The sequence below is a fragment of the Siphateles boraxobius genome, unplaced genomic scaffold, assembly GCF_051911475.1.
Source record: "Siphateles boraxobius isolate OS27281-9 unplaced genomic scaffold, OSU_SipBor_1 22, whole genome shotgun sequence".
Classification (NCBI taxonomy): Eukaryota; Metazoa; Chordata; class Actinopteri; order Cypriniformes; family Leuciscidae; genus Siphateles; species Siphateles boraxobius.
The window spans coordinates 40,219,712-40,291,800 of NW_027508833.1; the positions used below are offsets into that span (position 1 = coordinate 40,219,712).

The 72,089-nt window shown below is 40.4% G+C and overlaps 3 protein-coding genes across 3 annotated transcripts in view; 2 read left to right on the forward strand and 1 right to left on the reverse strand.

The window, feature by feature from the left end:
- LOC143746665 (membrane-spanning 4-domains subfamily A member 12-like) overlaps positions 1-455 on the forward strand; it is a 4,064-nt gene extending 3,609 nt beyond the window's left edge. The window contains exon 6 of the mRNA XM_077238621.1: positions 356-455. Within this exon, the coding sequence (XP_077094736.1) occupies positions 356-364 (9 nt within the window). The 3' untranslated portion in view covers positions 365-455. The remainder of the gene's footprint in view (positions 1-355) is intronic.
- A 5,259-nt stretch (positions 456-5,714) lies between these two features.
- vash1 (vasohibin 1) lies at positions 5,715-29,465 on the reverse strand. The gene is made up of 7 exons (XM_077240148.1): positions 28,270-29,465; positions 19,099-19,187; positions 13,313-13,369; positions 12,511-12,585; positions 9,512-9,893; positions 7,190-7,299; positions 5,715-7,115 (listed from the first exon to the last, which is right to left on the reverse strand). The coding sequence occupies exons 1-7, from the start codon at positions 28,609-28,611 to the stop codon at positions 7,052-7,054; spliced, it is 1,119 nt and encodes a 372-aa protein (XP_077096263.1). The 5' UTR covers positions 28,612-29,465; the 3' UTR covers positions 5,715-7,051.
- Positions 29,466-32,682: 3,217 nt separating this feature from the next.
- On the forward strand, positions 32,683-56,865 carry LOC143747371 (gamma-aminobutyric acid receptor subunit rho-1). Its single transcript, XM_077240139.1, has 10 exons — positions 32,683-32,904; positions 41,449-41,499; positions 42,015-42,121; positions 43,133-43,200; positions 44,315-44,538; positions 46,307-46,389; positions 46,535-46,675; positions 52,052-52,204; positions 53,252-53,448; positions 54,928-56,865. The coding sequence occupies exons 1-10, from the start codon at positions 32,789-32,791 to the stop codon at positions 55,222-55,224; spliced, it is 1,437 nt and encodes a 478-aa protein (XP_077096254.1). The 5' UTR covers positions 32,683-32,788; the 3' UTR covers positions 55,225-56,865.
- Positions 56,866-72,089: the final 15,224 nt, after the last annotated feature.

Genomic DNA, 72,089 nt, shown 5'->3' on the forward strand with positions numbered 1-72,089 from the left:
TAAACTGCCTTTTAACTCACTGGTCTAAAACTAGGACAATCTACTACAATAACATGTTACATTTTATAAAAAATAATATTTTAGTCTTGTATTGTTGAAATAGCCATGCTACATAGAAAGCAACTAATTTACTTCTAATTAAAAACAACAACTGCACACAATATAGGAACTATAAGTAATCATTGTAAACTTCAGCCGGGTGACAGTGCTTTTTAAAAGTTCACAGGGCTTTTCACATCACCACTCATCACAGTACAGCCTATAAACATGTATATGGTGTGTGGTTCTTGTTAGTAAACCTGATAACGAGTCTGAGTGTCTTGTGTACTAACATATCTTATCTGTTACTTCCCAGGGAAACTGAACCACAGTGAGGAGATCCTACCAGCCAAAGTTTGAGAGGAATTAATATCTCATATTGTTGCATCTGATGAATATGCTTTTAAAATGTAAAACTGAAAGTATACCAAATAATTAGTTTGTTAATGCAAAACCCATTTTGTGTCTTTTGTTTTAACCTAAAATAAACTACAACAAAGACATACAAATCACATACAAAGAACTGCTTCTAAGCACCATCTTGTGGCAGTTTGGTGTTACAACACAGAAATTGATGATGGTAGAGTGTTTTCTTTAGTGGTTGGTTTAAATAGTTTATTGAAAAACAGTCATTAATTCACAGAATAAACACAAACCCTATTCAAGCACAGCAGGGTCGGACATTAACTAGGGCAAAAATGCCACCAAAATGGCATTAAGATCTACCTTGTAAATGTTTTCTTTGCTATTTTATTAAAAAGGTTACAATTACAGCAACAATTAAACTAACAATATTTCAAGTGTAATCTTTCTTTGTAAAAACTAAAGTATACATTTTATCATACGTATTTCAAAGTCAAGGATTCATTAGTTTGAATAAAGCCTATTGGAACAAACACTTTAATAACATCTTAGTTGATGACTTTATTTTTTGACAAAACATAATATATTTAACATATGAGCAGAAATTGGCGAACAAAAGCTTATTTGATGTGGCAGTAGTCTATTTTACAGTAAAAACTTTATAATCTATCCAAAACTAGTCAAGGAAATGTTGCCTTTCATATTTCGTCCGTAGGCAAATGGTTTGTTGTTTTTATGATATTTTAGGGCATATAAATGTTATTTTGCAGTTTAATACGTTGCTTATACAAAGACATTTTATTTCAACATAATTCAGTCGATTTTTATTCATCTCAAAGTGTTACCATATTAATATAGTTATATCTTATTCTAATTCAAATTTGTAAATGTACAAAATTCACATTAACTACAGTTAGAAAATGCCTCAAAAGGTAAAAAATGCAGCTACAATTCAAGTTAATGTCACTCAGTGTAGAAGTGAAGTAAACCCATGTTTGGGTCGTTCTGCATGTAGTTGTCTGTAGTAAACCAGTCTGGTGTTCTTGATGGTTTTCGGATGAAGCATCACACAATCTGTCAGATTAGACACATGACCTCTGACCTCAAAAGTTCTGTCACTTTTACTAACTCTAGATATAATTATGAGTAGATGTGTATATACATTTTTGTTTTTATTATTTTGCGAGTTCTCGTCTGACACGGTAAATCATCAGCGTATCATCATGTCACACTTGACAGAAACAACATTTTATTTAACAAAAGAATTTATTGTACATTTCAATTTCAAGTGTCACAAAAGTGTATGAATGACATTCCAGTGGCGTGACAAAACATCTGTTAATCACACGCAGGTAATTAATCATGTGGCAGGAAGGGTTCCCTTTGAAGGACGACACTGGGGAACGCCTCCAGCGTGACAGCGTCTGCCGCACGTGTGGAACTAGTCCAATCTCTACTGGTGTTGCGTCATGTTGTTCCATGTGACGGCGTACACGGAAGCTACAAAGGGGAGCCGGCACACAACAGTGTTAGCTTCTGCTCTACAGCAAGCGTTCTGTGTTGCTCTTGTCGGCCTTATTTGGTGTTGTTAAAGGGGTCATATAATGCTGCATGGATTTTTACAAGTTGATTGTACTGAAATGTGTGTTGGCAGTGCCTGTACACAACCATCATATAATGATAAAAATTCATCAAGTGTTTTTTTTTTTTATCTCCTTATATATTTTCCCCTGTCTCAAATCGAGCCGTCTGACCGTGTGACATCACTAAATCGGACGCCCCTTCCACGACTGTTAATTGATAGCAGCGTTTCAACACAGACCCGCCCTGAGCGAGCTGTCATCATAGTCCGCCATTGTTGATACGCTGGAGCAGAATGGCGTCTAAGCGATTGTGGTGTTCTGTTCTTGGGTGTAATAACGAACACAGCAGTCATTTTGGTGTTCCTAAATCCGAACCGCTGAAGACGCAGTGGCTGATTTTTGTTTTCGAAGGGAATATTCCCCACGATCAACATCAATGCTTTCATGTTTGCGTGAATCATTTCTGACAGTTGTACCTAACACTGCATAGATAACGTTACGCATCACTGACAAGCCTACATTTACCGAAAAAAGTTTTTCATGACCATTAGCTGTAACATCAATCTGTCAATGAACTAACGTATACATCAGTAAACACATAGCGTTCGTATCTCACTACTCTACCCTGCCAGTACATACAAAGATAGATCAAAGTGACATTACGTTATCCATCCATTCAGAAACGTCCTGTTCGAGCCTTACTTGTCTAACTTTTTCGGGGTCGTAATTTTGTTCCTGGTCCGACTCCGGTTCAAATTGATACGGTTGCACAGATGTGTCCTCAGAGACTCCTCATTCTTTCTCCAAAATATATCTGCAACTGTTGTCAAGGCAACACTCCACGTGTGTTGTGTCAAAACGCCCCACAGAACAGAGGGGCGGAGTCAGCAAAGCTCATTATCATTTAAAGACACATGCACTTAAATGGCGTGCTGAAAACAGAGCTGTTTTTGACCAGGTAAAATTAGTGTTTTCTTACAATACTAATGAGAATTTTTAATTAAAGTATATTACAAACTTTTCATTTAGACCCTAAAGAATCATATTAACTTGTATAAAAATGGCATTATATGACCCCTTTAAATCTATTGAGAAAAAGAAAGAAAGTAATGGCGAGTGAGCGGCATTATAGGCAGTGTACGTCTCCCTGTCCTAGATTCATCTTGGATGGGGACACACACTCGCTCTGTTATGTGCCTCGGAGCGGCGCATGCACGGGCAGCTCTCGAGAGTTGCTGCTACTCAGAATGCTCCACTCCCGCCTGGCCCTGATCGATGAGGCTTACACGTTCGGGAGGTGGCCGAGGCGGCGCAGCGTTTACAATCATGGGGATCGCAGATGGAGCTGGCTGACCAGTTTGAGACAGCCTCTGGCCTTTCTCGGCTCTCAGCGGCAAGCTCTATCGTTCCCTCTTGGGTGTTGGAAGCCAGCTCTGCAGCTTTTTCTGCCCGACTGCAAACCCGATGGCCTGAGGTCATGCCCTCTGTGCAGACTGGCGCATCAGGACTTTCTGTGGTCCCAGGTCAGGACCACCCTTCCAAACTACTCATTTATTCCCGGGAATGAAAATCTGGGAGCAGACATCCTGTGGAGGCAGGGACTGATGCCCGGGGAATGGAGACTCCACCCCGAGACAGTGGAGCTCATATCGAGGAAGTGAAAGTAGATCTATTCGCCTCTCACGAGAACACTCACTGTCTGCTTTGGATTTCCCTCACGCATCCAGCTCCTCTGGGGTTGGATGCCATGGTACAGGCGTGGCTGATGCCTGTACCATACCTAACCCTAACTTGCCTGTACGTATTTCCCCGATTGGTCTGCTCCCGGGAGTTCTAGAGAGGGTCCGTCAGGACGGGGTCAGTCTACTTCGTGGCCAGCCCGAGAATGGTTTTCAGACATCATAGCGCTCCTAGCTGTGGAAGCTATAGGTCTGGCCCCTGAGGAGGACCAACTCATAAGTACTGGCCTCTAAACCAAGGTTGTTGAGAACATCTTAAACTCTAGAGCTCCCTCTATGAGGAAACTTTATGCTTTAAAGTGGAATGTGTTAACTTTATGGTGCAGAGAATGCCAGTTGAACCCAGTTAATTTCCCAGTGTCTTCAGTGCTTGAGTTCCTCCAAAGCCGTTTCTCTGTTGGTCTTTCCCCATCCACACTTAAGGTCTATGTGGCGGCCATAGCTGCCTTCCACACGTCTTTGAGTAGAGGCCCGTTGGGGAAACACCAACTTATCATTTGTTTCCTTCATGGTGCTAGGAGGATGATGTCTGTCGTCCAATCCAGGGTTCCCGTTTGGGACCTGGCAGTGGTTCTTGAGGGGTTATCCCTGGCACCCTTCGAACCCATTGACGAAGTGTCAGAGAAGTTTCTTTCTTTCAAAGTGGCCTTCCTGCAAGCTATTACGTCCCTTAAAAGAGTTGTGGACCTGCAGGCCCTATATGTTGCCCCTCTTACCTAGACTTCGCTCCTGGAAGAGTAAAGGCCATTCTCCACCCCAGGTCGGGGTATATGCCCAAGGTGCCATCGAATGTGGCATGATCTGTTATCCTGGAGGCCTTTTATCCTCCACCACATGTGTCAGCTGATCAGGAAAAGCTTCATCTACTATGCCCTGTTTGGGCCCTAGATGCCTATGTACATAGGTCCTCGGGTTGGAGGAAGTTGGACCATCTACTTGTGTGCTTTGGGTTTCCTAAGAAAGGTTCCCCTGTCTCTAAGCAGACTATTAGCAGGAGGATTGTAGAGTTTATTTCTTTAGCGTATGAGGCACGCAGTTTGCCCTCGCCTCTCCTGATAAGAACTCACTCAACTAAAGTGGTGTCGCATCTTCTAAACCCCTGCTATGGGCCTCCCCACACACCTTTATTAGATACTACAGCTTGGATCTGCCCTCCACACTAGGTTCTCAAACCCTCTCGTCCTGAGCTGTGCCTGACAAGCTTCACACCAGGACGGGCACAAGTCAGTGTGGCATAGTGGGTGTTTCGGTCGCCAAAGGTGAGGTCTTCGACGCAGCGCAAGTTCTCTCGAAAGGGAACGTTTCGGGTTATGACTGTAACCCTTGTTCCCTGAGAAGAGAAAGAGACACTGTGTCCCTTTGCCACACTGTGCCTGACAATGACTTGCTTCGACCTATCAGAAGCTAACTCTGTTGTGCGCTGGCTCCCATTTGTAGCTTACGTGAACGCCGTCACAGGTTACATCATGACACAATATCAATCGAGATTTGACTAGTTCCACACGTGCTTCAGTTGCTGTCACGCTAGAGGCGTTCCCCAGTGTCTTCTTCGATGCAGCGTTTCGTTCCCTTCTCAGGGAACAAGGGCTACAGTCGTAACCCGAGACGTTTCCAATGCATTATGAGAACGTGAGACAGACGACAGGAAGATTTAACAGCACCAGCATCATCAGATGTACGTTTGGCTATAATGTGTGTGTGTGTGTGTGTGTGTGTGTGTGTGTGTGTGTGTGTGTGTGTGTGTGTGTGTGTGTGTGTGTGTGTGTGTTTGCGTTCTGTAGGAGAATCTCATCTCATGAAACAGACTGCCACTCAAACTGCATAACACTCCTCTAAAGTCAACATGAAATGATCTTCACATCCATAAACTCATTATTTCTCCAGTAAAATGCCTTGTTTAACAGAAAACAGGCGACTGAGAGGCGGTCTGATGACATCAGCTGAAAGAGAAAGAGTTTCAGAAGTGGAGCAAGTAATTACATTTTGATGAACGATTATGAAGACAAACGTTTATTTCACTAGCATATTGAACACTGATGAAACATTCTTAATAAGAGCAGCAACGTGAATTTAGTCGGTCATTTCATGTTGACTTCAAATGTTACTTGTAATGTGTCTTTCAAGTCCTTCAAAGTCTTTCAAGAGTTAAAAAAAATATAAAACCTAAAAACCCAAAGGGGCGAGTGCTGCATTCACTGAAGAACCACTGAACCCTGTCTGCTGATTTACATGCTCATATTATCATATCATTGGAAAATAATGATGTTCTTCTTCAGTGTTTCTGTCTTGTTTTCAGCACAAATATCTAAACAGTCTGTTTAATTTTGAGTCTTGAACTGGAAACTATCAAGGGTTGGCTTTCTAAATATATGTGTGTTATGTGTCTATTCAGAATGACTTATGAGCAGAAACCTTTTTATTTTGGGTATGTCATGAATGCATCACTTGCCAAAATTGGGGCTGACTTGTAAGGGGTTAAAGATACATTTACTACTAAACTAAACTAAGTGAGTTTTTGCTTAAAAGAAGAACAAATATCAGCCATTGCCAATTGCCATTGCCAATTTGCAAGCGGAAAGCGTCTCCAGAGAGCAAACGGATCTGCTCGTGCGCGAGGTTAAAGCGCAAGCACACCATCCACGGGACAAGCCAGATCCCACTTTATCTTTATGTACACAATATTAATCTTTAAATTGTAATTCTTTCATTTTTAATATTTGGCAGGTTTGTGTGCTGCTGCCCTGTGTGTTTAATAAGCAGAGTGTATGTGCGTTGTGGACCTGCACATAATAACGCGCTCTTTAAATAACAAAATAAATATTGCGCCATTGACTTTAGAACAGGTTTATGTTGGTCAATGGCTCAGTCTATTTCAGTTGCCTCAAAATAGCAGCGCGCCTACAATGCGCCTGAACACACCTCGTTTTCAGACCATAAATAGGCACAAATGCATTTGCTATTTAAACAACGTGGTGCAGGACGTGAAAATGATAACTGCGTCAGGCTAAAACTAGCAAAAAAACACTTGATATAGCCTGGCGCTGCATTGCACCGGGTGTATGATAGGACCCTGAATATCTTCAGTCATTTTGCTTCTCCAGTAAATGTATCTTGATTTATGGATGTTTAGATATCTGTGCTGGAAAACAAGGAAGATAATCATTTTTTTTCTGATCAAAGGCACTACAGACTAGCCTATACATTAGTCTACTAGTAGAGGTAAAGGTTAAGTGCACTGTATTTACAGATTAAATGTGAAATTAATATAAATATGATGCAGTGTTTCTAATGGTGAGTGAGCACATAATCCTCTTCATGTCGAATCTCTCACACCCTGATCTGGTATCCGTTCAGATCCGCCGCGGACCCCGGTCTCTTCTCCACCGACGGCCTGTGGAAACAACGCCACCTAGTGTTAGAACAGCTAGTGTTTCTGACGGTGTGCAGTGAATGATCTGTAGGTACCGTCTGTCGCTCTGGCTGTTCTTGCGCATCGGGCTGCCCGGGTTCCTCAGAGGAGATCCCACATCCTTCCTCCGGTCTCTAGAGGGCGACGGAGGAGCGGCTTTACCGATCTGAAACACAACAGCAACATCAGGAAAAATGGAACAGATTGTTGAAACCATAGACAGTATAAGAAGTGGACAGAGCCATCTCATTGGAACTCAGTTGAGACAGTTGAAGCCCATTTTTAGCAATTTTTGAGCACTTCCGTTCCTGACGCGCAGACTCAAACCGACTCAAACTAAGCTTAACGACGTGAGCAACCTGTCTGACAGACGTAAATCTTCTAGTAGCTGTGCGTGAAAATTGCCAATGTTAATCAGTTCATATGTATTCACTTGCCACATACCGAATTATTTCCAATTCCCCCAAAACGTTGTTGAAATATTTTATCCCGTTGCTTTTATGGACTCATTATCTATGGGCTTCTCCCTTGACGGGACGTCCCCCCGATTGCCTGCGAGCTTCTCCTCCTGTCTATACGGTAATGTCTCTATTGTGCGACATAAAGTCGCGTGGTTATGACGCAATCGTTAGCCTGTTTTTAACAAAAACGGCTTCTACGGGGCCATAACGTAAGATACAAAGTAATGGAGCCTTTTATACATTGTCGTGTTTATTTAGAAATAAATAATGGACAAATGAAGTCTTTGGACGCCTCAGATGTAAAGTTATTCGCTGTCAAAGTGACGCCAAAATGAATGGGAGTCAATGGAATGCTAACAGCAGGTGAAGTTCTGCTACAATGGCGGCTCCCGCGAGGCTTCAACTTCCGGCTGATGGATTACCCCCTTGGTTGAAACTAATCTTTTTTTTTGTCAAGTATAATATTTGATAGATTAGGGATTTATGCCTCATATAGTCTGATATAGTGAGAATAAGAAGGAAAAATGGATTCATCTGAGCAAAAGTATGCAGTTTGGTGCAGATGCTGATATTTGGTCAAAAAGTAGATGAAATTCTGATGCGTGTAATGTAAATCAATTCTTCATAGCAGATACTGACATAACATGCATGCCAAATATCTGCCAAAAATATGTGTTAAGATGATATTTAAAAATACTTTGTTTCATGATCAAAGCTCTGTAGTTTTCAAACATATAATGCAATGCAATACAATGATGATTGACAGATGAACAAATAAACCTTCTTTAAAAGCCCTATGGTCATATTAGATACTCATGATTTTTATAACAAATAATGATAATCAAGTAAACCTGCTTCCGTCCAGCTGAAATATTACTAACTATATCAAAGACATTCTTACGTTTGCTTGATAAAATCGGTGCAGATTTGACATCATAAAGACACGTGAAGCTCGAGCTGAAGGAGGACGTTTGTACAATTATACTAAAATACTTTTACTTGATAAAATAGTCTAAACTATCCATCAGAGACAGAAGGACTGGAGGAGATTGAGTTTTAAGGTCATGTTGATCATTTAGAGGACGTGTGTCTTTATAGGGTTAAAGAACAGATGAGCAGTTTTTTTCAGTACAAGCATCAAACAATTGCTTCTCAACAGGTATGGCTGGTCAAAACACAAACTCTCATTAGTTTTAGGCAATATGGAAGCTTGTTTACACCAGGGAATAAAAAAAATTAAGTGTTAATTGCGACTTTTTTTTATCACAATTCAGATTTTTTTTTCTCGAAATTCTGAGATATAAACTTCAATGCTACGCTATGTGACTTTTTTTAATCATAAAATAATGAGCAAGTACATCATAAAACTAACTTCCAAACTATGTTTTTGCTTTACCCTAAATAACCATGGATATTAATATTTTAGAGCTGTCAGGACAATTAAATGAAAGAAAGAAGGCAATAATATTGCAAAAATATTGTTAAAATGTGTTAAGAGTTTTTCAATTTGACGCAATCTTTGTCGTCCCACTTTAGAAAAGGTTGTTTCGAAAGTCACATATGCTACTTTATTCAATTGTGGAATTATGCATTATGAAAGTTAAATGCCCTGCATGTATTTTGTTCCATTTTTGGGCTTATAAAGCAGCAATATTATTCAGATCGGGATTCCAAACCTAGGACTACTAGAAGACAATGGGATCCTGGACCATGATGAATGGCAAGAACTGCTTATTTCTGTTATGAATTGTTTTTACCATTACAATTTTCTTAACACATGCTTTAAAAAGTTCCATGTTCTTGACATTTTAAATGTTTTAAAGACATTCCATGTTCCGAGCTTCAAATAAATATATTTAAAATCTTTTATGGAATGATTCTTTATTAACTCTTAAACTGTAGGCGCCCCGTCCGTACCTTCAGCCTCATATCCCGAGTGTGTCTCTCCAGCTCTTTCCTCAGCTCTTCACTGGACAGCTTGTCCACGTCCAGCACCGAATGCTTCCACTCGATCTGCTCCACGCTGTGGGGGTCATGTGACACGTAATGCCCGATCTTGACCTTGCACAGTGTGTGCCAGTATCCCCGATAGGCCGCCTGGAACTCCTGCAGGAGGTCGCTGAGCGTCCTGAACTCCAGCGGTTTGTACATCAGGTCCTGGCGCCGGCTGATGCCCAGAGCCCCGAAGCGGCCCCCGCTGTGGACGCCCAGCACTATGTGACGGAAATGACTCCCTGAGAACTGAGTTTTAAAGCTGAGAGGAAACCGCTCGACGTTCGGCATGCTATTGGTGAGGTAACTGACAGGCCAGCTGCGTTAAGTGCTATATTCGGCAGACAGGAAAACATTCATCAAATGAAATCTGTTTTCTAAATGCATGATTCATCTGTGCATACACTACTGGTCAAAAGTTTGGAATAATTAAGATTTGTTTTATGTTGTTGAGAGAGCCTCTTCTTCTCACCAATGCTGCATTTATTTAATCAAAAGTAGAGTAAAAATAGTAAAATAGTATTACAATTTAAAACAGCTGTTTTCTGTGTGAATATATAGAATCTGTGATCAAAGCTGAATTTTCAGCATCATTACTCCATCTTACATCTATTACTCCACCCGCTTGTTGCCTACATCTCTCTTTCTGTCATTAAAGTGTTTAGAAGTTTTCTGTAAGACTAAACTGGATTCTGAAATGCATGTTTGAGCTGTTTTAACTGAAAGCAACTTGCACTGACATATATAAAAATTTGTCAGTGTCATTGTTTTGTCTCAAGATGCACACCAGTAGTGTTTTTAAAGGGGTATTCGGCAACTATTTCAACTTAATAAAACCAGTTAGAAATCATTTGGATGTTTTAATAACCTGTTCTGGTGATAATGGTGACTTTCCCCGCTCCCCCCAGCGTTCCCAGGCGGAAAACCAACCTTGCAACATGAGGATTAATGTCCCGGTAAGTTGGAAATAGGAAGTCTCGTGAGAAGCGAGAACGAGTGAGAAACACAAACTGTTTTACGGCAATTCGACATAAACACACACGCCGCCCTCAATGTGTATGATGTATTACCCACCTCGGTAGACATAGCTCCACACAATAAAGCTGGCAGGCTCCGATAATAACAAATGCACATGAGCAGCGGTAGAAAGGGGGAGGAGGGGCCGCAAGTGAGTTTTTTTTTATGACAGTGTTGTGAAATATACGCCTCACAGCTGTAGGGGGAGCTCACTGAGAAAACATGCGACAACAAAAGTGAAAATCAGCAAAGAAATAGCTAGAGTTGCAGAGTTCCCCTTTAAGGCACATCTATAAAAGCTACTTAAATGTCCTAATTGAACTAAGGCCTAATTCTGGCTTAATTCTAAGCCCTGTCTGTGAAAACCTGCCTTACCCTGGATTTCCACCAGCTGCGGAACGGCTGCGTGTCGGCTCCGTGCTCCGCCGTCCTTCAATACCCACCAGGTCCGGATTTGTTGCGGAACGGCTGCGGCCATGACTGACAGCTGAAGTCACGAGGACCCACGAGATCTCGCGAATTCATGTATGATTGCGCGATGCAACAATCTGCCCTGTGCTGAATTGATCTCCGGCATCCGGCAAAAATAGAAGCTCTGCTTATCTGCTCCGGATGGCCTGCGGATCGCCGGAGCCATACACACTAGGGATGCACCGAATATTCGGCCGAAAACCGAAAATGCACTGTTGTGCCATTTTCGGCTGAAAATTTTCGGTTTTCGGTCGAAAGACTTTTATCACCGAAACAATACGGCTGAAATGTTGTGATGATGCAAACAAAAACCGCGACCTGCACGCACTTGTCTGAACATATCTGCGTTGTGGACGTATTTCAGTATATCTGAGAAAGACCCACGGACAGCGATTTGCAAAACATGTAATGCCGAAATTTCAAGAGGGGGTGCAACTGCAAAGACTTTCTCCACGTCGGGTTTAATTTATCACCTGAAATCCAAACATTCCGATCGCTACGCTGAATATGAGAGGAACGCGGCACAGAAAAGGAAAATGCCTCCGAGCACGCCCACTCCGTCTGTGCCGGACGTTTTTGAAAGGCAAGGAAGTTTCCTAAAGAGAAAAATTTAAAATGCACTTGACCTTAATGCACTTTGTTTTATGAGAGAAGATTTATTTTAAAACCTTTCTGCAGGCCAGTAGGCCTGTACATTATTATTTAATGTACACATGAGTGGGGTCAAGTTAAACATTTTAGTTTCAATTTTATTTTATACTGTGCATGGTTGCAATGTGCTAAATAAATATTTGCATAATTTGTAATTGATTTATTCTTTGAAACTTTAATATTAATTTATGCAATTGCAAAGCCTTGATTTTAGCAAAGTTAGTACACAGTCATAGCCATAAATGCAGTGGTACTAATAATTGGCATAATTTATTTCGGTGTTTCGGTTTTCGGCCTTGGTTTCCTCTTTTTCGGTTTTCGGTTTCGGCCATAAATTTTCATTTCGTTGCATCCCTAATACACCCATTGACTTTAATGGAAACCTATTGACTCCGCAGCCGTTCCGCAGTTGGTGGAAATTGCCAGTTAGAGTTTAAATAAGGATTTAGGCCATAGTAAAAAGACTGTGCTTGTCAGAGTTACAAGTTGCTTTTATCATCGGACGGTGGTTGCATCTCTCTTCTAGTACTAATACATTTTAGTGCCTCCTTTGACACAAAAGATCATTCCCTTGGGCAAATGATATAAGATTTGTGGACAAGCATTAAGATGGTTAAGATCCTATTTTGCTTTGTTTGTGTGAAAGAGTGAAGAATGAAGTATGGACCACGGAGTGCCACAAGGCTCTGTATTAGGTCCTCTGTCATTTTCAGTGCACATGCTTCTATGTCAATAATGTTAATATATTCAATCCAGGTTTCAGTGAATCCCAAAGGAAAGGATACATTCCGAGGATAACGGCTTCCAAACATTTGATTGGTAGAGATTCTCTTGTCATTTCCTTTGCAATGTCCATTAATCTGAGGAATAAATTGTGGGTAGTAATGCAATAAGAATCTGAATGCAAGTAAACAACTATAGTAGAAGCATCTGATGATAGCATTATTCTGCTGACAAACATTCAAAACCATTCAGAAAATCATTAGTATTAAATAACGAATATTGTGCAGGTACAGAAATATAGTATAACTGGCTCATTTAATTAGCTGTAATGGACTGCTTCTATCATTGTCATAGTGAAATAAGATTTTCTTTATCTGATGTCATTATTAAAGCCATATTGTCCTCTGCTACTTCCTGTCTTCTGCTCAGAGCTTTTTCAACAAAACATAATTACATCATTATTTTTGACTAATTATGCCCTGATACGTATAATACATTTGTTTAGACTTAGACATATTTCCTATACTACATTCAACACTGTCAAAACAATCATCAGTAATTGAAACCGCCACCACATTGATTATTATTAGATCAAAATTGTTTTAATCTATGGATTATATAATTTATTGTGTCAATTAGAGTATTCTAGAGATTGACATGTTTTTCCAAGTTTATTAAAAAAGCTAATTTGTTTAAGGTACTTAATAAAATTAAACACAAACTTCTATGTGTGGCATCTCAAACATTGATCATTAATAATATCTATGTTTCTGGAAATATGTTTTGTGTATGTTTATGGTTAATTCGTTCAGAAAATTAGATTTTTTGTTCTAAAAGAAGGGCAGATGTGTGGACTGGACTTACGCTGTGAGCGGCCGGGTCTTCTTGATCTCAAAGAACTGTGTTCCAGTGTGATTGTATCTGACAATGTTAAGCACATAACACAAACGATGTGCTATATAAAGTTTACAGAAAAATAACCCATATTAAGAGTCAAAAACAATATTCAACGTGAATCTACTGCTACACTAACAATTATTTGCACAACACAGCAGATAAAGGCATGATTCCAAAATCATATTAATAATCAATAATCCTTCACAAATAGCTATGACATACGTTTGTTCAAAAGCAGTGTGAGCCGCTCAAATACAACACAACAATGTGTTGAAATCACTCATCAAATGTGATGCACAGCAACTTCCAGGAAAATCACACTTAATAACAGGCGGCCTGTAACGTTGAGCAGATTCGTAACTAGGGACAGCTGGATCCGAATGCAAAGATAAAGACACAAACTGACTGAACATATCAGAGAAACATGGAACAGGAGCAGAACTGAAAACACAGAGGAACAAAACTGAGCTTATCACTGGACAAGACCTGACCATGAACACACACAGACACACACACACACACACACAAGTTTATTCGTCATTAGCTTTTCCATCCAAATGTAACTTATGCACAAATTTTTTATATCACATAAAATATTTGTGAATAAAGCAGCGTTCCCTTTCAAAAGCTACAATCGATGCTCCGCTGCTTAGCGCATTGGGAACGTCATTAAACGTGACCTGCTGTGAATAAAGTGTGTAAACACGTCGATGGAATCGACTCGGAGGCAATAGAGAGCCTAAGTCCCTCCCCTTCCGGTGGACCATGGGACCTTATTTCGGAAAAATATTGTATGGTAGTCAATGACGAGATACAACAAATATTTGGATCCCGTTTGAATTGTGCACTGAATTACACACATGATGTTTGTCAATTTAAAAGATACATTTTAAAGTCAAGAAAGTCGCAGTTTGATGTAAAACTGTTGAGGTATAAGACTGTGAAAATACGTAATTACAAAGACTACAAACCCGAAAGGCACGCATGTGACGTTATACCTTTTCTCTCAATAAATGAAGCTAACTTTACTGAAGCTAATGTCTGTCATGTTTTCTATAGTCTAACGTTATAATCGTAACATTACACCGTCATGCCTGTGTGTTTTGTAGCAGATTGCACACACACGAGCTTGGTGACGTACATAGTGCGAGACGAGAGATGTAGTTCATTGAGCGATTTTCACATAAAACTAAATATTACTCTTCTGTTTTATGACAAACTGTCACTTTCTTGACTTTCATAATTATCTTTTAAATTGACAAACATCATATGTGTAATTCAGGGCACAGTTCAGATGGAATAAAAAGATAAGTTGTCTCTCGCCATTGGCTACCATATATATTTTTTCCGAAATAAGGTCCCATGAGCTGGAAGTGGAGGGGAGGGGCTTAGGCTCTTTATATAGCCTTGGTCGGTGACGTCATCGGCGCAAGGCTATAATTAGATGAGCCACAGGTGCATCGTCAGGTCTTTTGTCTTCAGAGACCTCTCTGTGTTTGGTGTGCAAGCATCTATTTTCTTTCTGTCTACTACAGATCTTTGCTAGGAGTTATTTAGTTTTTACAACTGGCAGTGTGCAGACTTCTCTATTTCTCATCTCTGAACGATATCAAAAGAGTTTTAAAAAAGTCAAAAAGAGAAATGAGTCAGCAACAGAGTAAGCGCTTTGTCCTTCCATGTTATCGTCCTACGTCAGAACTGGAAACACAAACTTGCTTTGTTTGGGGAAAGAGCTGCCCTTTGGGTTCAAGCATGGTGATTGCGATCACAGTGGGATGTTCACAGTTAAAGTGCTTCGAGTTCGCTTTGCTTATTTAAAAGGGGTAGCAGCCACAATACGATTGTGGGGCTCGCGTGTCGATCTGGCTGAGGAACGAGAGACGGATGTGTCCCTATCGCTCTCTCTCCAGATATATATATATATATATATAAACCCGAAGAGAGTATTGCTCAATTATAAGAGCAAATTAAACTCCGTAAACTCTTAATTATCGCTAATACAAATGGACCAATCAGCTCGAAGACTTTCTTAAATAGCTTTGTAGGCACAATATCTTGAGGAGAGACTGACGACTTTAGCTCACAAACAATATCTAAAAGAGTGGATAAGGAGATGGGCTCAAAATCAGACAGCATAACATGAGTTACAGGTGTATCCATAGACTCATATGAACACTGTTGTATATTTTTTTTTGGATGTCTGATATACGTCCGACAAAGAATTCCAAAAGATTTTCACATAAATCCATTGGTATATCTCCAGGCACCTCTAATCTAGGGTTCAAAAATGCATCAATTGTTGAAAAAAGGACTCTTGGATTTTGACGACTTTTCTCAATAATATCTGAGAAATATCTGGATCTAACAGTTTTTATCGCCTGTTGAAATTTACCTAAGGAGTCTCTTAACATTTCATAAGAAATTAGTAATTTGTCTGTCTTCCATTTGCGTTCAAGTCTTCTACACTCTCTTCACAACGATTTAACATGTTCATTGTACCATGGAGGAGGCTTACTTCTACTCACCAGTCTCAGAGGTACAACACAGTCTAATGTTTCTTTGCAAATAGAATTAAAACTATTAATAGTTTCTTCTACACCAAGATGTGGAGATAAAATGTCCACTTTCGCACACTATAACGTCTTCATAAAAGACGCATTAAAATCTACTTGTGTGGTAGGTATTATAGGATGAAACCATCTTTTTGCTGGACAAAATCTTCTCAGCTGGCAGGGAAGAGAAACATTACATACAATCGGACTATGGTCAGATATCAAAAAATCCTCAATGATAATGTCTTTGACAATTAAGCCAAGTGATAGAATCAAGTCCAAAGTGTGCCCACGATTATCCGTAGGGCCATTCACCATTTGTTGGAATCCAAATGAATCAATAAGATTTAAAAAATCTTTTGCTAGAGAATTTGTCGGACAGCATACATGGATATTCAGATCCCCCATTACTAAAATATTGTCATATTTTAGAACAATGTCAGCTAAGAAAGCAGCCAGTTCTGAAATACAGTCCTTATTAGCTCTCGTGGTCGGTAAATAACAGCACAAAGGACAGGTGTTGTTGATTTAAATTTCAAAAGCTTGGAGTTCAAAGCTTGAAAACTGCTCAAATTTAAGTAAGGTACAAATAAAATTGTTCTTAAATTAGAAGCCAGTCCTCCTACCCTTCCTATTTGTCGAGGAGAGTTAAAAACTGAAATTATTTGGTACAGCTTCTCCTAAAACATATGTATTGTCAGAGTTCATCCTCGTTTTCGTCATGAAAACAAAATCTAAATCCCAAGCTCTAATAAACTCGTTTAGGATAAAAGACTTGTTTTTCAGAGAGCGTATATTTATCAAAGCCAACCTTACAGCTGATACTTCAACGTCCACAATCTCCAACGACTGTTTATGACCAAATGGCACAAGGCGAAGATTCTGCACGTTAACTCCATTCCAGTGGAAATGCCACGCACGCCGAGAATAACTCGCCACAGGCCCCTCCGGTACAACAGGTCGAATCCATCGAGATATTGCACTCTCCGCACGCCTACGCCGGACCCGACCTCCGCTCCAGCCCCACAATTGCACATCTGCAGGTCGCGGCCCTCCCGGAAGAGATACCAGGTATTGTCATTCAAGGAGTCAGCACTCCCCACCAAGTCGTGTATTATAACATCCACGCTGGTGGGGGTCAGACTGGTGCTGCTCTGCACACTAAGTTTTTTGTTGCAGGCATACCAGGCTGATCTGATAAAAAAGCAGAGTGTGGCGAGTTGCGTTACCCCTCGTAAAGACTGGGGACCGGCTCGACGCGCTCAGCAGCCTCATAATATACCAGGGACAAAAATCCTGAGTTTTTTTGTCCCAGGTCTGTGGAGGTGTGCCCATTTGGGACGGAGCATGTAAAATGCATCAATCAGCTCCTACCTAAAACACCCTCACGAAACCACTGTAAAATCCTTGCCACCTCAAATGATTCAGGGGCCAGCGGTTTCCAGCGAAATGTTGAATGTTCTTTTGAACAGAGTATGGTTCTCGGAGATCATATTTCTCCTCAACGGCTCGGCATGGGCGATCTGCTGGCTTGGCAAGAGGTGCCCCCTTGCAGTTTGTTTGTGATGCGGCAGGCTGGTCCTCTCCACACACATTCATACGATTTCATAGTTTGAGTTGACTCTCACGTCCTTAAGTTCACATCACAAGCTAATGTCTAGGGCTTCTTGCGTTCTTGTGAGCACACCTACACAACCGTAAGGAATCCAGACACCTTCAAGCACGGCGGCGTGGGCATTCTCGTTCCCAATGCGCTAAGCTGCGCAGCATCGATTGTAGCTTTTGAAAGGCAACATTCCTGGTTACTTGACTGTAACCCTGTTCCCTGAAAAAGCGGAACGAGATGCTGCGCTACTTTGCCGTGCTGATGATGTCCCAGGACTGCTCTTCAGACAAAATATCCTGACGATGCACCTGTGGCTCATCTAATTATAGCCTCGCGTCACGGGTGCGCGCCAATGACGTCACCGACCAAGGCTAAATTGCCTCAGAGTTGATTTCATCGACGTGTTTACACACTATATTCACAGCAGGTCACATTTAAAGACATTCCCAATGCGCTAAGCAGTGCAGCATCTCGTTCCACTTTTTCAGGGAACAGGGTTACAGTCAAGAAACCCGGAACGTTTCCATCACGTGTTCAAGAGAACAAAATCGTCACTTCCTGGGAAATGGGGTATATGTCGAACGACCAACCTACCTAGTTCACGTTGTTATTGGTGTTATATTCTATTAAATATCTAATAATTAGTGTGGAAAAATTAAAAAAAGCTTTTAGATATAAATCTGCAAATGCAAGGGACATCAGTTATACCCAATCATTCTGATCAAACACTTCGACTTCGCGTTTCAGAAACACCAAACCAAAATCTAGGATGCTGCGATGCCATTGGTCCACTGGTTACTCCAGTTATCCAATCACAGCTGATGCTGAGGGAACGTCACATGAGTTTACTGTAGAGCATCGAGGGATTTATTCAGTAAATAAATGGAAACTTTTTATGTGCTTTTTTACAAGTTATGCACATCTTAGCATTTCCATTAAGTATTTTAAGCATTATCCTAAAAAATAGTTGGATGGAAACATTTTGCTATTGACATCATATCTGATCTGACAAGAGTTTGAACTGAACACATTACACACTAAATGTGTTATTCTGTTTCTCACAAAAAACTATCTCACTAAACTATCACATGACTTGGACTATTAAGCACTCATAGTTGTATACTTTTTTGCTCTATGATTTTTTGGAGTTTAGTAGAAAATTTTTGGGGGAATAATTTCTTTATATGAATTTAGCTACAACCTCTGACCTTCATCGTGCATGTCGGTCAGGAATCAGCAAACGTGTTAAAGTTCATACAGCATCCAGTAACTACATGGAAACTGCAGATTGAACGACAAAGTCACTGTAAACTGTGATACAAGCAAAACACAATGTTCTTCCTCAGACACTGGAGAAGCAAAAGTGACTTCAGATATTAAGTCTTGCTTTCTGAAAAAAAATCAAAATGAAGTGAGTTTGAGTTTTAAACAAGAACAAATATCTGCCAATGGGGTCAGAAAAATAAACGTTTAAAAATTAAACCCTTTGAATTAAGTTGATTTTTCTGAGCCTATCGGCAGATATTTGTTTTAGTTTTAAGCACAAACTCCCTTCGCTGTGAGAAGGAAGGTGATTGGCTGAAGATAAAGGATACTGCAAGTCCCTGATGTATCTCTGAAGGGCTTCCAGGCGGTGAGGGACGCTGATGCTGGCCGGGAATGTAGGCACACTCGGTACTGGAATCTGCAGTCACAGAAGAGACACAGCAATCCCATCATCATCACTGGGACGAATAACAGGCCAGCCTCATTCAATGTCAATGGATAGTAAACATTTAGGGTTTTCAGTATGTATGTTTGTGCTGTATATCAGTCGAGCAGTAACAGTGTCACTGTGCAGCTCAACTCACTGGATATTGATTAGAAGCGTCTGATCGATCAGTCTATAAGGGATGAATTAAAGGAGTAAAGTCAGCAAGGTAAATGGAAACCAGTCTATAAACCGCTGATAAATTACTAATACCACTATTGTCACGGTATACTAATTCATTGCTTCCTTCTCGTCTCGTGTTGTTGTTGTTGCATGAAAGCACGTGTGTTGTGGGCGTGATTGAGTGTCATTCCTTGACACATCTGCATCATATCATCACCAGCTGCAGCCTATCTCATTTCACTATATATGCTCACAGTTTTCTCATCTCCATTGTCAGATCGTTTGTTGGATGTTCGATGTTCCAGTCTTGTGTTCCTGAGTCTCTCGTCGTGTGTTCCTGTGAAGTTCGTCTTGATTGTGGATTATCATCGGTTGTGGATTATCACCGTTTGTGGATTGTTCTTCGTCTGTCTTCACCGCACCACTTGGGATTCACCTCGCTGACCATCGACGTCCCTGGGTCACCAGTTCCACGCCCGTGTCTTTCTGTTTGCACTTCCTCATTCCCTTAATAAAGAGTTATTTACCTGCTATTGCTTCCTGTTATCCATTGAGTCATGACAGAACGATCTGACCCTACCATGGAAGCAGCGGGTACTTCATCGACCAGTTTGGAGGACTTTGTTCATCACAGTATGAGAAGAATGGACTCGCAGGAGAGGAATTTGAATGACACGGGCCGTGCGGTACAAGCTTTGGTGACGCAGGTGTCCGAGCTGACCCAGCAGATTCTACTTCTTCGAGTTCCCGCTGCGCCACCCACACCAGCCGTTCCCCTCATTCCACCGGAGAATCCGACGCACGCCGAACCACGCCTACCGGTTCCAGAGAGCTACGCGGGTGAGTCTGCATACTGTAGAGCATTCCTGACCAGATGTGCCATGCATTTTGCTCTACAGCCCAGAACATTTCAAAATGAGCAAACTAAAGTGGCGTTTGTGTTGACTTTACTAACCGGCAAAGCAGCGCTTTGGGGGACGGCGGTGTGGGAGAATCAAGATCCCTGCTGTGCCTCGTTCCTGACACTCTCCGCGGAGATGAAACGGGTATTCGATCGTGCCGTCGCGGGGAGAGAGGCCGCTAGGGTGCTGGCCGACCTCCGTCAAGGTGAGAGGTCGGTCTCGGATTTTTCGATCGAGTTCCGAACCCTGGCGGCCGAATGTCAGTGGAACGAGGAGGCGCAGTGGGACATGTTCCTGCATGGGTTGGCTGACCGCGTCCAGAGGGAGATCTACGCCCTGGACCTCCCAACGACTCTCAATGGCCTCATCGACCTGGCTCTACGGGTGGACGCGCGGCTGGCAAGGGTCGGGAGTAGAGCTTTGTCCACCCGTCCTACAGGAGGAGTCGAGGTACAACGGTCCAGCGGCAGGGACGCGGTCAGCCCAGTCTTCGATCACGAACCCATGCAGGTGGGTCGAGCTCGGCTTTCCCGGGAGGAGAAGGAGAGGCGGAGATCCCGGGGCCTTTGCCTATACTGTGGAGGCTCGGGACACTACGCTTACAACTGCCCGGTAAAAGGCCAAGCCCGATAGTAAGCATGAGGCTACTATCGGGTGGGATCTCCGCCCAGAAGACCTCATCCACATCTACTCTCCTTCCGGTAAGACTGAGATGGTCAGCTCACCAGCACGACGGTCGAGCACTTTTGGATTCCGGGGCTGAAGGTAACTTTATGGACAGCACTTTCGCACACAAATTTCAGATTCCCCTCAGACCACTCACACAAAGGATTTCAGTTCATGCACTTAACGGTCAAGAACTCCCCACCATTTCATTTACCACGGAAGACATCACCCTCATCACTTCAGGCAATCACTCCGAGACAATTTGTTTTTACATTCTGGATTCACCCCTGGCACCCATTGTTCTTGGACATCCCTGGCTCACCCGTCACAACCCCCGTGTGGACTGGCAACATAAAGCTATACTGGAGTGGAGCAAGGAATGTCATAAGTCTTGTCTCGTGTCTGCTTGTCCGTCTGTGCCTGTTTGTGTGTTTCAGGAGGAAGTAGGGGATTTGTCTAACGTGCCCGAGGAGTACCATGATCTGAAGGAAGTGTTCAGTAAGTCTCGTGCTGCTTCTCTTCCTCCTCATCGTCCCTATGACTGTGCCATAGATTTAATGCCAGGTAAGTCTCCGCCTAAAGGCAAGTTATACTCACTTTCTGTTCCTGAAAGGGAGGCTATGGAGAAATATATTTCTGATTCTCTGGCAACCAAGCTCATCCGCCCTTCCTCTTCTCCAGCGGGGGCGGGGTTCTTTTTCGTGGGGAAGAAGGACGGGTCTCTGCGACCTTGTATTGATTACCGGGGGTTGAATAACATCACGGTAAAGAATACTTATCCTTTGCCGTTGATGTCTTCAGCTTTCGAGAGGTTGCAGGGAGCGTCCATCTTCACGAAATTGGACTTGCGTAACGCTTATCATTTGGTTCGTATCAGGGAGGGGGATGAGTGGAAGACTGCTTTTAACACCCCCAGGGGGCACTTTGAATATTTGGTCATGCCTTTCGGGCTGTCCAACTCCCCAGCAGTCTTCCAGGCACTGGTCAATGACGTGTTGCGAGACATGATTGACCAGTTCATATATGTTTACCTGGATGACATATTGATATTTTCCTCGTCTCTCCAGGAACATGTGCAACACGTCCGACGAGTGCTTCAGAGGTTGTTAGAGAATGGGCTTTTTGTCAAGGCGGAGAAATGCGATTTTCATGCACAGTCTGTTCCTTTCCTAGGATACATCATCTCGTCTGAGGGAATGCGTGTGGACCCTGAGAAGGTTAAGGCTGTGGTAGAATGGCCAAGTCCAGATTCCCGTAAGGCCCTACAGAGGTTTCTGGGGTTCGCCAATTTCTATCGACGTTTTATTCGTAATTTCAGCCAACTAGCCGCGCCTCTGACTGCCTTGACCTCCCCCAGTACTCCGTTCAGGTGGTCAGATACAGCCGAGGCTGTATTTGCCAAACTCAAGAGCCGCTTTGTTTCAGCTCCCATCCTCGTTGCCCCTGATTATTCACGGCAGTTCGTGGTGGAGGTCGATGCGTCAGAGGTGGGGGTAGGAGCAGTCCTGTCCCAGCGTTCTCCCACAGACGACAGGATGCATCCTTGCGCGTTTTTTTCTCATCGCTTGTCCTCAGCCGAACGCAATTACGACATTGGTAACAGGGAGTTGTTGGCAGTCAAGTTAGCCTTGGAGGAATGGCGTCATTGGTTAGAGGGCTCGGGGGTACCCTTTATAGTCTGGACTGATCATAAGAATTTAGAGTACATCAGAACTGCCAAAAGATTGAACTCCAGGCAGGCTCGGTGGGCACTTTTTTTCGGTCGTTTTGATTTTTCTCTCTCGTACCGCCCGGGGTCCAAAAACATCAAACCCGACTCTTTATCTCGCATTTTTGATCCTTCCGAACGCCCGTCTACTCCCGAGTGCATTTTACCGGAGAGTCTATTTGTCTCCACACTCGTATGGGAGGTCGAATCGAAGGTCAAGACGGCCTTAGAAGGGGTAACGCCTCCGCCCGGGTGCCCACCGAATTGCTTATTCGTGCCGGAGGGATTAAGGTCTGACGTCATTCAGTGGGGTCATTGCTCCAACGTGGCTTGTCATCCAGGAGTTTATCGTACTAAATTTCTAGTCAAGCAACGATTCTGGTGGCCACTTATGGCTCGTGACATTCACAGTTTTGTTTTGGCTTGCTCGGTTTGTGCCACTGGTAAAACTTCCAATCGACCCCCAGATGGGCTCCTTCAACCGCTGCCAGTTCCTTCGAGACCCTGGTCCCATATCGCTCTCGATTTCATTACCGCCCTCCCACCCTCCCAGGGTAACACAGTCGTTTTGACCGTGGTGGACCGGTTCTCGAAGGCAGCTCATTTTATTCCCTTACCCAAATTACCCTCAGCTAAGGAGACAGCGTTGACAGTCATTGACCACGTCTTTCGTTTACATGGCCTCCCGATGGACGTGGTCTCTGACAGAGGACCCCAGTTTGTGTCCAAATTTTGGCAAGAATTTTGTAAATTACTGGGAGCGACGGTTAGTTTATCCTCAGGGTTTCATCCCCAGAGCAATGGACAAACCGAGAGAGCCAACCAAGATCTGGAAAGGGTGTTGCGATGTTTAGTCTCCAAGAATCCTTCCTCATGGAGCCAACAACTTTCCATGGTGGAGTACGCCCACAACACGTTACCAGTGTCGGCTACGGGCCTATCTCCGTTTGAATGTAGTTTAGGTTACCAGCCACCTATCTTTCCCAGTCTGGAATCCGAGGTCGCGGTTCCCTCCGCCCACGCTTTAATCCAGAGGTGTCACCGCACTTGGACTAGAGCCCGCAAGACTTTACTCCAAGTGGGGGCGCGCACCAAGGCTAAGGCCGATCGCCACCGGTCAAAGCCTCCCATATACGTCGTCGGTCAAAAAGTGTGGCTTTCTACTAAGAACATTCCTCTCCGTTCCGTCTCTAATAAGCTTGCTCCCAAATTTATTGGCCCGTTCTCTGTCACCAAGATCATTAGTCCGGTGGCAGTCCGCCTTAGTTTACCTCCAGCGTACAGGAGAATACATCCCGTTTTTCACGTTTCCAAAATTAAGCCCGTGTTTCATGCTCACATTAATCCGCCAGTCCCGGTTCCCCCCCCGCCGCGTCTCGTAAATGGGGACACCACCTATTCGGTTAATCGTATTCTGGATTCAAGGCGGAGGGGACGTGGATTTCAGTACTTGGTGGACTGGGAAGGTTACGGTCCGGAGGAGAGAAGTTGGGTACCTGCTAGAGACATTCTGGATCACTCTCTGATCGATGATTACAATCGACAGGTAAGGGAGTCTGAGAACGCCAGGAGGCGTCCTTAGGAGAAGGGGTACTGTCACGGTATACTAATTCATTGCTTCCTTCTCGTCTCGTGTTGTTGTTGTTGCATGAAAGCACGTGTGTTGTGGGCGTGATTGAGTGTCATTCCTTGACTCGCTCCAGCTGATCATCATATCATCACCAGCTGCAGCCTATCTCATTTCACTATATATGCTCACAGTTTTCTCATCTCCATTGTCAGATCGTTTGTTGGATGTTCGATGTTCCAGTCTTGTGTTCCTGAGTCTCTCGTCGTGTGTTCCTGTGAAGTTCGTCTTGATTGTGGATTATCATCGGTTGTGGATTATCACCGTTTGTGGATTGTTCTTCGTCTGTCTTCACCGCACCACTTGGGATTCACCTCGCTGACCATCGACGTCCCTGGGTCACCAGTTCCACGCCCGTGTCTTTCTGTTTGCACTTCCTCATTCCCTTAATAAAGAGTTATTTACCTGCTATTGCTTCCTGTTATCCATTGAGTCATGACAACTATAGCGTTCACATAAACCAGTCTATAAACTGCTGATACATTACTAATCCCACTATAGAGTTCAAATAAACCAGTCTATAAACTGCTGATACATTACTAATACCACTATAGCGTTCACATAAACCAGTCTATAAACTGCTGATACATTACTAATACCACTGTAGCGTTTACATAAACCAGTTGCATTTCATCACTTCCGCTTCCATCGTCCTGAAGTCAGTGGGGTTTTGGTTAAATGCCTGAAATCTGTCTGTGGTGAGGAGCTCATGATATTCTCACGTTTTACTCTTCGTCATAAAATGCATCATTAATACCCTCTTGTGATTTGTTTTAAAGCTTTTACTGGTCTAGAAAAAGGTGGTTGATAAGTGTCTGAATGAGACATTGTCATAAGTTTACGCTGAACAGGTGAACTCATCTACTTACTAGCAGTGTTGGGGAAAGTTACTTCTAAAGTAATGCATTACAATATTGTGTTACTCCTTAACAATTAACTAACTGTATTAGTTACTTTTTATGGAAAGTAATGCGTTATGTTACTTTTGCATTGCTTTTATCACATGAGCTAACTTTGTTTGTTTGTTTTTTGATTATTATTATTTTTAAATAAAAAACACACATACAAAAGTTATATTTTTGTGAAATATAAAGACCCTTTCGTACCAAAAGTGAAGTGAATAATCCTCGGACTGAAACACAGATTCACTCCTGAACAGTAGAGGGCGCCGCTCAAACAAACCTTTCAGTGCTGCCGTTCTGGAGCACAGAAGAAGACACTCAACACTAACTTCAGCAATAAAACACAAATGTGAGGTTTAACTAAAGTCATTTAAGCTTCTTAGACATCTTTAATACTTCTTCAGTTACAGGCATGCAAACTGGAGAAATAATATATGGCACTCAGACAGCTAATTTATGGCATTAACTGTATGCACAGTGACCCACATTTGGTTTTTGACCACTGAAAATGTTCAATTGACCATTTTAATCACAGAGCCGCATTCAAATCTCCATATCTCTGGGATTGAACCATCGAGGGCCTTTAAAACGAAGATCCCAAATGAAAAGTTTAAGAATTTGAATCTAAAAAAGATATTAAGGTATCTCTAATTATTCTTGAGTTACATACAATATTCAGGCAAAAAAAAAACATAAGTGCTTTTTCCCATTTTTGAACTGTCACTGTTGGCATATAATGAAACAGAGATTGCTAAAGTCAACAGATTTCACTAATAGATTCTGTGTAGAAATAAAATCTATCATTTTATCTATCAATAAAATAATCATGCTGTCGTCTTTCTAAAGTCATTTTTCACACCCTTGTAAGTTGGCTCCAAATCTCAGGTGAAAATATTCATTTTGAACCACCTCTACAAAATAGTGGATTAGTCAGTAAATACACAGCCATTACATTTAATATTTTGGCTTTAATCCCTATTTATCTTTGTCTTCAGAAAATAAAAAAATTGAGTCAGGGAGGTTTCTGCAATTTAGTTGATTTGACATGAAACGACCCTAAAATCTTTGTGTATAATATATATTTTGCAATAAACTTTAAATATATTGTTTTTATATAAAATAAACATTTATAAATGCGTAGTTTTAGATTGATTCGATTGATTATGCTGTTTGTAAAGCTACATGGGGTTGTAGTTCTTTCATGCCTGCTACACACTGTGTGATTTCATCATTACAGATCACACTGTACAACATCATGGATCTATTGAACTGGAGTACGACACATGTAGACTGTACGACGAAGAATAAAACTGCATCAGTATGCGCTAGTGGTTAACAAATAGAGCAAGATGAATCGCACTTTAGCATTTGTGGTTTTTATGTGTGCTGGAAAAAGAGGAGGAAGCGAAAGAGGAGAATAAGGTCATGGCTAGAGAAGAGCTTGGCATGACCTTCTTGCGAATGGAGCTTGAGAAAAAAAAAAGTAGTTAAGTTTTAATGCCAGGTCACTGTGAGGAGATCATGATCGATCTCTGACACTGCCAGAACATGATCACAGGCGATCTCTGGTCACGAGACTGTCTTTGAGCCTCTCTCACTGTATGAGACTGTAGGACCAGCGTTTAGAAGACATGCCCACAGAAATCACCACGACTGATCCTCTCTCGTCTGGGAAAGTACACAATCATACAGTGTGTGCCGCGCATAAATCCTTTAACTTCACAGCATTGTAACTTTGTCTTTTTGTCTAATTTTCAGGTAACACTTTACAATAAGGTTCGTTAGTTAACATTATTTAACTACATTAGTTAACATGAACTAATAATGAACTGCACTTATACAGCATTTATTAATCTTTGTTAATATTAATTTCAACATTTACTAATACTTTTTTTAGTTAACATTAGTTAATGCACTGTGAACTAACAATAAACAGCTCTATTTTTAAAGTTAACTAACGTTAACAACGATTAACAAATACAGTAACAAATGTATTGCTCATTGTTAGTTCATGTTAGTTAATACATTAACTAGTGTTAACTAAACCTTATTGTAAAGTGTTACCAATTTTCAAATACTTTTTTGCTTCAAATCAAAGTTTGTAATGTTGTGATTCTCCCCGTAGTGTTGGCTTACTTCATGGCTTATAACTAAGACTTTTTTGAAATTCCTATGGAAGAAATGAATGAAAAAAACCGGATCCAACAGTGCTGAAAAAAGGTCTGCCGGCACTAATGCAAGTTTATATCACAATTCTGTCTTTTTTCCCGTAATTCTGAATTGTGAGACAATTACCTTTCTTTATTCCGAGGCGGATCGACAAAGCAAGCAATTTTGCGTTTAAAAGACGTCTAATAGCGTCCAAACACAGCCCTGACGTCGAGGCTGTCAGTGAAAAATGTAATAGACGTCTAAACCATCGCTTAAGATTAGACTAGTCATTATTTAGATAACAAAGAAATGAAATGAGTGAAGAAATGAAACCAAACACCTTGTAATCACTGTTGACTTTACTTACATGATGTAAAATCATACATCTCGCAAATTATTTTGGCAAAAACGACATGTAACCAAATTCAAGGTTATTTTGTCTAGAAGTGTGCTACTCATAGCCGGACTATATCGGGTCTACAGTTAACCTAATCATAGCTGGACTATATCGGGTCTATAGTTCACTTGCTGGGAACCTTCCAAACCCTACATGTGTTTTGCCATCCTGAACCCTGAACCCGGTGGTTTACACAGAGGTTAAATAACACTTACGCTGCAGTAAAACACTGCTGTTCGCTGTCAGAAGTTGTAGGGATGTTGTCTTGTCAAAAAAAGAATGTGAAACACATGTAGGCTATATAATTTTAAACATTTTAAAGTAAATTTTACACACTTTAAGCATTATCGTTTCGGATATCGCATTATTTAATGATTTATCGCATTTGTCTTTAATATCGTGCAGATCTACTTTTTTCCCATAATTCAGAATTGTGAGACAATTACCTCTTTTAATTCCATGGTGGAAGCAAGCTTCCAAACCCTACGCGTGTGTGTTGCGGATCGGCAGAAGAGCGCCGGGATGTTCTGGGATGTTTACCTTGGGAAGGTCGCTGGTTCCCCGGATCCTCCGGCCCAGCGCTCCTCCATCCGGGTGTATGCGGGTCACGTGATCCCACATCTGCTCCCAGGTGTCCTGGTTCACGGGCAGACCCCCCCTGTTAATGATGAAGGGGATCCCGCCGTCCCTCTGGTCCTCTCCGTCCTCCTCCTGTTCCTCGTCCCGCTCCTCCACCCCCTCCAGACTGAAGGAGGAGCGCAGCATCTTCAGCCCGTCAGAGGCGCTCGGCTGGCCCAAACAGGCCCTGACCCCGGCCAGGCCCGGGACGCTTCTCCTGGGGGACGTGCCGGGGCCCAGCGCCCCGCAGCAGGACACCGGCATGGGCTGAGACAGCACACGGCTTCAGAACAGAAGCTTAGAGACCCGCTGACTGAATACAGGCTAAGAGCGGTTCCTTAAACTTTCCATTACGCTATGAAAACCTTATTTCTGAATGTTTTAAAAATTTGGTTTTACGACCATCAATACTTTCTTTAGTACAACTTTGCTAACATTATGGGAATGTTACTTTTGAATGTTCTCTTAACGTTCTGAAACATGTAGTGACATTTAAAAAACGTTTGGCTAAAACATTTATTTTAGAAAAAAGGTTCTATGAATGATATAAATAATGTTTCTGTGCTACTGTTTTGAGGACATTGTTAAAGAGCAGATAGCTGAGCTTGTTCATCACTGTGAGAAGGTTCTGAGAGGCTCTGTGGGTCCAGCTGGGGTGTCCAAACTAACACTGACCCCCAGCCAACACTCGGTCAACATATATCAGCCAGCATACTAGTTACATTAATATACCAATCTGAAATCAGTCCTGAAATCCCATTATACTGACTATATGCTGATCATCAGACACTGATGTTGTACATAAACCATCGTGTTAGATGAGAAATAAACAGCATTGCATCTTAAAGTCAAGATTTAAATGTAACACGGAGAATACAGGTCACGTGGATGAGTTAAATACCGGTATATGTGACAGGAATCAGAAACATTACTAGACAATGAGGCTACACACGCTCCTCTGACGTCACTACACCGATGTCAGTCTCTGTCGCGCGCTTAAATACAGCACGATGCGGTACAACCGTTTTCCGTGATCGGCTTCTTCATTCGGTTTCGGTTTTCTATCCGAGCCATCGCCCTGTTCGGTCCAGATCCCGTTATACGCCCGAGATTTCGCTGCCCGATTCGTGAACAACTCTTTGTTTTGAACCGATTCATTTTAATGATTCGTTCGAACCAATTCGCGAAGCGTTTGTAGGTCACTTTGTTTAGGTGAGATTAAAACGATATTGTTAATTTTGGAAATAATACCGTTAATAATTGGCATTCTTTTTTTTTTTATTGATTACGAGTTTTTAATTATGTTCATAACGATAATGTTGTTGAACAACACAACACTGGTTTCAATGAACTGTGAACCAGTTCATTGAAGCGAACTGTCCGAACGAACCGATTGGCTAAAATGACTCGGATTTTCCAGCGCTGAAGACGTGATCGACTCTCCCAGATCCCTGTTTGATGCGCATGCGCACAACGATAAGGCATCTGGTATGGAGTGAATTCTATAGCACATAACCTTTAGGCTACTAAAAGTACAGTATTGAGCAACGTTTTTTTTTTTAAACAAAAATAAAGAATTGCAAAATCAAAAATAGAGTATCAGGAGACAAAAATAGTTTTTGCATGCAAACAAAAATAAAACAGCAAAATATAAATAGAGAACAGATTTTCAGCAGCAATGATTTTCCATTGCGACACCTACTAATTCATTTGCAAGGCTCCTTTTATTCTCTGTTTCAGTCGAGTGTGAGCTTGCAATATCATTTTCCCTTTCCCTGAACAAGATGATGATCCAGTACACTGGAAGTTTGGGTTTAAACATCAGTGGCCGGACAATCAGAGCCGGTGTTGTGATCCTATCCCATTCCTCAATGCCTTTTACATGTCGCTTCAAATCAGCTTTATAGATTGCATTACTATATTGTGGTAATTACTGTGATAAAAAGTCCATCTTTTTTTTAGTCCTTTAGTCAGAATGAGTAAGACTGTTGCAAGCTTATATTAGATTCTTGATAGTTGATAATATTTATTATATTCCATTGTATTAAGTGTTTATCTCGATAACTCCTGGTTGGTTGTGTTAATGTATGACTGTAATGGTACCTCAATAATGGTATGGCCAATTAAAACAGAGGCAGTGTGAGAATGCAAAAAGTTTCATGTAAATATTTATTCAAACTTGAAAAAAACATGAATAATAATATCAATAATCAAAAAATAGGGAAAACATTTATCCAAAACATCTAAATTAGATTTAAAGCAAAAATACCAAATAAAATAAAAAAATCGATTAAAACCAAATTAATCAACTAAATACATACAATTATCCCATATGAACCTCTAAAAGGTTGTAAATATGGAGCTCCTGATGGAACCCTTACGGTTCTATAACAGAACTTATTATTAGCATGTCTGTTGTGGGAATGTTCAGGGAAACAGGGATTGTCGACTGGATGCAGATGTACACAGCATCTGTCTGTCTGTCTATCTATCTATCCATCTATCTATCTATCTATCTATCTATCTATCTATCTATCTATCTGTCGCATCTATATCTATCTATCTATCTGTCCATCAATCTATCTATCTATCTATCTATCTATCTATCTATCTATCTATCTATCTATCTATCTATCTATCTATCTATCTATCTATCTATCTATCTATCTATCTATCTATCTATCTATCTATCTATCTATCTATTAATCTGTCTATCTGTTTGTCTATCTGTCTATCTATCTATCTGTCGCATCTATATCTATCTGTCTGTCTATCTATCCATCAATCTATCTGTCTGTCTGTCTATCTATCTATCTATCTATCTATCTATCTATCTATCTATCTATCTATCTATCTATCTATCTATCTATCTATCTATCTATCTATCTATCTATCTATCTATCTATCTATCTATCTATCTATCTATCTATTAATCTGTCTATCTGTTTGTCTATCTGTCTATCTATCTATCTGTCGCATCTATATCTATCTTTCTGTCTATCTATCTATCTATCTGTCTGTCTGTCTGTCTATCTATCTATCTATCTATCTATCTATCTATCTATCTATCTATCTATCTATCTATCTATCTGTCGCATCTATCTATCTATCTATCTATCTATCTATCTATCTATCTATCTATCTATCTATCTATCTATCTATCTATCTATCTATCTATCTATCTATCTATCTATCTATCTGTCACATCTATATCTATCTATCTGTCTATCTATCTGTCGCATCTATCTATCTGTCTATCTATCTATCTATCTATCTATCTATCTATCTATCTATCTATCTATCTATCTATCTATCTATCTATCTATCTATCTATCTATCTATCTGTCGCATCTATATCTATCTATCTGTCTGTCTTTCGCATCTATATCTATCTATCTATCTATCTATCTATCTATCTATCTATCTATCTATCTATCTATCTATCTATCTATCTATCTATCTATCTATCTATCTATCTATCTGTCGCATCTATATCTATCTATCTGTCTGTCTGTCTGTCGCATCTATCTATCTATCTATCTATCTATCTATCTATCTATCTATCTGTCTGTCGCATCTATATCTATCAATCTATCTGTCTGTCTGTCTATCTATCTATCTATCTATCTATCTATCTATCTATCTATCTATCTGTCTGTCTATCTATCTATCTATCTATCTATATATCTATCTATTAATCTGTCTATCTGTTTGTCTATCTGTCTATCTATCTGTCGCATCTATCTATCTGTCTGTCTATCTGTCTATCTGTCTGTCTATCTATCTATCTATCTGTCTATCTATCTATCTATCTATCTATCTATCTATCTATCTATCTATCTATCTGTCACATCTATATCTATCTATCTATCTGTCTGTCTGTCGCATCTATATCTATCTATCTATCTATCTATCTATCTATCTATCTATCTATCTATCTATCTGTCGCATCTATATCTATCTATCTATCTGTCTGTCGCATCTATATCTATCTATCTATCTATCTATCTATCTATCTGTCTGTCTGTCTGTCGCATCTATCTATCTATGGATCTGTCTGTCACATCTATCTGTCTGTCTGTCTATCTGTCTATCCATCTGTCTTTCTATCTATCTATCTATCTATCTATCTATCTATCTATCTATCTATCTATCTATCTATCTATCTATCTATCTATCTATCTATCTATCTATCTATCTATCTATCTATCTATCTATCTCTCTCAGCCTGCTCACACTGACCCCGTCACACAGTAAAGCAGAGCACCGTGTCATTAGGGGAATTGGTTCTCATGGCGAGAGAGCGAATCTGTGCCATCTGACGCTCAAGGATTTATGGGTTTAGTCAAAATTGCTTTTCCCAGCGCAGAGATTAATGTGTGTGTGATGTTGCGAGGCGATGTCCGCAGGCGAAGCGCTGAGGGGAATGTGAGCGCTGGAGATGTGCAGCATGCAGCTGGAGACGGTGCTCGTGTTCATGTGTGTGTGTCTGCTGGGAGCCGCCGGGAGATCCGCACACAGGAGACCACACAAACAAGACAGCATCAAGCAGAGCAGGTAATCGCCCTGTGCCAGCCCTGATCCCTGACGGCTGCGGATGCTTTCTCCCATCATGAGGCATAACATAGAAAATTATGTTTTATTGTAGTTTTCAATGCATATCTTTCTATTGCTTTCCAAAACGCTTTATAGCCTACGTTCTTGCATCATAAGGCATAACATCGAAAATTATGTTTTATTGTAGTTTTCAATGCAGATCTTTCTATTGCTTTCCAAAACGCTTTATACTTTCTTGCATCATAAGGCATAACATTGCAAATTATGTTTTATTGTTGTTTCAAATGCAGATCTTTCTCATGAAGTGCTGATGTTTATAGGCTACTTTTATCTTTGCGTATGTGAAATATTCTGCCAGTGCAAGGCGAGATTTCATATCGGTGTCTGAAGCTTGCTTTTCACCCTCTGGATAACGGCATCATGCCTTAAGATGTAGTAATCAGACAGCATATGGAGATTTCCTGGGAGTTTCTTATCAGTGATCCTCATCTAGTTCAGTGGCTGTAAACGTTTTAACTCTTGATGGAAAAGCCTCGAGCAGCTTCCTTTAAATCATCCTCATCTCGGTCAAACGGGTCTCGCTTTACACACAGGCTCCATGGGCTTTCCACTGCGATGCCCTAGAAGCATTTCAGCTCCACAAACATCCTTTCAGTGATCAGTTCTTAAAATAAGCATTTTTTCTTAATGTGAGGGACATTTTAATATTCTAATGAACCTTTTTTCAGTGTAGACCTCTAGGGTTCTTGACTCAGTTTTAAAGAACCCTTTATGCCAATATGTTTCTATATAAGGATAAATATCAGTAATGTTTAACAGATTTCATTTTTTTTCTAGTGATAATGTATGTTTACTAGCTGCTTACAGTAATGTATTTTTTTAATTAAAATTTAGTTTTTTTAAATTAATTTAGTTTTTTTTAATTAAAATTTAGTTTTTTTTTAAACTAAATCCATAAAATGATCCCATGATGGGAAAAGGTAAGGTTCTGTGCATGTATGAATCGACTGACAGAACCATTTCTTCTAAACGCTGCATGTTCTTTATCCATAGCAAAAAAGTATTTTCAAATATCTAAACATTATTTAATCAAGATACATTTACTGGAGAAGCAAAATGACAGATATTACTGTTGACTAAAAAATGCATCAAAATGAAGTGAGTTTGTGCTTAAATCAAGAACAAATATCTGCCACTGGGGTCAGAAAAAAAAATCAACTTAATTGACAAGATTGTGTTTCTAAAAATAATAATTTGTGTGAGAATGCAGGGTCAGAGTCAGTAGGTTCTTGTCCATGAGTAGCGTTTTTTGAAATAAGCAAAGACAATGCAATACACACACTGGCAGAGATCATCAGCAGGGAATCCAAGACACCCAATCCGAAGGGCAGAGACAAATAACAGATCGTAGTTCACAGGCAGTAGTCGGTGACAGGATAATCCGTAAATGTGGTCCAAAGCACAACAATAGTCCAAGGTAGGCAAACAGGTCAAAACCAGGCAAGCAGGGCTCCGCATTGTAGCAACAGCAAGACGATACTTCACAACAAATGAGAGAACAGACAGTGTATAAATAGTCCAAAGGTAATGACAAACAGCTGGAGCCCATTATGAGCCTGTACAGAGATTTCCGGGAAATGAAGTCCAAGAACCCAGCTGTTCAATATTCAGGGGATGGGGATCTAGTGTGAGTGGAGACAGCAGGCTCAGCAAGTGTAACAATTTGTTACATTTATACAGGGCTTTTCTGGTTACTCGAAGCTCTTCACATATGGAAGAGGAGAATCTCCTCAACCTCCACCGATGTGCAGCTCCACTGGATGATGAGACGTCAGCATACACACACAGACACACAGACACACAGACACAGAGAGAGAGAGAGAGATAGTGATGATCATTGTATATGGGGATGATTAGGAGGCCATGATGATGGATAAGGGACACTGGGCAAGTTTGTCCAGGACACCGGGGTTACACCCTTACTCTTCCGAAGGACATCCTGGGATTTCTAATGACCACAGAGAGTCAGGACCGCAGTTTAACGTCTCATCTGATGGACGGTGTTTATTACAGTGTAGTGTCCGCGTCACTTTACTGGGGCGTTAGGACCCACACAGAACACAGGGTGAACAGTGCCCTCTACTGGCCTCACCAAGAGTTTCCCCAGGAGTCTCCCATCCAGGGACTGACCAGACTCAGCCTTGCTTAGCTTCAGTGGGAAAACAGTCTTGGGCTACAGTGGGAAACCAGTCTTGGGCTTCAGTGGGAAACCAGTCTTGGGCTTCAGTCGGCAACCAGTCTTGGGCTTCAGTGGGAAACCAGTCTTGGGCTTCAGTCGGGAACCAGTCTTGGGCTACAGTGGGAAACCAGTCTTGGGCTTCAGTGGGAAATCAGTCTTGGGCTTCAGTGGGAAACCAGTCTTGGGCTTCAGTCGGCAACCAGTCTTGGGCTTCAGTGGGAAACCAGTCTTGGGCTACAGTGGGAAACCAGTCTTGGGCTTCAGTGGGAAATCAGTCTTGGGCTTCAGTGGGAAACCAGTCTTGGGCTTCAGTCGGGAACCAGTCTTGGGCTACAGTGGGAAACCAGTCTTGGGCTACAGTGGGAAAACAGTCTTGGGCTACAGTGGGAAACCAGTCTTGGGCTTCAGTGGGAAACCAGTCTTGGGCTTCAGTCGGCAACCAGTCTTGGGCTTCAGTGGGAAACCAGTCTTGGGCTTCAGTCGGGAACCAGTCTTGGGCTACAGTGGGAAACCAGTCTTGGGCTTCAGTGGGAAATCAGTCTTGGGCTTCAGTGGGAAACCAGTCTTGAGCTTCAGTCGGCAACCAGTCTTGGGCTTCAGTGGGAAACCAGTCTTGGGCTTCAGTCGGGAACCAGTCTTGGGCTACAGTGGGAAACCAGTCTTGGGCTTCAGTGGGAAATCAGTCTTGGGCTTCAGTGGACAACCAGTCTTGGGCTTCAGTGGGCAACCAGTCTTGGGCTTCAGTGGGAAACCAGTCTTGGGCTTCAGTCGGGAACCAGTCTTGGGCTACATTGGGAAACCAGTCTTGGGCTTCAGTCGGGAACCAGTCTTGGGCTACAGTGGGAAACCAGTCTTGGGCTACAGTGGGAAACCAGTCTTGGGCTTCAGTGGGAAATCAGTCTTGGGCGTCAGTGGGAAACCAGTCTTGGGCTTCAGTCGGCAACCAGTCTTGGGCTTCAGTCGGGAACCAGTCTTGGGCTTCAGTCGGAAACCAGTCTTGGGCTTTAGTCGGGAACCAGTCTTGGGCTTCAGTGGGAAACCAGTCTTGGGCTTCAGTCGGGAACCAGTCTTGGGCTACAGTGGGAAACCAGTCTTGGGCTTCAGTGGGAAACCAGTCTTGGTCTTCAGTCAGGAACCAGTCTTGGGCTACAGTGGGAAACCAGTCTTGGGCTTCAGTCGGGAACCAGTCTTGGGCTACAGTGGGAAACCAGTCTTGGGCTACAGTGGGAAACCAGTCTTGGGCTACAGTGGGAAACCAGTCTTGGGCTTCGGTCGGCAACCAGTCTTGGGCTTCAGTGGGAAACCAGTCTTGGGCTTCAGTGTGCAACCAGTCTTGGGCTTCTGTGGGAAACCAGTCTTGGGCCTCAGTGGGAAACCAGTCTTGGGCTTCAGTCGGCAACCAGTCTTGGGCTTCAGTGGGAAACCAGTCTTGGGCTTCAGTGTGCAACCAGTCTTGGGCTTCTGTGGGAAACCAGTCTTGGGCCTCAGTGGGAAACCAGTCTTGGGCTTCAGTCAGCAACCAGTCTTGGGCTTCATTGGTAAACCAGTCTTGGGCTTCAGTGGGAAACCAGTCTTGGGCTTCAGTGGGAAACCAGTCTTGGGCTTCAGTGGGAAACCATTCTTGGGCTTCAGTGGGAAACCAGTCTTGTGTTTCAACGAGAAACCAGTCTTGGGCTTCAGTGGGAAACCAGTCTTGGGCTACAGGGTGATATAGCTCCTGACTCCACTGGCAGATATTTGATCACGTTTCAAGTGTTAAACCCTTACTGTACGTTCACACTGCCGCCGACTTGAGCTTCCAAGGTCCCCTCAGGTCCTATAGCAAGCACAGCTGTCTTTGACAGCTTTGAACCGGTCACCCCTACTGAACTGAATGAGATAGTTGCACATTTACGCCCTGCTAACTGTCAAACGGATAGTATTCCATCATGTCTGTTTAAGGAGGTCTTCTGTTCAGTGGAGTCTTTTATTTTGAAATTTATTAATTTGTGTCTTAGTTCTGGCTGTGTTCCATCTTCTTTTAAACATGCCATAGTTCAGCCTCTCCTGAAGAAGAAGAACTTAGACCCTATGGTTTTGTCTAATTTTAGACCCATTTCTAAGTTTCCTTTTATTTCAAAGGTTTTGGAAAGAGTTGTGTTAATGCAGGTCCAAGAATTTTTAAAAACAGCTGATGTTTACGAACAGTTTCAGTCTGGTTTTAGGTCTCGTCACAGTACGGAGACTGCTCTATTAAAAGTTTTTAATGATCTGTTCTTACACCTTGATACTGGCAACTGTGCCATTTTAATTCTGCTTGATTTGACTGCAGCCTTCGACACAGTTGATCATAAAATTCTTCTGTGGCGCTTAGAGCACTGTGTTGGCTTAAAAGGCACTGTCCTAAAGTGGTTTGAGTCGTACTTAACAGACAGATCAATCTCAGTACAAATGGGACAGTTTTCATCCTCAGTGGCCCCTCTGACCTGTGGGGTACCGCAGGGGTCAGTTCTGGGTCCACTCCTATTTACCCTGTATATGCTACCATTGGGATTAATTTTCAGGAAGCATGGCATCTCCTTCCACTGCTTCGCTGATGATGTGCAGGTGTATCTTCCGCTAAAGGTTCCAGCTAAAGAATCTTTGCAGGCCGTGATAAACTGCATGAGCGATATTAAGAAATGGATGGACCTAAACTTTTTAAAACTTAATGAGAATAAAACGGAGGTTGTCTTGTTTGGTCGTCCAGAGTTGGTTCAGGTTCTTACCAGTGCCCTTGGCCAACTAGCACCTCACTTAAGATCCCATGCCAGGAATCTTGGAGTGATTGTTGATAGTGCTTTTAAACTGGATAAGCAGGTCAGTGCTGTGGTTAAGGCTAGCTTTTTTCAGCTTAGACTGATAGCTAAAGTCAAACCGTATCTGAGACAGGCTGACCTAGAAAAAGTCATTCATGCTTTTATTACCTCACGCCTGGATTACTGTAACTCCTTGTATACAGGCATTGGGAAGTCTGAGCTTTATCGTCTGCAGCTTGTACAGAATGCAGCAGCTCGTCTTTTAAGTGGCAGGAAGAAGCGGGAGCACATTACTCCTGTGCTCTCATCCCTTCACTGGCTTCCAGTAAAGTATCGGATTGATTTTAAGGTTATTCTATTTGTTTTTAAATGTATCAATGGGTTAGCCCCAGAGTACCTTACAGACCTTGTCACGTTGCATAGGCCCTCCAGAGACCTTCGTTCAGCCAGTCTGATGGTCCTGGAGGTTCCTAGATCGAAACGGAGATCCAGTGGTGATCGAGCTTTTTCAGTGGCAGGTCCCACTCTCTGGAACTCACTGCCTGTAGCTGTGCGGACTGCTAGTAGCTTGTCCACTTTTAAATCATTGCTGAAGACTCATTTGTTTGAAGTAGCTTTTGGCACAGGGGAGCTGCCTTGATGAATGTTATATTCTATGTGTACTTTTATTTTTAGCATTTGTTATTTTATTGTGTTTTTATTGTATCAGTCTGTGAATAATATCTTTGTGTTTTTATTGTGAAGTACTTTGGTAGGCCTTGGCCTTGGAAATGTGCTATATAAATAAATGTGACATTGACATTGACATTCCAAAGCTACCATAAGTCGTTCATTTTCAATGGAAGCTGGCTTCTCTCAGCTGCAAGGTGCGTCAAATCCATTGGCATCGCGTTTTGGGCGTTTTGAGCGTCAATCAGAAAGTTGAAAGTAGCTTAACTTTATGGTAATGAGCCATGACGCGGTTCAGCGTCAAGCAGCGGCAAAACGCCAGCAACCAATCAGAATATACGTCCTTCGCGCTGGCTGATTCCGGAGAAACACACAATGTAAACTTTCATTCCTACCAAAACATTAGTTCTGAGAAAATGAAGGAGAAGCTAATAATCGCTGGGTTTCCCATCATTTATGATATGACGTTGTTTGCTTATAGGGACCAGTTACAAAAGAACGAGGCATGGGATAAAATAGCTGGGATAGTTTACATTTTGTTCTTAAAGTTGAACTTATTTTAACTTGAATGACGTGTTTTTTAAAACGCTGTGACATGCGCGAGACGCGACAAAGGACACGAAGCTCGAGCACACAGTCTAGTGCGTGTTTACATAGTTAAATAGAAAAGCAGTGAAGTGGAATGCAAAAACACCAATCTCATGTGATATTTCAAGATGTGACACTTCTCTTCTCCCTGCTACGTCAGAGCGACCAAAGCGTCAACACGCTTCCCCATACTTTTTGACAAGCGTCCTTGACAGGGCGGCCAGAGCTTCTTTGCTGCTCAAGTCGGCGGCGGTGTGAACGTACAGTTAGGAGGTGCGTGATCTCCCTGCAGCTAACGGCAGATGATCTGTGCTGTGTCGTGCTAGTGGAGGAGATGCTGCTGGTTTGTTCTGGGGAACAGAGAGGATTTCTGCAGAGAGGATTATTAACCAGCAGCTGGTGAGCTCTCTCTCTCTCTCTCTATCTCTCTCTCTCAAACAGTGACATCACGTCAGACATCGCGGCCTGCTTCTGCTGCTCTGTTCTTCAGCTGTCGTTTGCACGTGACGACGAGGATGATGCGCTTGATTTGAGCTGAAAACAAAGATGCTTCAAAAATAGCTCGGATGCATGTGATTTACAACACAAGCTAGAATTGATTGGCGGCAATCACAAACATACAATAATGAAATGCAACACAAACATCCCTATGCTCATTTGTTATACAGTATACAGTGGTGGACAGAGTACAGCAATATAATAAAATAAAACTCCAGTAAAAGCATTAAGTACTTAAATAAAAGAAGGTTCTTGATTTAAAAAAAATGTAGCCCTACTTAAGTATTAAAAGTAAAAAGTACTGATTGATGAATGTTTATTTATTTTTTAATTTTATATACTGTATCACACTGCTCCATATACGTCTGTGTAATGCACTAGACACACAGATAGAGCTTAAATGGGTTACAGCTCAGTCTGACATCATTATGAATTATTGTCAAGTAAGCCAGCACTCCTCAATAAGGAAGATTATGTAGACAATTCATGTTTTGATCTGCAGGTAAGAAAACTTTTATTTTATAGTTATCTGAGAATGAGGCCTGGGGTTCATGAGAGAGTCCTGGCCTAGGATTTGGCCGTGGTTTTAGAGGGGTTGTCCCTGCTACCCTTCAGTCAAAGCAAAGTCCTTTGTTTTAAAGCAGCTTTACAGTGATAAAGGTCCTTGAGACATTTCTCTCTTTGAAGATGGCGTTCTGGTTGGCTATTACTGCTCTTAAGAGGGTAGGAGATTTGCATGCCTTGTCAGTTGCCTCCTCCTTCTTAGAGATTGCTCCGGGTTGGGTGAAAGTTGTTCTTAAACCCTAGACTGCATGGGATACATGCCTAATGTACCATTGAATACAGTTCTTCAATTCTGCAGGCCTTCCATCCTCCTGCTTTTGTGTCGGTGGAGCAAGAGCGGCTGAACTTACTTTGCCCTGTGAGAGCTCTGGAGATTTATGTACAGAGAACCTTCCAATGGTGGAAGTCTGAGTCTTCTGAGCAGACCATTAGTAAATAGACTGATTAAGTGGTTTCTGTTGCCTATGAGGAGCAAGACAAGCACTTGCCTCTGTGAGTAAGAGCCCATTCTTCCAGGAGTGTGGCCACTCAGAAAGCTTTATTATCTGGGTTCTCCCTCCAAGAAGTCTGTGATGTTGCGGGCTGGTCTTTCCCGCACACACTTGTAAGATTTTATAGTCTGGATCTGCCTTCATCTGTAGGCTCTCGAGTCCTGAGCTTGTGCATACACAGTCTCACACCAGGACAGGCACTCGTCAGTGGGCATTTTGTTAGCGTCATCTTTGGACAGCGCCAGCGTGTTTTTTTTTTTTTTTTAGACATGTTTTTATGAAATGTAGTGGAGTAAAAAGTATGATATTATGCTTTGGAATGTAAAAGCTTCCCAAAATAAAAATACTCGTACAGATACTTGAAAAAGCCACTTAAGTGCTGTAACGAAGTAAAAATACTTTGTTACTGTCCTCCAAATATTTTTAAATGTTTTATTAACAAAGTTCAGGAGGAGCACGTTCAGATAATCAACCTAATCAACATGAGAGGAGAGCATTTAGTTAATCAACTCAAATAACAAGATAAGAAGTGTATACATACAGCAGACTTACCTCTATTTAATTATATGTAAGTGCAGAACTCGTGAAAATGAGACCAATGTGAGTGCAGTGCTCTCCATTTAACACATTTGCTCATGTTGTTTACATCCACACTGCTGAATCACTGCAGATCCTGTTCATATGGCAGAGAATTTCATTTAATTCTGTTCCCTCACAGATTACGGAGAGAAACAACACGAGTGGATGGAGGAAGCCACAAGTCTGGCAGGTGCAATATCATTCAATATGGATTTTTGTCTTTTTTTTGTCTCTTTTGTTAGTATTGTAATAGTATAGTATTTAAAGACTTCTTTGCATAATGCTATATATTTTTAAACGGCTTTATGGTGTACATTGGGATGAGAAATACATTTTTGTCTTTTAACTTCATAATCTATCATTGGCACTACTTTTCTGTTGGATGTGGCAGCAACGCTTCGATTACAGTTATGAAAAAGTTATTTTTGGATGTTCTCTGAAAGCTCTGTGTTTTAAAACAGGAAAACGTTCCATGAAAGATATACAAATAATGTTTTTGTGCTAACGTTTTAAGAACATTATATACTCGATAACTAATGTTACTGGAAGAAGGTTTGTTCATAACTTTGAGAGAACATTGCCAGAACATTAGCCGAAGTCCTGTGAGCGTTCCCTGTCAGCTGGGATGTTGATTTGAGCTCCTCGTCCACACAGAGCTTCAGCTCACAGCTTTGTCTAATAGTTTTACTCTTATCATCATTTTAGCCCGATCTTCAGAAGAAGTCCAGACATGACAAAGTCTCCAATAACCAAATCAGAGCAGCTGTTGAGGATAGATGACCATGATTTTACAATGAGACCAGCGTTTGGAGGTGAGCATGAGCTTATAATATCCAGATCTGAGATATCTGTGCACAAACACTGAGAGTCACTCATGCTTGAATTTGTGTTGCAGATGCACATTTGTGGTTAACACTTAATGTTTTGTATTTATAGATGTTTTTAATGATTTAGTCCATGTTATGCAGTCTAATCTTATCTACTTTGAAATAACGTTCTTCCTCTGTGTTTCTGTCTTGTTTTCCAGTACAAATATCTAAACATTCTTAAGTCAAGATACATTTGATTTGATTCTTTTTTTTTTTTAAGTCTTTTTTGAAAATTGACTGAAAATGTAAAACATTGTTTTCACTTTGAATTAAGATTATTTTTCTGACCCCACTGGCAGATATTTGTTCTTGTTTTAAGCACAAACTCACTTCATTTTGATTAATCTTTCCGTAAACAAAACTTAATATCTTCACTCATTTTGTTTCTCCAGTAAATGTGTCTTGATTTAAGAATGTTTATATATTTTTGCAGGAAAACAACATAATTTTTTTAGTGTAAAACACTGGACAAACATTTATGCAATTGGCAAAGACTTTTGTTAATTTTTATCCATTTTTCATCCCCTGGGAATCAAACCCACAGCATTGATGCCGTTTGAGAAACATGTTAAAATACCTTTTTACTTTCTACTGTAGAGAAGAGCATCCGTTTAATAACTCGTAACATTACAACACTTTACATGAACTCGCTGGCATTGGCGTGTCATGTGTAGGCTATAATATTCTGGCACTAGTGAAGAGGAAGGCAGTGTCTGTCAGCTTCACTGGGATCGCTTGTGACCCACTTGCATTTGAGCGCTTGTGTTTCTGAGCTAAAATAGGCCACAAACACAGCGGCGCTAAATCCTGTCTGCTCACAGAAACCGCATTACCGTAGGCACCCTGGACATATTTTCTAGGATGAAATATTTTATGATAATGACATCCTTTCGTTTTAATCAATAAATACGAAACTGTCAGAAGTGAGAAGTGAAACGGGTTTCTCTCCGACAGGACCTCCGATTCCTGTAGGTGTGGATGTTCAGGTGGAGAGCCTCGACACCATCTCTGAGGTTGACATGGTGAGTGTTTGAGCACATCATAAGTGTTGTTGTTATTATTATTATTATTATTATTATTATGACACAATTCTAGCTCTTGAGTTAAAGTACAGATCTGGGTTATTAAGGGTTATTATACAGTATTGGCCTAAAGTGATGTGACAAAATTATTTGGCAAAAAAAGGCAAACTACAGCTACTGAAAAAAGCATACACTGACTACGGCATAACCAGTAATTTATATTTCACCAGTCCTCTCTTGTTGTTCCATTTGTTCATGATTTCTTCATGATTTCTTTGTATGACAGCCTGGTCCAAAATTATGTTGCACAATTTGTGTTATATAAATATTAATATTTAAATAAGGTGAAGATGTGTATTTTCCTCGGCCAGGCATCACTTTTGGACACTACTGTATGTTACTGTCCACCAGAACTTGGGAATGTTACTGTACTGTTACTGTACTATAATGTTACTGTATATACTGTTACTGTACTATACTGTACCGTTACTGCACTATACTATGTTGTTACTGTACTTACTGTTACTGTACTATACAGTTACTGTACTTCACTGTCACTGTACTGTACTATACTGTTACTGTACTTTACTATGCAGTTACTGTACTGTAGTTACTATACTATACTGTTACTGTACTATAGTTACTGTACTATAATGTTACTGTATGTACTGTTACTGTACTATACTGTACCGTTACTGCACTATACTATGTTGTTACTGTACTTACTGTTACTGTACTATACAGTTACTGTTACTGTACTTTACTATGCAGTTACTGTACTATACAGTTACTTTACTATACAGTTACTGTACTATAGTTACTATACTATACTGTTACTGTACTATAATGTTACTGTACTATAATGTTACTGTACTATACTTAAATCAAAGGGATACTTGCGTCTGGATGAGTCATGTGGAAAGTGTTGATGAATATTTCAGTACAGTATTGTGTTGCTTGGTGGTTATTAATCATTAAATGTAACACTAATGTCAGTATTCATATTGCTTTGCGTCGTATGTAAGATCGTCCCTCGCCTCAATTTAACTGCTTTAAATGTTTTCGATTCTGTGTTAATATCTCAGTATGTTTAACATCTGATGTTTCCCATCAGGATTTTACGATGACGCTGTATTTGAGGCATTACTGGAAAGACGAGCGCTTGTCCTTCCCGAGCACCAACAATCAAAGCATGACGTTCGACAGCCGGCTTGTGAAGAAGATCTGGGTGCCCGACATGTTCTTCGTTCACTCCAAAAGATCTTTCATCCACGACACAACGACGGACAACGTGATGTTACGCGTGCAACCGGACGGCAATGTCCTCTACAGTCTGAGGTGAACCTGTCAGAAACCAGATGTTAATGAGCCTCTAATCATCTCATTTCTGAATTTAACTTCAAATTAGGATATGGCATAAAACATTTGAGAGTAAGTCAGTGTTTCCATCGCATGTGTTCAAGAGACTGAAATCTTTACTTCCTGGGATATTGGCTCGACATATCAGTGATAAACTAAGTTCTGCAATCGGCTGTTTTTCCCGTTTATGCAATCATAAATTAGTGTGTCTCAGAGCGTTAGACGAAACACAGTAAACGCTGTCGTGTTCTCTGGTGTTCGGATGCTGGTGTTCGGGAACACACTTGTGTGTGTGAGACGCTTCTGGAGGGAATTAAACCAAATCATTCTGATCACACACTTCGACTCCGGCGTTTCAGAAACACCAAACACACATCTGAGATGCTGCGATGCCACTGGTCCACTGGTTACTCCAGTTATCCAATCAAAGCTGACGCTAAGGAAAAGTCACATGAGGTTTTGAGGGATTTATTCTGTAAATGTGTTTCCATTGTAGTCTATGTGAGTGTCTTCTTGTTGAATAAAAAATAATCCGCCTCAATTAAGCGCATAGGTTTTTTTATGCACATTTTTAGAAGTTATGCACATCTTGAAGTTTCCATCCAGCATTTATTAAGTGATATCCAAAAATTCAAAATAGGCGGTTGGAAAATGACAATCATATGACAAATGGCAATACAGCTCAAACTATTCAATATGCAAAGACCATAAACTACACAAAATAGATTATATTTTGCTATATATATTGCTAACTCTTAAAATGCAATTATCAAGGCCCAATGTACTCATGATGAAGTCCCACCCCCCCCCCCCACCCCCCCCCCCCTTCTTTGCTAAGAAGTGAAACGAGTTCAAAATACCTTTGCATGGATATACCCCTTAAGATGAATATGTAAATATGTGCTGCACTTTCCGATTAAAAACAGAATAAACAGAGAAAACAGCAGTTCAGAAAGCATATGATCATAGTGATGTGAATATGTTTGAAGCAGCTCTGAGATTCAGATCTGCAGTCACGTCACATTTATTAATACAGCATTTTATACAATAGATTGCTTTACAGTATTAAACATGAAAAACAGTGTCAGTGTCGCTTTAGATAATAATTACAGCTTCGGGTTCTGCTATAAAACGTCTCTCAGTGTGTTCATGTTTTTACTACCGTCTGGACAGAAGAAATGAAACGGAGAAGATTAACACCACAGAGAAGGTGGAGCCTCAGAGCCACACCCACATATTACATCATCACCACCGACCAATGGGAGTTTGAAGGTGTTTACCAGCCGGAGCAAACGTTTCCAGAAAGTTCACTTTGACAAGCTGTTTCTAACTCCAGAAACAAACTCCACTGTTAGTGTTTGAAATGACGACACGCCAGTTTGTTCTTGAAGTATTTTGGGGCCTATACATCTCCTGTTTCCTTTAAGAAGAAAATGGTAAAATACATAAAACCAATCATGTTAAAAATTTGAACTACACAACTGACTAAGATTTAAATAAGGACCTTTTCATTAAAATGGATCTCCATATTGACAGTTATGTTCTTTTTAGCGGTCTGGTTCCGTCCATCGAGAAGAGACTAGAAACTCAAGAGATTAAGCTGAATAAAAATAACAGTAGCAAAGCTCTTCCATAACATATTTAAACATCAAACAACGTGTAAATAACAGAAGATGAACTGGTCCGTTTCCAGTCCACTTCCGATGCCTGTCTGAACTAACTCTCGATGTCTCGTGTGTTGTTGCAGAGTGACAGTCACTGCCATGTGTAACATGGACCTGAGTCGGTTTCCATTGGACACACAGACGTGCTCACTAGAGATTGAGAGCTGTACGTACACAAACACATCACACATTTCTGCATGCCATCTTCACTTACGTCCATGTGAATGTGGTGTCGTTGAACTGAAGAATTAAGATGCATGTGGTGCTGGTCATTTATGTGATGATGTGGATTACATGTGTTGCTTTCTCAGATGCGTACACTGACGACGATCTCATGCTTTACTGGAAGAAGGGCAACGAGTCGTTGAACACCGACGACAGGATTTCTCTGTCTCAGTTTCTCATCCAGAAGTTCCACACCACAACTAAACTAGCGTTCTACAGCAGCACAGGTACAGCGTTCATGCTCTCAATTCATATCTGATATGTTTTATGCTGAAATCTTAAGCTTGGCTTGGCAGTGTAGCAGCACCAAATTCTTTGAACACTGCAACAAACGATCTTACTTTTTTCCTAGTGCAAATATATAAACATTCTCAAAGTACATTTACTAGAGAAACAAAGTGACTTCTGTTTAGTCTTGCTCGTACATTCAACAACAGCCTGATGATCTGCATCAGCATGACTTCAAGCTATCTCTGAAACTGTTCGCTATTGGTGAGAATAAAAAATCCAACCAACATTCACCTTCTGCCATTTAATCTCACTGTCTTTGCAAAGAGTTTAACTTTTCTGATGAATCTTCTTCAGATAAAATATGAGATAACGCTCTTCAGTTGTGTGTCCTTCTCATCCACAGAATCATTCAGTATCATTTCTTTCCTAATTCTAGTATTTTCTTTCTGGTTTTTGTTACGATGAGCTTCACAGATTCCCAGCTAACGGGGAGCGTTTTCAGAATGTTGTGGTAAGGTTCTCTCAAAGTTATGAACAAACTTTTAGTGACGTTAATAGAACGTTAGTTCAAAGATATCTGGTCTTTAATAATGTTTTTAAAACATTAGCACAAAAACATGATTTATACATCGTCCATGGAATGATTTTCTGAAAATTTTTTGTTGAAAGTTAGTCTATTTTTAAACATTACTACTTACTACTTTCTTTCAAATAGTTCAGAGAAAAATGTTCCCATAATACTTGCAAATCAATAAAACTTTCGTATAACCAAGAAATTATTTTTTTTGTTTAAAAAAATAGATGTTTTGAATGTTCAAAGAACATTCAGAAATAACGTTTTCATAAAATGTTTTTATAACATTTTTTGTTAGCTGAATATATAATATGTTGTTAAATATGCATGATTTCAGAACTGTGCTTTTGTTGGCACACTTATCGCTGTGCTTTTCTCGATTGTTATCAGAGTTCTTCAATATTGCATCTGCGGTTACACTACAGTTAGTTCTGGTCCTCGAGCAGCGTACAGTAACGGTTCAATAGCAGTGTGTTATTTTCAACCAGCAGTCTCAGAGTGCAGGCTCGTGTTCATCAGCTCTGTCCTAACCTGGTCTGAGACGTCTGGTCTGAGACGTCTGGGATGAGAGTGCTGGTCTGAGACGTCTGGTCTGCGACGTCTGGGATGAGAGTGCTGGTCTGAGACGGCTGTGTCAGAGACGTCTGGTCTGAGACGGCTGTGTCAGAGACGGCTGTGTCAGAGACGTCTGGTCTGAGACGTCTGGTCTGAGACGTCTGGTCTGAGACGTCTGGTCTGAGACGGCTGGTCTGAGAGTGCTGGTCTGCGACGGTTGTGTCAGAGACGTCTGGTCTGAGAGTGCTGGTCTGCGATGGCTGGTCTGAGACGGCGGTGTCAGAGACATCTGGTCTGAGAGTGCTGGTCTGAGACGGCGGTGTCAGAGACGTCGGGTCTGAGATTGCTGGTCTGAGAGTGCTGGTCTGAGACGTCTGGTCTGAGAGTGCTGGTCTGAGACGGCGGTGTCAGTGCTGGTCTGAGACGGTGGTGTCAGAGATGTCTGGTCTGAGATTGCTGGTCTGAGAGTGCTGGTCTGAGACGTCTGGTCTGAGAGTGCTGGTCTGAGACGGCGGTGTCAGTGCTGGTCTGAGACGGCGGTGTCAGAGACGTCTGGTCTGAGACGGCGGTGTCAGAGACGTCGGGTCTGAGAGTGCTGGTCGGAGAGTGCTGGTCGGAGAGTGCTGGTCTGAGACGTCTGGTCTGAGAGTGCTGGTCTGAGACAGCGGTGTCAGTGCTGGTCTGAGATGGCGGTGTCAGAGATGTCTGGTTTGAGAGTACTGGTCTGAGACGGCGGTGTCAGAGACGTCGGGTCTGAGAGTGCTGGTCTGAGACGTCTGGTCTGAGAGTGCTGGTCTGAGACGGCGGTGTCAGAGACGTCTGGTCTGCAGCTGCACCTGAGCTTTTAACAGTGACTCGCTGAATCATTCATTTGGAATTATTTTCATTGGCGGTGCAAACAAACATCGATGGTATTAGGGCTGTTTACACCTGGCCACTTCATGCGTTTTCTGTGATCTGGTTGCTATCCGATCGTGAATAGATCAGGTGTAAATGCCCTCCAAAACGCATTTGAGACGGATTTAAATCTGATCACTTAAACCACTTCAGGAGGAAGTCTGAGACGCTTTCCAGACGAAACTGCACAAGTGTAAATGCATCTGGTTGTTGACACCACGGCGATATCCACGATGGATGAACCTGCGGCGGCGTGTAATTCCCAATGCGGCTCAGCGGTTTTATATTCCGCCCGAGAGACGTCAGAATGAGTTTAGTCTCAGTAAGTCCACAAGAGTATTTAAGCACCATATTTGGAGAATTGTCCACACCGGGATCGAAAAACAGACTCCACTTTGAAGAACAGACAGTAGAACTCCAGCACACCAGTGTGCAAATGATATAACACCACATTTCAGTCTGGATTCACTCCTCCACGTTCAAGTTCACATAATGAGTCTCAATAGATTCATGCATTCAGATCCTCCGACTCATTCAACCATTGCAAGCAATGAAAGAATACCCAACAATAATCAGGTGAGATCTCCTCTATCAAAGGGCATAAAACATCCTCAAAATAGGCTAAATTTTAAAAGAAATCAAACCGGAGAGCAGCAGCAGCCAAACACGCCAGCGTTCGCTCGGACCGGCAGGAACATCATGGCCCATATCGCAAATCAAAGTGAAAGTAAGTTGCAGACGCTTAACACACAATCATCATCATTAAAAGTAAAGAAACAAAATGATCTTAGCAGTGCTGTTGCCGCTCTCTCTTATTGCTGTCTTTGATTTTGAAATTAGCTGATGATCAATACATGTAGATCATATCTGTTGCTTTCGGTGACGTGAACTCCATTAAATCTGCATATAGCACGGGAACTGAAGATCGGATTTATATCCGTTTTGCAACAACACATTTATGTGACGAGGTGTAAATGGAATCGTTTTGATAAATTAGATAGCTGTCTGATCAGTAAAAACAGATGAAGTGACCAGTTGTAAACAGGCCCATTGTCTTTAAAATGTAAGTTACTCCACATTAAAGTGACCCTGTTATGCTTTTTTAAATATTACCTCTCATGTAGTATCCACTTTGAGATTAATACAGTAAAACCCTCATCATTACTGATCGTATCACTGTGTATAAAGAGCTGAGATTCAGATATGATAATGAGTGTTTGGTTTCTGACCAATCACAGCAGACTCGGCCATGTGACCAATCAGAACAGAGCAGGCTCTCGGAGAGGCGGGGTTTATAGAGACTGAATCCGTGATCGAACCGTTGCAGACACCGTGAGAAAAGATCTGATGCTACAATGTATATTATGAGAAAATTAAAGTGATTTTAGACTTGGATGCATGTAAACCTGTTGTAGGAGACTTCAAAACAAAATTAGGCAAGGCAAGTTTATTTGTCTAGCACATTTCATACACAATGGTAATTCAAAGTGCTTTACATAGAATAAATTAAAATAATCAAAAGAAATCAGAATAATTAAAACAGTTTAGAATAAAAAAATAAAATACAGTTCAAACAGTCACAATGGTAATTCAAAGTGCTGTACATAGAGTAAATTAAAATAATCAAAAGAAATCAGAATGATTAAAACAGTTTAGAATAAAGAATAAAATAAAATACAGTACAAACAGTCGGACGAACAGTGGCACAGTGCTCATCCAGTAAATGCACAGCTAAAAAGTGTTTTGAGTCTGGATTTGAATATGACTGTAGGAGCACATCTTATCTCTTCTGGAAGCTGGTTCCAGCTGCGGCTGGCATAGTAGCTAAAAGCAGACTCGCCATGCTTAGAGTGAACACTTGGTATTTCTAGCTGATGTGATCCTAATAATCTGAGTGATCTGTTGGGTTTATATTCAGTGAGCATATCTGCAATGTATTGAGGTCCTAGGTCATTGAATGATTTATATACCAGTAATAATACTTTAAAATTAATCCTAAATGTAACTGGCAGCCAGTGTAAAGACCTGAGGACTGGTGTGATGTGTTCATATTTTCTGGTTCTGCTCAGCGTTCTGTATGAGCTGCAACTGTCTTATGGTGTTTTTGGAAAGGCCAGTGAGGAGTTCATTACAATAATCCACCCTACTGGTGATGAAAGCATGCACAAGTTTCTCTAAGTCTTGACTGGAAACAAAGCATCTAATTCTTGCAATATTTTCAGGTGATAGTATGCTGATTTAGTTATTGCTTTGACATGACTACTGAAACTAAGGTCTGACTCTAGAGACACACCAGATTCCTGACTTGATTTTTAGTTGTTTGACCCCTAGACTGAAGGTATGCGTTCACCTTGAGAACTTCATCTTTGTGTCCAAACGCAATGACTTCAGTTTTGTCTTTGTTTAACTGAAGAAAGTTTTGGTACATCCAATTGTTTACTTCATCAATGCATTGGCAAAGGGAGTCAATGGGGCTGTAATCGTTAGGCGATAGGGATAAGTAGAGCTGTGTGTCGTCTGCATAGCTGTGGTAAGCGATTTGGTTATTTCTCATTATTTGGCTCATTGGGAGCATGTACAGGTTGAATAGGAGTGGCGCAAGAATTGAGCCTTGAGGGACTCCGCATGTCATGGATGTCTACTCAGACTTATGATCTCCAATAATCACATAATAACCTCTCCCTACCAAGTATGACCTGAACCATTTTAGGACCATCCCAGAAAGCACGACCTAGTTTTCCAGCCTGTCGAGAAGTATTTTGTGATCGACAGTGTCAAATGCAGCACTGAGGTCGAGTAGTACCAGCACTGATAATTTGCCTGTATCAGTATTTAAGCGAATATTGTTTATTATCTTTATGAGCGCGGTCTCTGTGCTGTGGTGCGGTCGGAAACCAGATTGACCAGACAATTAGGAACCTTTAACATAACATAATAGGGTCACTTTAACCTGAAGTTTATTGAAATATGTCCAGCAACATCTCAGAAACAGTCCAAGCTGTAGTTCTAATGTGGTGTTTTCGAGTTATAAACAGACACTAGCAAATTAAATGAAGTCTACGAAACAATTGTATGTCGAGCCATACCTGCAACACTTTACATCTAAGCCCTGTTTCCATGTGTTTTAACATCCCCCCGTTATGTTGGTGGAACACCATGTCTAAATGTCCAGCTAAACAACTTCTACAGTCGCGAGTCTTGTGGAGAGTAGCGCTGTGTGAAGAGGAATGAAACGATCTGGCCGTTTTCTTTGAGTAACAGTACATTAATAATATTGTAAAAATGCACCTACAACTTAACACTGCCGTATCATCACAGCACTTTAATCCAGATTTATCTTTTCCAGGCTGGTATAATCGGCTCTACATACACTTCACTCTCCGGAGACACATCTTCTTCTTCCTGCTGCAAACGTACTTCCCCGCGACGCTGATGGTCATGCTGTCCTGGGTGTCGTTCTGGATCGACCGCAGAGCTGTGCCTGCAAGAGTTCCTCTCGGTAGGATAAAACTCCTCAAACTCTTGTGGTGAACTATATAGACATTCCTTAATCCCTCAGTAATTATTGTAGTGTAAGTAAGAGATTATTCAGTTGTATGGAGATCATCTTAAAAATCAGGCTGCAACCTGCAACACTGCAAAAATGTATTTCTTACTTTGTATTTTTGTCTTATTTACCAGTACAAATATCTAAACATTCTTACATCAAGCAAAATGACCGGATATTAAGCCTTGCTTTCATTCAAATTGAGTTAATGCTTAAAATAAGAACAAATATCTGCCAGTGGTGTCCGCAAAATAACCTTCTTTTCCCTTTGAATTAAGTTGATTTTTATGACCCCATTGGCAGATTTTTTTCCTGTTTAACCCTAAACTCACAAATATTTTATACATTTTTCAGTAAACAAGACTTAAAGCTTTTTCCTTGTGTTACGCAGCACGTTTGGAGACTTCATGCACTCGATTGAGGGGGGGTTGATTGGGGGGGGTTGTTATTTTGTACTTAATGTTATTTTGTAACATTAACAAAATAATGTTATAAAATTCATATTGTGTAGTGGTCATTTGGGACACAACAAATGTTTATAGCGAAGTCTGCGAACATCGAAGCGAGCGTTTTTAAATTGGTTGGGCACATTCGAAAGAGCCTTTGAATTGGGACAGGCTTCGTCGCGCCGCTGTGATTAGGCCTTCGAAGATGCAGCTTCTGAATATGGATACAGTTTATATGTGAATATAAGCTATAAATTAAATCTGTTGACCATTTAAAGCGATCATGTCTGTTCAGAAGACTTGAGTTAAACTGCTCCATTCATTTGAATTCATTTTGAGGATATCTGTATGACCGTTTTGAAGCGTCTGGGTTTTTAGGTGAATAGACTTTCAATGGAGGTACATGTTTAGAATATTAGATATTTACTTTACTAAGTGTTTTCTACCTACTGTACTAACAAGACTAAAAACTGAGGAAGAAAATATTCCAACGAATCCAAAAATAAATAAAAATAAATAAAAGAAAATAAATCCAACGAATGCTTTCACACAGGCATCACGACAGTTCTTACGATGTCCACCATCATCACCGGAGTCAATGCCTCCATGCCCAGAGTCTCCTACATCAAAGCTGTGGACATTTACCTGTGGGTCAGCTTCGTCTTCGTCTTCCTCTCTGTCATCGAGTACGCTGCCGTCAACTACCTGACCACCGTACAGGAGCGCAGAGAGAGGAAACTCAGGAATCAAGTAAGACGCCACTTTCTTTGTGGTGCTTTGCCAAAATAATGACTATGTAATGCTGGTAGACCAAGATGGAAGAGGAAAAGAGTGAAGCAGAGAAATCATGAAGAAAATTCCCCATTTAGAGCCAGTGTAAGGGGTTGCACACCAGTGGAGGACAGTAAAATTCAAAAAATGCTTTTCTAACTTAGTATTTTTGTCTTGTTTCCAGTCCAAATATATTTTTAAAAAAAATTTTAAATCAAGATGCATTTGCTAGATGAGTAAAGTGACATGAGATATTATGTCCTGTTTGCCGGGGGAATTAATCAAAATTAAGTGAGCCAATGGGGTAAGAAAAATAATGTTAATTCAAACAGAAACAAGATTATTTTTTTACCTCATTGGCAGATAATTTAGCTTGTTTTGAGCAAAAACTCACTTAATTTTGATTTATTTCCCCAGAAAACAAGACTTAGGCCTAATATCTTATTTCATTTTACTACTTTAGTAAATGGGTCTTGATTTAAGAAAAGGAAACAAGACAAAAATACTAAGTTAGAAAAGCATTTTTTGCAGTGTAAGGAATTAGTTTTCCTCAGTTACAGTACTTAAATACATGTTCAAGTATCTGTGCTATATCAGAGTATTGTCTGTTAGGAAACATTTACTTCACTACATTCTAAAGCATAATGTCATTATTTTTATTCCATTTCATTAAAAACATATTGTTCCTTGTTATTTCGAAATTAAGAAATTGCCAACTGATACCCAAGCCGAGACACGATAGCGATGTAGGATTCGTGAATGAGCTGATTCTTTCCAAGGAATAAGTTAAATTAGTTGACAAATCGCACTGAAGGATTCATTCATGAATCAGACTGATCCGATCGCAGCGAATCTTGAGTCAACTCAGCGATTCAATGATACAGACAAAATGATCAATAGCGCTGATTTTGTCAGAGCTTGAATGGCACGAAAGTTGCTAATGCCAAATTTGAGTATTAATATATCCTATTTAGGTCATGTGAGTCAGTTATTTGTGAACTAAATCTGCTGTAAAAGTATAATAATAAGTATAATGTATAACAAGTAAAACTTAAACTGACTAGTACTGACTAGGATAAATAATAAACATGGTTCATTGATCAGCGCTTTATTAATACTTAATAATTAAGTAAAAAAAAAAACATAAATCAAAAAATGTATTAATCATATTTTATTAGGGTATCTGTACCTTTCCTCACATCCTTGATTTGTGTACTACATCCACCACTGTCCATCCCACGGCGCTACTTTTCCATTGTTTTTTCAATGTAAATGCAACAGACAGACGTCTTTAACCATTGCACTCGTGTCTTTTTCATTGTCTCGCGTACGACACAAAAATACGCACCTCTAGACCTTGTGTTTTTCCCCCGTTTCACTGACCTTCGTCTCTTACGTTCTATATGAACCGGCCCCTAACATGTCTGTCTCTCCTGTGTTTATGGCTCGACGTTGCAGTTGCCTTGCACATGTGGAATAGCAAACCCAAACGAGGACATGATGATGACCACATTTTACAGCGACGGGGATCCCAACACAACGGGGACTTACGGGATGCCGGAGAACGGCGGGAGGCAGGAGAGGATCCTGGCCCAGCTTACCCTCGCCGACGGTCAGAGTACGAGTCGGGTCAGAAGCTCACGGGGCTACGTCAACATCTGGATAGACACTCATGCCATAGACAAGTACTCACGAGTGATCTTTCCCGCCGCGTACACCCTCTTCAACATCATCTACTGGTCCATCTACTCCTAACCAGATCAGTCCAGTCCAGCGGCTCAGAGAGCGCTGCGTCTCTCCGCCTTCATGATCCAGTCTCTCGAACGCTTTTTTCTGTTTGTGGAGTTTGTTTTTGTTATTTAATGACAGCAAATTTTGAGGATATATTTGTTTGAATAATTTATTTGTCACAAATAAAAAGTAGAAAATGTCTAGGAATCAGAGAACTGATCTGGGAAAAGCAGCCCTTTAAAGGCCCTGATATACGATATGATATATCGGCGATTAGATGAATATGTAAATATGTGCTGCACTTTCCTCTCAATAACAGAGTAAAAAGCAGTTCAGAAAGCATCTGATAATAGTGATGAGGATGTTTGCCCTGAGATTCAGATCTACAGTCACGTTTATTCATACAGCACTTTATACAGTAGATTGCTTTAAAGCAGTGGCTTTACAGTATCGAACATGAAAAACAGTGTCAGTGTCTCTTTCAGCTTCAGTTTCTGCTATAAAGCGTCTCTCAGTGTGTTCATGTTTTTACTGGCGTCTGAACAGAAGAAATGAAGATTTACACCTCAGAGAAGGCGGAGCCTCAGAGCCACACCCACATATTACATCATCACCACCGACCAATGGGAGTTCAGAGGTGTTTACCAGCCGGAACGAACCTTTCCAGATAGTTCACTTTGACAAGCTGTGTTTTTAACTCCTGAAACGAACTCTAAACGAGTTCGTTTTGACCTGGTTTTGTTCAAAATTACATCACACCAGTTCATTCTTTGATTTCGCTTGAAGTATTTCGGAGCCATTATCAAGCTACAAATATCACTACCCAGTTAACAAACATCTGTTCTAAGAACATTTAGCTAAAATTCCCATTAAGTTATGAAAACATGAATGTTGAATGTTCGGAATGAACTGAATGTTCAAAGCAGTTTTATTAAGAAGATGTGAAGAGGATCTGTGTAAATGTACAGCAGCTCTTCACACAAGACAGGAGATTCTGTAACAAAGATGATTTCATAATTCAATCATAAATCAAGTTTCCTCACTCTGCTGGCGTTCACATGAACCTTTCTGCATGATTTCGATATTTAATATTGACATGTTGAAGATAAAACCTTTATAACACAACATTACAATATCTATATTTACTAATGCTTTTTATAATGTAATTTTTCATGTTTACTATTAACTGTGCTGTGTTGCATATTAGAAATGAAAAAAGCATAGTTTATTTTTATGCTTATTTGTATTCAACAGAAGAAATACAAACCATCAATATTGTTTGATTCTGCATTGTGCATTACTCTTCTGAACATATGGATGAATTTAAACCATTGTTTTTAATCCTTCTGAAACATAAATGACCGTTGTTCTTATTATGGATGGTCTATAATCTCTGCTAACGGATGTGAGGTGAACGCTGGGCTTCAGACGCGTCTCACTGGACTCTGACTGATACCAGCTTGTAGTTATTGTTCGTGTCATGACTCTTAGGATCATATTTTGTGTTTTAGCTCATGATTTACACTTTTTATGATTGTTGTAGAATTTTATACCAACTGTATTTAAACCTGTGACGACTTATCACACTAGACATAAATACACAGTGTTTTATTAAGCTTCTTGTTTCAAGTTGTTTTAATAAATGCTATTTCCATTACACATGCATTTATTTTCTGAAATGCACACTGAAGTACAGTAAGGTTCCTTATTGGCATCGATGTTTCCATGAAGAACTTTTAGAGAAGAATCCATTTCACAAAATTATGAGAGTGGAAAAAGTTCTTTAAATTTTGTGAAAATTTTTCACATAAAAAAAAAATGCAAAAACTGTTCAGTGAAAGTTTATTTGCGTAACCATTTTCTGTGTTCTTCATCGCAATAGTCTCCTCTCTGATGATTCAGTGATTTCTTGTTTGCTCTGTGCATTTATATTTTTTTCTGTTTTGAATGTGCATGATCTGTGAATGGGAATCTAACCTTGTTTGATCGGTACCACTTCACACGATAAAAACGTTTCTGTCAACGCAGGATCAGTTTAACCCTTATGTTGGGGATGTTTTCAGCCACTATGGGGTATTTTTGAGTCTTAAATTGGCCATAACTTTCTCCGTGTTTCAGCAAATGGAATGATTTTTGGTGACAAATCTTAGTTTGACACATATTTTGGGAAAATACTTTGAAAATTTTCAAAAACTCAACAGTACACTGTGGGCAGCTTCACTACCCTTTCGTTATGTTCGTGGCTGAAAACAGCCACTACTTTAAACTGCTGTAAAAATGTATCAGATAAATTTTTTTAAATTTTTTTTTTGCATAAATCTATTAATCAACTTCAGTCCTGATCAAAACTACTAAATGTTTTTTTTTTAAATCAGGATTTTAACTCTTTAATTGCCAAATTCATAAAAGATGTCACTGATTTGGGGAAAAAAACACAATGACGTTTTTTCAATATAAAATATTATTGTGGACTGGATTTTTTTTTTACCTTTTATCACAGTCTTGGACATGTCAAAGATTAGAAACAACATTGGTTTTGATGCATTGTTAGTTTTTGTGCAGCTTCAGATTTTAACTTTTTCTCCCTCATTTACTGTTCGTGGCTGTTTTTGCCCCATTGACTTCCATTATAACCACATTTTTTGATTGCAAAGCCATGACACCATATAATCATGCATTTTTGATTGTTGGTGGTTTTCCCTGTTGGGAAGAGGTAAAATTTGTAATTTTTACTGTTGATAGCCAGGTGGCACCATTAACCCTTTAGATAGATTAAAAAAAATTCTACTCAGCATCTGCATCAGATTTATGAACAATTTATTATGAACCAAAATGCAACAACAACTTCAAATAAACTGAACAATGGTTCAAGAGTTGAGGATGGATGAAGAACTAAACAATTAAACGAACCACGAACTGTGTGTGTGTGTGTGTGTGTGTGTGTGTGTGTGTGTGTGTGTGTGTCTGTGTGTGTGTGTGTGTGTGTGTGTGTGTGTGTGTGTGTGTGTGTGTGTGTGTGTGTTTTCAGTCTTTCCAGCAGGACTTGCAGGATATCACTTGGTGCTCTTTGCAAGTGTCCACCACAACGTGAGTAGTAATACCATGCAGCTTATGTCAAAATGATTTATGACCCTATGATTGACAGGTGGGCGGGGCTAACATTTGAGCTTCCAGAGGGTGTTCCGGAGGTCCCTTTGATCTATGGATTAACCTTTGACCTATCGATCGATCAAGTTGACAGTTGTCTTTGATCCTGGGTATGACAGTTGTCTTTGATCTGGGGGTATAATCATTTATTTTGACAGTTGTCTTTGCCCTATTGACCTTTGTATTATACGTCAAGTTGACAGTTGTCTTTGATCCTGGGTATGACAGTTGTCTTTGATCTGGGGTATAATCATTTATTTTGACAGTTGTCTTTGCCCTATTGACCTTTGTATTATACGTCAAGTTGACAGTTGTCTTTGCCCTATTGACCTTTGTATTATACGTCAAGTTGACAGTTGTCTTTGATCCGGGTTTGACAGTTGTCTTTGATCCGGATTATGATTGATCATTTTCACAGTTAGTTTGAGATGGTTGGTTTTGGCCTATTGACCCCTGGGGGAAATAACTTCTTGCTGTGGGAAATTCCCTCCATGCCAGCCGTGTCGTGGTTAGTGAGAAAATAATTTTTCTAATGTCGCATATAGATTAGAATAGATTAGATTTCCAAAAATCATCTTACCGTTTCAGAGTACTGAAGAATTGGGTTTAAGTTGAAAATAGTCCGGTTGAGGATCTTTTGAAAAAGTTGAAAAGAGTTCCCCGAGTGCGTTTCTCTCACCGGCCTTTTGCATCTGACAGTCTCTGCGCTAAGTGTGTGTGTGTGTGTGTGTGTGTGTATGTGTGTTTCATGACACCCTCCACATTCCTGAACGCATCAGTGAGAAAAAGAGTGAATGCCACATATCTTACACTAGAGTTGAAAAGCATGTAGCCTACATTTACAAATATAATATTTTCACACTAACTAAAGTTGAAAAACATTGATCTTTTAAAAGTGTATCAAATATCTTTTCAAAACAAAAATAAAATCATCTTACATTTTAGAGAGTCGAAGAAGTAAATCCCAACACACCATTGTCAATATAACGTATGAATGCATTTACAAAGATGCAATAAGTTTCGATACAAAATATCCCCGAGTGTTTTTCTCCCACACCAGCGTTTTGACACTCTGTGATTCAGAGTGGAGGACGAATGTGTGTTAAAAAAAACTGAAAGAACATTGTGAACACACAGCTCTGACGTTTTCCAAGAGTATTTTGCCCAGCCTCTTCTGTATAAATAGCCAAGACAAATCATTTCTGCACCAAAAACTTTTGCACTCTCACTCCTCTTACCACCTCATCAAAAGACATGTCTAAAAGTGAGTATTATCTCTATAATTCATTTATGCTGTGGTGTTTCATTTAAAAAGATTGTTTACACATAAGGAAAAGACGGTTTAATTCAATAGCGTTTTAAACATGCTATTGCTGTTATAGCATGCTTTGTTGCTCTTACACATTGTTATATGTTCTATATCAAATGTTTTTGGCGTCATATATATTTCAGAAAGAAAAAAAAGAAGAAAAAAAAAATATATATATATATATATATATATATATATATATATATATATATATATATATATATATATATATATATATATATTTATATTTCCCTCCCATCAAATCACATTTTACTGTAGTTGGCCGCTGCGTGATTTCCATAAAGGACTTTAAAATAAATGTTTTGGTTTTTATTCAGTTTTAAATCTTATTTAGATTATTTTAGTCAGACATGGTTATATGTGCATAGGCCTATTTAATTATTTAATCTGTATTTTATTCCTCTTCAGTTACTTACTTTTTAAATTTCGGTAGGCTACTTTTTAATTCTTCTTTTACTTTGTCTTTGATTTTAACTTTTAGCACTTTGCATGATAAAATTGTTTAAAATGTAAGCTATAAATATGAATGGCACAATGTGATAACCAAAATATATAAAAGTTAAGTCAAAGCTATTTATATAGACTAGCGTTTTTCACAATACACATTCTCATAATTAAGTTATACATTCTGACGCTGGGCACCGTCAAGCGTCTTCTTTCAGATGGTTCAATATTTATGATATAATGCTCCCCTGAATGGAAAAGAACTGTAAACTTCATCACTGTACTGTAATGAACTGTGTTACTGTCTATAGGATGATTGCATGATTTTTTCCATTTAAGATAACATGGTCTTTCCTTTTCTCTCTCTCTCTCTCTAGAGACGGCAAACACTGCAGGACAACCGGACATCCAAGTAACATGTTAGTGTGGTTTATATTTATTTTTAATGAGAAACATTATAGAGTGCAACAGGCGTTTTCTGGAAGTAAAAACACTTCCGGTAACCAGCGACTGTGAAAAAGGGGGCAGGTACTCTATTGGCTGTATAATGAACAATTGACAGATGAACTGACAGATATTTTATGTAAACGGGCAAAATCTCTTCATCTGATGGTGGCCATGTGTTTTCGCCAATCATAACTGGTTTAACTCATGGCTCCTCCATTGACATCAACATGACTTCTGCCGAATCAAATGTACCGGCAAATTGTAAGTGTAATAAAACAGTTTCGCCTATGTAATGTATTAAATTAATCTTAATTAAGCAGTCCGAGTTAACTATTTGGGACCAATTGGAAATTTACATTCTGATCTAACAGCGTCATGTACAAATTTGTCATGCTCCTGGATTATTTTACTATACTGCATTACTATCGGCCTTTTATTTACTGCTATTTTGATCAAAGCCACGAATTAATTCAATTCATGGTTCCAATATTAAAATAAATGAACAACTGACAGATGAACTGACAGATATTTTATGTAAATTTTATATAAAGAAATTTATGTAAAATTTTATGTATTTTATGTTATCTTAATTAAGCAGTCAGAGTTAACTATTTGGGACCAATTTTAAGGACAGTTACATTCTGATCTAACAGCATCATGTACAAATTTGAAATATTTTGGTACTATTGAATCAAGTTTTGTAGAATAAGCCATGATGAATTTATCTCATCTGGTGTCATGCTCCTGGATTATTCAGAAATGTAACTATAGCCTTTTATTTTACGACACTTATTTATTTTACTACAGATTTTATCAAAGCCAAATACTGTCCAAAAGGGGCAACTGGGAAAGAAGAGAAACGGGTCAATACAAGGTTAGATTCAATCTTTATATTCTTTCCCCATTTTGCCTTCATTTTCCTTTTACTGTTTTCATTTTTCAATTTTTATATTCTCAGATCATCAAGGGTTTCTGAAAGCAAACACCAGTCAGTTGGTTGAAAATATGAAGAACATTGATCCAATCATTGACGATCTTGACTTGCACAGTGAATCAGTTGCAAATGTTCGAGCGAATCCAACACGCCGGATGAAGACGAGGGAACTGCTGGACTGTGTGATGAAGATGAGGGAACTGCTGGACTGTGTGATGAAGACGAGGGAACTGCTTGACTGTGTGAATTGTGAAAGCATTGCCATGGACCTGGTCAATGCTCTGTGCAAGCCCATCATCAAAATGTTTTAACATATCGTAAATTTCAATTGTTTGATAAATTATCTAACGATTATACCTAACTATCAACAGTTATATGTGAAACGAGCTCAGTCGCATTAGAGATGGATTCTTGTTTATACTGAACATTGTTATTGAACCGCATGTTTAACAGCTCTAGGGTTCTTAAATTGTTTACCGCGGTTTCATTTTGAACAACACTATCGTAACACTTATCGTATCGCCGGGTGTGATGGTAATGTTTTGTATGGTGTTTTTCTTTACACTTTCCCCCTGGATATCTGGTTCCTACAGTTAGCGGTAATGTAAGTCAACTCTGTCTTCTCTTTGTTCACCCTGTATGTTTCCACACTGATTAAGGATAGTTCGGGAGATACTAGAAAAGTAAAAAATGATGTACACCTTATAGGTGCAATAGATCATAGCTACCGTAGAAAAAGTAAGATCATGCTTTGAATTAAGATGAGTAAAATTAAATATGCTGTGTGATGGACCAAAAAGGTACATCACGTCTCTGAAAATGTACGGTGGTTTTCAAAAACTATACAACTTAATCTAAATAAGAGCAATGTAGAGTCCTGGGATTTCTTAAAAACAAAAACAACAACTACAAAAAACATTGTGACAAACTTTGACAACATGTTTCATGCGGCATGGACGAAAATACTGTTTGAAATAATTTTGTATAAGATCTAAGATGCCAAAGCAGTTTTTGCTTTACAATTTTAAAATTGCTTTAAACTGTTTAGTAAAAAATAATACCTTAGGTTAAATTTATGCAAAATCATTTATATCATACAGATGTTTTCTAAGAAGATAAATAGAAGATACGATTTTAATAAAACGTTAAAGATTTGATTTAAACAGTCTAATATAAACTTTTAATATTATGCTTTTAAATGAATTTAGTATGAATAAAACTCTGGAAAGCAGACTAACTTTACATATGCTATGACATTGGCACATCCCAGAGCTCATCTGTCCTGTAACTCCTCTCATCTCTGTGAGGGTGTGAAGCTTCATTTCACCCTGTAGTTTATCACTGAAGGAACCAGGAGGGTTTTGTTTATGACTTTGGACTGTTTTTATCATTGCATAAAGAACTACATCTTCAGCACTGTGGAAATGTAAGGTATTTTTATATTTATATACTTTTTTATTTATATATAAATTCATTTAGCTAAAACTATGTTTAAATTGTTTAAATTCATTTTAGTAACATACTTGTTATTATTCATTGAGTTATATACTTTATTTATAATAATTTAATTTAAAAATAGAGATTAGTTAATTTTATGGAGCCGGGTTAGTGTGTGTGTGCGTGAGTGCAAAACAGTATGTAAAAACAATGTAAAGATGCAGTTTTCTGTGATGGTCGTGTTTAGGTGTACGGGATAGTATATGCTGTTACAGTACAAAAATCATTATGGCTATGACTATATTAATAAACATTATACTTAAGAGCACCATTAAACAAAATCATAACAGTAATCTTCAAAAGATAAATAGAAGATACGACTGTATTACAACGTTTTTATTAAGACTTTAAATAATTCATTGAATTGAATTTAAATTATCTTTTATTTTTAAACTTTTAAGATTAACTTTTAATATTAACACTAACTAAACATCCTCAACGTCTCATACTGCTGGCCTGACACACACACACACACACACACACACACACACACACACACACACACACACACACACACACACACACACACACACACACACACACACACACACACACACACACACACACACACACACACACACACACATTCCTCCTCCACTCTGAATCCCAGAGTGTCAAAACGCTGGTGTGGGAGAAAAACACTCGGGGATATTTTGTACCAAAACTTTAAACTTATTGCATCTTTGTAAATGCATTCATACGTTATATTGACAATGATGTGTTGGGATTTACTTCTTCAACTCTCTAAAATGTAAGATGATTTTATTTTTGTTTTGAAAAAATATTTGATACACTTTTAAAAGATCAATGTTTTTCAACTTTAGTTAGTATGAAAAATATTTGTAAATGTAGGCTACATGCTTTTCAATTTTAGTGTGAGATATGTGACATTATTAGAAAAACTCTTTTTCTCACTATCCCCATTTATATAGCGTGCTCAGGAATGCCTGGATATCGGGTGTCACGCACACACTCACAGACAGACGCATACACACACACACACACACACACACACACACACACACACACACACACACACACACACACACACACACACACACACACACACACAGTGCGGAGACTGTCAGATGCAAAAGGCCGGTGAGAGAAACGCACTCGGGGAACTCTTTTCAACTTTTTCAAAAGATCCTCAACCGGACTATTTTCAACTTAAACCCAATTCTCTGAAACGGTAAGATGATTTTATTTTTGTTTTGAAAAGATAATTCTAATCTATATGCGACATTAGAAAAATTATTTTCTCACTAACCCCGACACGGCTGGCATGGAGGGAATTTCCCACAGCAAGAAGTTATTTCCCCCAGGGGTCAATAGGCCAAAATCAATGGGTAAAACTAACTGTCAAAATGATCCATCATTATACAGATCAAAGACAACTGTCAAACCTGGATCAAAGACAACTGGCAACTTGACGTATAATACAAAGGTCAATAGGTCAAAGACAACTGTCAAAATAAATGATTATACCCCCAGATCAAAGACAACTATCAACTTGATGGATCGATAGGTCAAAGGTTAATCGCTACATCAAAGGGACCTCCGGGAGGACCCTCCGGAAGGTCAAAGGTTAGCCCCGCCCACCTGTCAATCATAGGGTCATAAATCATCTTGACACATGGTATATCATATATACTACTAGCGCTTAACGCAGCTGGCCTGTCAGTTACCTCACCAAGGGCATGCCGAACTTCGAGCGGTTTCCTCTCAGCTTTAAAACTCAGAGTCATTTCCGTCACATAGTGCTGGGCGTCCACAGCGGGGGCCGCTTCGGGGCTCTGGGCATCAGCCTGGCACCAGGACCTGATATACAAACTGCTGGAGTTCAGGACGCTCAGCGACCTCCTGCAGGAGTTCCAGGCGGCCTATCGGGGATACTGGCACACGCTGTGCAAGGTCAAGATCGGGAAGTTTGGAACATGGAATGTCTTTAAAACATTTAAAATGACAAGAACATGGAACTTTTTAAAGCATGTGTTAAGAAAATTGTAATGGTAAAAACAATTCATAACAGAAATAAGCAGTTCTTGCCATTCATCATGGTCCAGGATCCCATTGTCTTCTAGTAGTCCTAGGTTTGGAATCCCGATCTGAATAATATTGCTGCTTTATAAGCCCAAAATTGGAACAAAATACATGCAGGGCATTTAACTTTCATAATGCATAATTCCACAAATGAATAAAGTAGCATATGAACATCGAAACAACCTTTTCTAAAGTGGGACGACAAAGATTGCGTCAAATTGAAAAACTCTTAACACATTTTATCAATATTGTTGCAATATTATTGCCTTCTTTCTTTCATTTATTTGTCCTGACAGCTCTAAAATATTAATATCCATGGTGATTTAGGGTAAAGCAAAAACATAGTTTGGAAGATAGTTTTATGATGTACTTGCTCATTATTTTATGATTAAGTAAAGTCCATAGCGTAGCATTGAAGTTTATATCTCAGAATTCCGAGAAAAAAAAATCTGAATTGTGACAAAAAAAGTCGCAATTAACTTTTACATTTTTTTATTCCCTGGTGGAAACAAGCTTCCATATTGCCTAAAACTAATGAGAGTTTGTGTCTTGACCAGCCATACCTGTTGAGAAGCAAATGTTTGATGCTTCTTTAACCCTATCAAGACACACGTCCTCTAAATGATCAACATGACCTTAAAACTCATAGTTTAGACTATTTTATCAAGTAAAAGTGTTTTAGTATAATTGTACAAACGTCCTCCTTCAGCTCGAGCTTCACGTGTCTTTATGATGTCAAATCTACACCGATTTTATCAAGCAAACGTAAGAATGTCTTTGATATAGTTAGTAATATTTCAGCTGGACGGAAGCAGGTTTACTTGATTATCATTATTTGTTATAAAAATCATGAGTATCTAATATGACCATAGGGCTTTTAAAGAAGGTTTATTTGTTCATCCGTCAATCATCATTGTATTGCATTGCATTATATGTTTGAAAACTACAGAGCTTTGATCATAAAACAAAGTATTTTTAAATATCATCTTAAGACATATTATTGGCAGATATTTGATATTTAACATGCATGTTATGTCAGTATCTGCTATACTGTTATAAAGAATTGATTTACATTACAAGCATCAGAATTTCATCTACTTTTTGACCAAATATCAGCATCTGCACCAAACTGCATACTTTTGCTCAGATGAAGCCATTTTTCCTTTCTATTCTCACTATATCAGACTATATGAGGCATAAATGCCTAATGTATCAAATATTATACTTGACAATAAAATGATTAGTTTCAACAATCTGTTCCATTTTTCCTGATGTTGCTGTTGTGTTTCAGATCGGTAAAGCCGCTCCTCCGTCGCCCTCTAGAGACCGGAGGAAGGATGTGGGATCTCCTCTGAGGAACCCGGGCAGCCCGATGCGCAAGAACAGCCAGAGCGACAGACGGTACCTACAGATCATTCACTGCACACCGTCAGAAACACTAGCTGTTCTAACACTAGGTGGCGCTGTTTCCACAGGCCGTCGGTGGAGAAGAGACCGGGGTCCGCGGCGGATCTGAACGGATACCAGATCAGGTTGTGAGAGATTCGACATGAAGAGGATTATGTGCTCACTCACCATTAGAAACACTGCATCATATTTATATTAATTTCACATTTAATCTGTAAATACAGTGCACTTAACCTTTACCTCTCCTAGTAGACTAATGTATAGGCTAGTCTGTAGTGCCTTTGATCAGAAAAAAATGATTATCTTCCTTGTTTTCCAGCACAGATATCTAAACATCCATAAATCAAGATACATTTACTGGAGAAGCAAAATGACTGAAGATATTCAGGGTCCTATCATACACCCGGTGCAATGCAGCGCCAGGCTATATCAAGTGTTTTTTTGTTAGTTTTAGCCTGACGCAGTTATCATTTTCACGTCCTGCACCACGTTGTTTAAATAGCAAATGCATTTGTGCCTATTTATGGTCTGAAAACAAGGTGTGTTCAGGCGCATTGTTGGCGTCCTGCTATTTTGAGGCAACTGAAATAGACTGAGCCATTGACCAACATAAACCTGGTCTAAAGTCAGTGGCACAATATTTATTTTGTTATTTAAAGAGCGCGTTACTATGTGCAGATCCACAACGCACATACACTCTGCTTATTAAACACACAGGGACGCGCAGCAGCACACAAACCTGCCAAATAGATAGTGTAATCTGGCTTGTCCCGTAGATGTTCTGCTTGCGCTTTAACCTCGCGGACGAGCAGATCGGTTTGCTCTCTGGAGACGCTTTCCGCTTGCAAATTCCGTCATGTAAATAGCAATCCGCCACGGCGCGAGCGCAACTGGCTTTTAAAGGGAATGGGAGATGAGACTCTGCTTGGTTTATTTCACGTTACGCCCAAAACACACCCATTACTCTTTAAGAGAATAGAGACGACCCTTTCAGATCATGCGCCGGGAGAGTCGACCATTTTTCCCGTCGTTAAACTAGCAAAAGTAGATTTGGACACGCCCTGCACTTTAGACAATGCGCTAAGATCATTAAAATAGGGCCCAAGTCTTGTTTTATGAAAAAATTATCAAAATTGATTGAGTTTGTGCTTAAAAAATTAATAATTATCTGCCAGTGAGGTCAGAAAAATAATCTTTTTTTCTGACTGCAATGGCTGATATTTGTTCTTCTTTTAAGCAAAAATTCACTTAGTTTAACAAAAACAAGACTTGATTTTGCTTCTCCAGTAAATATATCTTTAAGAATGTTTAGATATTTGTGCTGAAAACAAGACAGAAACACTGAAGAAGAACAAAATTATTTTCCAATGATATGATAATATGAGCATGTAAATCAGCAGACAGGGTTGAGTGGTTCTTTAGTGAATGCAACACTCTCCCCTTTGGGTTTTTAGGTTTTATATTTTTTTAACTCTTGAAAGACACATTACAAGTAACATTTGAAGTCAACATGAAATGATAACTGACTAAATTCACGTTGCTCCACTTCTGAAACTCTTTCTCTTTCAGCTGATGTCATCATACCGCCTCAGTCGCCTGTTTTCTGTTAAACAAGGCATTTTACTGGAGAAATAGTGAGTTTATGGATGTGAAGATCATTTCATGTTGACTTTAGAGGAGTGATGCAGTTTGAGTGGCAGTCGGTTTCATGAGATGAGATTCTCGTACAGAACATGCGCACACACATACGCACTCACACAATTGCACACAAACGCACACACACATTATAGCCAAACTTACATCTGATGATGCTGGTGCTGTTAAATCTTCCTGTCGTCTGTCTCACATTCTCATAATGCATTAGAAACGTCTCGGGTTACGACTGTAGCCCTTGTTCCCTGAGAAGGGAACAAGACGCTGCATCGAAGAAGACACTGGGGAACGCCTCTAGCGTGACAGCGTCTGAAGCACGTGTGGAACTAATCAAATCTCGATTGATATTGCGTAATGATGGCACCTGTGACGGCGTTCACGTAAGCTACAAATGGGAGCCAGCGCACAACAGAGTTAGCTTCTGATATGTCAAAGCAAGTCATTCTCAGGCACTCAGGAGGTGTGGCAAAGGGACACAGTGTCTCTTTCTCTTCTCAGGGAACAAGGGTTACAGTCATAACCCGAGATGTTCCCTTTCGAGAGAACTTGCGCTGCGTCGAAGACCTCACTTTTGGGGAACGAAACACCCACTATGCCACACTGACTAGTGTCTGTCCTGGTGTGAAGCTTGTCAGGCACAGCTCAGGACGAGAGGGCTTGAGAACCTGGTGTGGAGGGCAGATCCAAGCTGTAGTATCTGATAAAGGTGTGTGGGGAGGCCCAGCCAGCAATGATGATTGTAAACGCTGTGCCACCTCAGCAGATGCAGTCCCGAACACGCGAGCCTCATCGATCTGGGCGCTCGAGAGCTGCCCGTGCATGCTCCCCTACGAGGCACATAACACAGAGCGAGTTTGTGTCCCCATCCATGATGAATCTAGGACAGGGAGACGTACACTGCCTATAATGCCTTTCACTCGCCATTTCTTTCTTTCTTTTTTTCTCAATATATTTAATGCTTTGCACAGTATGGGACAAACAACACCAAATAAGGCCGACAAGAGCAAGACAGAACGCTTGCTGTAGAGCAGAAGCTAACACTGTTGTGTGCCGGCTCCCCTTTGAAGCTTCCGTGTACGCCATCACGTGACGTCATGACGCAACACCAGTAGAGATTGGACTAGTTCCACACGTGCGGCAGACGCTGTCACACTGGAGGCGTTCCCCAGTGTCGTCCTTCAAAGGGAACCCTTCCTGCCACATGATTAATTACCTGCGTGTGATTAACAGATGTTTTGTCACGTCACTGGAATGTCATTCATACACTTTTGTGACACTTGAAATTGAAATGTACAATAAATTCTTTTGTTAAATAAAATGTTGTTTCTGTCAAGTGTGACATGATGATACGCTGATGATTTACAGTGTCAGACGAGAACTCGCAAAATAATAAAAACTAAAATAAATGTATATACATCACAAAATAGTAAACTGCTCATAATTATGTATATCTAGAGTTAGTAAAAGTGACAGAACTGTTGAGGTCAGAGGTCATGTGTCTGATTTGGCATGTTGTGTAATGCTTTATCTGAAAACCATCAAGAATTCTAGACTGGTTTACTACAGACAACTACATGCAGAACGCCCTAAACATGGGTTTACTTCACTTCTACACTGAGTGACATTAACTTGATTCGTAGTTGCATTTTTTAACCTTTTAAGGCATTTCCTAACTGTAATTAATGTCAAATTTGTAAATGTACTAAATTCAATTAGAATAAGATATAACTATATTAATATGGTAACACTTTACAATAAGGTTCCATCAGTTAAAGCATTAACTAACATTTGCTGCAGTATTTATAATCTTTGTTAACATTGTTCATATTATTTAATCAACCTGAGATGACATGAACAGCTGTATTTTTATGAACTAAATACAACTTTTGATTTTAATAATGTATTAGTAAATGATAAAATGAATAGAATAGAATTGAAAGCCTAAATTGCCATTATACTCACATACAACGAAATTAAGAAGTGTTTCCCTTGATGCCAGGAAAAAATATACAACAAACTCAAACAATATTACATATGGCACAAATATTAAACATATAGTACAAAAAGAAACAATTATGTAGTCAAATATTTATAAATATTGCACTAGTAAGAAATATATTGCACTAAACTGGTTCATTGTTTAAAAAACTAAAAGAAACAAGTCACCCTAACATGTCATGTTTAGAGATAACATGTCACTGGATAACAACTACTTTGTTATCCAGCGCTACCATTAACTTATTTTACTATTGAACTTTATTTTCAGTATATTTTTCCCCTGTCACAGTCACCAGCTCAGACACCAACTCTGTAACCTGTCTGCACTACACTTCCCAGCATCCCTTCTGGTCCCCAACTGCACTCAGCCAGCCATCACCACACCATCACCACACCATCACCACACCTGCTGCTGATCATCACCACACCATCACCACACCATCACCACACCTGCTGCTGATCATCACCACACCATCACCACACCTGCTGCTGATCATCACCATACCATCACCACACCTGCTGCTGATCATCACCACACCATCACCAGACCTGCTGCTGATCATCACCACACCATCACCACACCTGCTGCTGATCATCACCACACCTGCTGCTGATAATCACCACACCATCACCACACCATCACCACACCTGCTGCTGATCATCGACACACCATCACCACACCATCACCACACCATCACCACACCTGCTGCTGATCATCACCACACCATCACCACACCATCACCACACCATCACCACACCATCACCACACCATCACCACACCTGCTGCTGATCATTACCATACCATCACCACACCATCACCACACCTGCTGCTGATCATCACCATACCATCACCACACCATCACCACACCTGCTGCTGATCATCACCATACCATCACCACACCTGCTGCTGATCATCACCACACCATCACCACACCTGCTGCTGATCATCACCACACCATCACCACACCTGCTGCTGATCATCACCACACCATCACCACACCATCACCACACCTGCTGCTGATCATCAACACACCATCACCACGCCATCACCACACCATCACCACACCTGCTGCTGATCATCACCACACCATCACCACACCTGCTGCTGATCATCACCATACCATCACCACACCTGCTGCTGATCATCACCACACCATCACCACACCTGCTGCTGATCATCACCACACCCTCACCACACCTGCTGCTGATCATCACCACACCTGCTGCTGATCATCACCACACCATCACCACACCATCACCACACCATCACCACACCATCACCACACCTGCTGCTGATCATCAACACACCATCACCACACCATCACCACACCATCACCACACCTGCTGCTGATCATCACCACACCATCACCACACAATCACCACACCATCACCACACCTGCTGCTGATCATCACCACACCATCACCACACCTGCTGCTGATCATCACTACACCTGCTGCTGATCATCACCACACCATCACCACACCTGCTGCTGATCATCACCACACCATCACCACATCTGCTGCTGATCATCACCACACCATCACCACACATCACCACACCATCACCAAACCTGCTGCTGATCATCTCCACACCATCACCACACCATCACCACATCTGCTGCTGATCATCACCACACCATCACCACACCTGCTGCTGATCATCACCACACCATCACCACACCTGCTGCTGATCATCACCACACCATCACCACACCTGCTGCTGATCATCACCAGATACTGATTCCCTGCACTCCCTCATCAACACAGCCTATATCAACCTGCATCACCCTCGCATCAGGGTCTGGTCTCGGCAACATTACTGCTACGCAAACAGTCAGACTCCTTACCTGAACACTCACCTGAGCACTCTGTCTCCTGTCTCCTGTCTTTCATCTGTCTCCTGTCCGTCATCATGACCCAGATCTCCAGTCATCGTGTTCATCCTTCACCTGCAGTTTCCACTTCAGTCATCGCCAGCTAAGTCTTCAA

Coding starts and splice junctions, on each gene's coding strand:
- vash1 (XM_077240148.1), bottom strand. CDS start 28,611: ATGCCGGTGTCCTGCTGCGGGGCGCTGGGCCCCGGCACGTCCCCCAGG. Junction 13,370..19,098: donor AGATACATCAGGGACTTGCA/GTATCCTTTATC, acceptor TAACATTGTCAG/ATACAATCACACTGGAACAC. Junction 7,300..9,511: donor CTCGGGATATGAGGCTGAAG/GTACGGACGGGG, acceptor GTTGTGTTTCAG/ATCGGTAAAGCCGCTCCTCC.
- LOC143747371 (XM_077240139.1), top strand. CDS start 32,789: ATGTGCAGCATGCAGCTGGAGACGGTGCTCGTGTTCATGTGTGTGTGT. Junction 32,905..41,448: donor GACAGCATCAAGCAGAGCAG/GTAATCGCCCTG, acceptor GTTCCCTCACAG/ATTACGGAGAGAAACAACAC. Junction 41,500..42,014: donor GGAAGCCACAAGTCTGGCAG/GTGCAATATCAT, acceptor TCATCATTTTAG/CCCGATCTTCAGAAGAAGTC.